The sequence below is a fragment of the Rhinoderma darwinii genome, chromosome 2 (assembly GCF_050947455.1).
Source record: "Rhinoderma darwinii isolate aRhiDar2 chromosome 2, aRhiDar2.hap1, whole genome shotgun sequence".
NCBI classification, from domain to species: domain Eukaryota; kingdom Metazoa; phylum Chordata; class Amphibia; order Anura; family Rhinodermatidae; genus Rhinoderma; species Rhinoderma darwinii.
In genome coordinates this window covers 37,445,132-37,517,220 of record NC_134688.1, presented here as the reverse complement: position 1 = coordinate 37,517,220, position 72,089 = coordinate 37,445,132, and the positions used below count along the sequence as shown (strand labels likewise).

Genomic DNA, 72,089 nt, shown 5'->3' with positions numbered 1-72,089 from the left:
TGATTGGATCTAGAGTGTGTCTGTATAGCTGACCCTTTCCCATGAATAGCCGTCTTCTCTGCCTTAACAGTTTGACCAACTCTGGATCGGCACTGATACGCTGACTCCTGCTGAGTTCTCTTCCAGATTCAAGAAGGGTTTTTAAACTTTCCAAGACTCTGCTTTCTTTCTGGACCTGAGCCCAATGTACTTTCTCTGTTTGTAGATTAAGAGGCACTTGTTTAGATGGGGGCGGGGTTCCTGTCCTTGTTGTCATGGCATTTTGGTTGGCAAATTGTGCATAGAAAGCAGGCATTTCCACCTCTTCCCAATTCTTCTCATCTCTGTCCACTTCTTCTACTGTAGGCAGCCGGGACAGTGCATCTGCATTCACATTCGATTTTCCTGTTCTGTATTTGATAGTAAATTTGAAGTTGGCTAGTCGGGATGCCCATCATTGCTCCAAAGCTCCCAGCCGAGCTGTGTTTAAATGAGCCAGGGGGTTGTTGTCGGTAAAGACTACAAATGAAGTGGCAGTAAGGTAGTCCCGGAACTTCTCAGTAATGGCCCACACGAGTGCAAGGAATTCCAACTTAAACGAGCTGTAGTTATCATCATTTCTTTCTGTACTTCTAAGGGCTCGACTTCCATAAGCTATCACCCTTTCTTTCTCATCCTGTACTTGGGAAAGCACAGCACCCAATCCTTTCTTGCTGGCATCTGTGTACAAATGGAAAGGACGGCTGTAGTCTGGGTAAGCCAACACGGGGGTTTCAATTAGCATCTGTTTGAGTTTATTAAAGGAGGCCTCTTGAGCTTCAGACCAGAGTATCGGCACATTCTTCTGTAGCTTACAATTGGGTTGGCCTCGTAACAATTCCTGTAGGGGTGCTGCAATTTGGGCAAAGTTCTTTATAAAGCGGCGGTAGTACCCCGCAAATCCAAGGAAACTTCTTACCTCCTGAATGGTGGTAGGGGTCGGCCAATCTTTCACTGCAGCCACTTTGTCTGGATCTGGGATGACTCCTTCAGCACTGACAACATGTCCCAGGTAATGCACCTTTGGCTTCAGCAAATGGCACTTTGACGGCTTGACTTTTAAACCGTACTTGATGAGGACATCCAACACTTCTCCCAGGTGCTTCAAATGCTCTTCATATGTCTTAGAGTAAACAATGACGTCATCTAGATACAAGAGGACCGTTTCAAAATTCTTATGGCCTAAACAGTACTCCATCAGTCTTTGAAATGTTCCTGGGGCATTGCACAGCCCAAATGGCATACTGTTGAATTCGAACAAGCCCATTGATGTGGTAAAAGCTGTCTTTTCTCGATCTTCAGGGGCCATTGGTACTTGCCAGTATCCACTTGTCAGGTCCAATTTGGAAAAGAATGCGGCTGACCCTAGCGCTGTCAGTGACTCTTCGATTCTTGGTAAAGGATAGGCATCCTTGTGGGTGATATAATTTAACCTATAATCAACAAAGAAGCGAATGTTGCCGTCTTTCTTTCTAACCAACACCAGGGGTGCAGCCCAGGGACTGTGACTATCCCGTATGACATTTGAATCTTTCATTTCTTGAATCAACTTCTTCACTGGTTGGTATAGAGACGGAGGTACTGGAAGGTATCTTTCCCTTATTGGTGGGTGTGAACTATTTGGGATGGTATGCTGGATGACATCCACTCTTCCAAAGTCTATAGGGTGCTTGCTGAATGCTTGGTGATGTTCTTTGGCAATTTTCAGGGCTCCATCTTTCCATTCATCTGGAGTGTCTTTGTCGCCAATATGTATTTCCTCCCACCATGGAGTATCAGGGATTTTATCAGGACAGATTTCTGTTTGGGTGGTATGTTGCGTGGCAGTAACCTCTAGGTTCAAGACGTCTTGAAAGGTAATTCTTGATAGCTTGGCAACTGACTGGCATCGCCATAATCTAACAACTTGATCGCTGACATTTATCAGACGTATGGGTACTCTACCCTGGGTGACAGTTACTAGGCTACGTGCCGCAATCACAGACTCATTCCCTTCCACCAATACTGGTTCCACGAAGGCTTCATAATTTTGACCACGCAGACCCATTCGTGCCCTGCACCATATCATAGTCTCTGTACCTGGTTGCAGCAATATTGGTCGTCTGTCACTCACTCGGACCTTGCAAATTTCTCCATCTGGGTTGGCAAATTTCTGGTGTCCATGCAACAAGCGGAGAGTTTGCTGGATTACTCTTCTTTCTGACGATGGGGCTAAGCCCAGATCCTTCTTCAGGGCCACCATGAGTTCTTCAAAACAGTTCTGCAGCACATTCATGCCTAGGACCACTGGGGGCAATTCGTCATCATGAACGTCAACCACTATCAGGCCTTGTTGTGGTAGTTCGGTCTGTCCAACTCTGACTGTTAGTTCCCAATATCCTTGATGGGGAATGATCTGTCCATTACTGATAATAACATTAATCCATGTTTGTGGAGGTTTCAATAGCTGATGTAGCTTCCAATGTCGTTCATAATGTGACACTTGTATTGTTGTCACCTGCGAACCGGTATCTAGCAATGCTGCAAACGGGATTCCATCTATTTGGATAGTGACCACAGGACAGCGCCCAATGTATCGGGGAATCCACTCTGACTGATCTGGACCTATGCGCTCTCCTCCCGAGGGTTAGTCCTTGGCCTGGGGGAGATTCACATTTAAATGCTGGCATTCTCGCTCAATGTGACCACTTCTCCTACACCGCCTGCTAATGGGTCTTCCTTGGGAATCAAACTGGTCAGTGGGCCTTCTCCCAAAATTTCTATAACTGTCCCCACTGGGGCTGTAATGTTGCCTACCTCTCAGAAACCAGCGATCTTCATCTTGTCGGCTTTGCTGTTTAAATTCTTTCAGCTCCTGGCACATTTCTGTCAGACCTTCAGCGAGTTCTGAAACCTGCACTTGCAACTCCTTTGCCACATCCTGCACCTGTGTCTGAGCGCACTGCGTGACAATTTCGTTGATGCCAGACATTGGCGCTGCACCGCTGGGGTTCTGTTCGGGGCGGGTTTGGACTGGGTTGGACTCTGATTCGGTCCCTAGGACTCTGATGGCCATCTCTTTAAAGTCTAGGAACGAGCTGTCTGGGTTCTGCAGTGCTAAGATTCTCAATTGCGTCTTTGTAGCCTCTTTCCTTGCTCCTTCAACGAATTGATTGCTCAGGGTTCTGTCTGTATTCAGCACTTCATGTGGATCCACTTGTTTAATAGCATGCAACGCTTCCTGCAAACTGAGGGCAAAATTACGTAACGACTCACCAGGCTGTTGCTTCGTGCCAAAGAACCGCATCTTTAGTTCAGAGATAGTCCGGGTATCAAAGATAGTGCTCAGCCGCTCAAAAATCCGTTCCACAGTCCGTTTTTCAGTGTGAGGCCAAGACTTCACCTCCCTCAAGGCTGCTCCTCCTAACTGACCGATCAGCATTTCCACTTTTTGCTCTACGGTAATCGGGTACAGCCGGAACATTGCTTGCATCTTCTCCTTGAAGTCTCTCAGGCTGTTTGCATCTCCATTATAGTTGGGGAGCCAGGGCGCTCCAAAATAATACGGTATCATTATCGGCGTTGCGTGCGCTGTGCTGGGGGTCCCACTGCTGCCAGGCAGTTCATGATCTCCCTCCATCGACATCTTATCAGAGACCTTCCGGTCGTGCTGTCTTTACTTAACAACAGTCTGTCCCTGCAGACAATACGCAGCAAGAAAACAGTGCAGTCATCCACTTACTGTCACACACACAGAGCGATCTCACAGTCCTGCGCTCTCCAAGCGAATCGCGGCTTCCTTCACAAGATGGCTGCCGCAGGACCTCCTGTTTAAGGTCACACCTCCTGGTACATCCTGTTCGTGACGCCAATTTGTGGTAACGCGGGCGCCGAGTCGCGGTGGGCGGGGCTCTCTGAGCTGAAGTTGGTATTCGGCCCTTTGGTCACGGTGGCGCACTTTCTCTCTCCCGCGCCTCGGGCCGCAGAACCAGTGAAATAAGTGGTGCTTGTAGGATACACTGTTCTCTGTCCCCTGGGATGTTATGTGGTGTACCCCGAATAAGGATGTTCCAGGAGACAGGGTTCAATAAACTTTCACAGCAGTTTTACTGGGCACAATATGCTTGGTGGTTACTTTTGTTACAGAGGCAATGTCTTTAAGTAGTATAAACATATCACAGGGTATTGCAAATGGTGGTACCTGCTTCACCTCCCTGACTCTGTCTGTAATTCCTCCAAGTGTGCTGTGAGCTCTGCTCCTCTTTCTTCTCTATACTGTGCTGGAAGGTGCGCTGCTGACTGTCCCAATCCAGTTGCACTATCACAGAGGAATGGTGTCCCTTGGGGATTCTAGGCTGTGTGCAAGCTCCTTGCTTTGCTCTAGGCACTCTCAGTAGTGTCCAAGCTCCTTGTCTGGCTTCTGTACCACAGGCAACACACACTGACCTGCACTCCTTTCACTTCCACATGGCTGTTGCTGATCCTCTCACAGAATTCCTCTCAGTTCCACATGTCTGCTGCAGCATCTCCCTGAATCCAACTTTAGACAATGACGTGTCTGCTCTCCTCTGCCTGCACGCTGCTGCACACTTCTCCTCTGCTCTGCTTCACACTGCTGCACTGCGTGAGGTTCGTTCCTCTGTCCCCAGCTAGCTACACCCCTCTCCTCTCTCTGGAGAATACATCTTAAAGGTGAAGCAGCCCATTTATGTTTCTGCTGAGTCATATAGGGAAGTGAATTCAGTACCAACCATGATTACAGAATAAAGCACATTAAAACCTGCATACTAAAGCAACAGTACAATGACAGTAAATAAACAGCAATTTTCCTGGGTATCACATTAATACTAGCCTTAGTCCGCCCCGTTGCCTAACCATCACTACAGATGGTCGGGTACTAGATTGTACACGACTCTTCCCAGTACCCCTAATGGTGGTGTGAAGTAATAGGGGTTAGTGTTAGTCTCTTCACCGGCTAACACTGAGCCCCGCCTTAGTAATGGACGCTGTCAATTAGCCAGCAACCGAAACTAAGGCAGTAGTAATAAAGTTTTTAAAAAAAGACACATAGAAAAAACTATTTTATTGAAATAAAAACCCCACACACAACCCTCGTTAAACATTTTATTGAGAATAATAAAAAACCCTGACATGATAGTGGTCCTCAAATCCATAGTAGTCTAACAACCGAACCTGTAAAAAAACACAAACAAAACCCCATTAGTAACACATAAAAAAGCAAAGCAATTATTATACTTACCTTTCCTAGGTCCGTTACAGTAAATTAAGCAGTGACAGCTCTAAGCTGTCATTGGTTATTTTACATCAAGTGGCCCCAGGTTACCTCAGTTCATTGGCCTACTTTTAAAAGTAGGCCAATGAGCTGATGTTACAGGGCACCACGTGATATAAACTAACCAATGATGGATTAGAGCTGTCACTGCTTAGTTTGGCGCAGGATCACCTGGGATGTGCCAGAATTTTAGCTGGGGACTCCTTCAGATACAAAAAAAATCCCTGTGCTAGGAGTTATTAGTGGTCATTCACCTACTTTCAAACGTAAAGTTCATGGCATGTATAAGGACGTGTCAGAAACGCATAGGCACAATTCAACGGGGTTTATTCTGATCCTTCACCCATCTCTCATCTTTGTACTCTGCTATACTACAGAACTATTTCTATATAGTTCATTTTATTTTTGTTATATCAATAAAATTGGAACAGGAGTTCCTTTTTACTCACACTCAGCGCTGGATCTTGGCTCTACTTTTTCCCAGTATGTGCTGTCTTATACTAACACATTAACGATACTGAAGTGTTTAGACAGTGATTAGACATTCCACGGGATGTCTATTCACAATCTCTGCACTTCGTTACTGTTTCTATGGTAGTTACAGCAGAGGAAGTGTAATCTCGTTGTAACCTGTCATCTACAGCGTAACACACCGTTGTACGAAATCTTCCGTTTCTTGGCAATTTCTCGCATGGAATAGCCTTCATTTCTAAGAACAAGAATAGACTGTCGAGTTTCACATGAAAGCTCTCTTTTTCTAGCCATTTTGAGAGTTTAATCGAACCCACAAATGTAATGCTCCAGATTCTCAACTAGCTCAAAGGAAGGTCAGTTTTATAGCTCCTCTAAACAGCAAAACTGTTTACAGCGGTGCTAACATAATTGCACAAGGGTTTTCAAGTGTTTTCTAATCATCCATTAGCCTTCTAACACAGTTAGCAAACACAATGTACCATTAGAACACTGGAGTGATGGTTGCTGGAAATGGGCCTCTATACACGTATGTAGATATTGCATTAAAAACCAGACGTTTGCAGCTAGAATAGTCATTTAGCACATTAACATTATAGAGTGTATTTCTGATTAATTTAATGTTATCTTCATTGAAAAAAACTGTGCTTTTCTTTCAAAAATAAGGAAATTTCTAAGTGACCCTAAACTTTTGAACGGTAGTGTATGTCCTCATCCCACCAAAAACAATGACTCAAACAACTATGTAGACTTAACAATAAAAAATGGCTGAAAAAATGCGGACAGGCAAAAATTTTAAAACTCTGTTAGTTCTTAAAGGGTTAAACTGGTTGTTGGAATAAGAGTAGACATGTAAAGAGGCATCATAGTGGAAAGAGATCTGGTTCAGCTAAACGATAGAAAGCCAATGATATTTAGAAATGCGCTTGATGTCTTTGCTTTTACGTCTTACATTTCGTAATGTGCGTACTGTTCACATTCACAGTAATTGCTCCCTTATGCCGGTAGATTGTCAACCCACTGCCCAATAAATACAAATATGGTATAGAGGAAAGCTGATAGGGTGCAGCTCTTACACATTGCCTTCTGACATAATAAGCTTAACTTTTATGACCTTGTAAATCAGTACCAAGCTCAGTCAAGGTCATGTTCACTTTCCTTTGTTCTGGAAATAACTGCTGATGTATTCCTGTTTATTTTAAATCTTACTGCTGCTCCAACTTCCCATGTGACTATTATTTTCTTTTTAAAAATTCAAGCGAATCTCAAACCTGGAAAATTTATTTGTCACTTTATCCTAATGTAGGGCGAATCAGGAGAAAAGTTTTCTCACCTCTACTTTTGCCTAATTCAAATATTGCCGTTTTGATACATGTTTAGATATAGGGGAATCAATTCTGTCATTGTATCCTATGGATTGGTGAGGTGAATCAGGCAAAGCAATTAGCTTATCTCTACTCCTTTGTTTTTGAAAAAGCTAAAGTTGCGAAACTACAACTGGGTGTCAAGTCATGCTGGGAGATGTAGTTTCGCAACAGCTGGTTAGCCACAGGTTGGAGACCATTAGTGTTAAGCCCTGCTCACATCACGTTTTTAGCTTACGTTTAGCATAGGGCTCAATTGTCAGACGGAGGTAAAAAGAGTGAGCTTTTAGCCTCCATCTGGCCGGTATACGTCAGTATACTGCAAAAAAAAAAAGAATATAACAGCCTAGTAGACTACGCTATTCCAACCTGCGGAGTCCAATAAAAAATGTGTACGTGAAACAGAATATTGAATGTATTTTTTAACATAGTAGCCTATGGATGAGGAATGCCACTGTATAACATCTGTCACAGGCATCCATTAAATAGATACGTCATGAGCTTTTCAATAGATTTTATTACACTATTATAGCCTATGAGTGGCGGATGCATTAAACGTAAGCCTAACAGTGGCATCCCTCACCCATAGGCTATAATGGTATCCGTTTAACCTATATGCCATAAAAAGGGTTAAGAAAGTTCATGACCTATCTGTTAAGTAGATACCATTGTAGCCTATGGGTATGTTCACACGCTCAATAAAAAACGGCTGAAAATGACGGAGCTGTTTTCAAGGGAAAACAGCCTCTTATTTTCAGCCGTTTTTGTAGCTGTAGTTTTTTGAGGCATTTTTGGAGCCGTTTTTGGAGCTGTTTTTCCATTGACACAATGAAAAACAGTTTCAAATAGCGGCTCAAGAAGTAACATGCTCCTTCATTTTATGGGGCGTCTTTTTACGCGCCATTTTTTGAAACAGCGGTGTAAAATAAAAACCCTGTCTGAACTAAATGCCGTTTTTCCAGTTTTTCAATAACCAGATGTTTGTAGGGGTTTAGCGAGCGTTTTTCAAGTGTTTATACCCAGAAATACGCCTTAGAACTCTGCATGTGAACATACCCTTAGGGTGACAAATGCCACTGTTAGGCATCCATCACAGTCTACAATTAACGTAAATGTCAGGACCTTTTCCTGGCGTTTACGTTAAACACAGGCCAAAAAACGTAGGAATATAATGTTGAAAAACAGCAATTTTTGGCTGTGCAAGAACAGGTTAATTAACACTAATGTGATGGTGCCGTGACTTCTGCGTACCTTCCTTTATTTATGTCTTACATCTTCCTGCTGTATTTAGCACAGGGTAAATAGGTTATTCAGCCACAACCCGCTGTTACATTTATATATGTAGATGGGATGTGGTCAAATATTTATGGTTAAGATAAAGCCACTAAGTGGCCAATAAGACGGAAGGAATTGCATAAGACGGCTGGAAGTTCCTTTTAAGGATAAAAAGAGGAAAATAACAAAAATAAACAAACAACTAAAAAAAACACAGGTGTTTATATCATAGAGGCAGACCATGTGGCTGCTATGGGGCCATTCGAGAGAAGGGGTCCAGCTCTAGTTGTTCCATCCCTTATGATTCGGGTGATGAAGGGAAAAAGGGTCATAAAAAGGGTGTTGAAGGGAAAAAAACCACCAAGCACTTCTGTCCAGGGTTAAAAAACCGGCATCATAATAAGAGGTCCACTTTAATGTTTGCTATAGGGCCCCCTCTCTATAAATCACTGTTCCATAATTGACCTTTCTTGGTGGTCCTTAAGGGGTTAATTCTGCCATATTTAACAATATGAAGCATATAGAGAATGTATACTATATATCAACATCGTCCCGGGTACAATGGATAACTGATCTATTATGTGGGTACCAGGAGGGAAATTGGCTACTGAGTAGAAGCATTCAAAGCTCTGTCAGGTCTTCTATATGACCCCTTAAGGACACGGCCTATTTTGGCCTCCAGGATGCAGAACTGATTTTTTTTGTTCGTTATTTCGTTATTACATTTCGAGAGCCATAACTTTTTTTATTGTTCTATCAGTGTAACTTTATCAGGGCATGTTTTTTGCAAGACGAGTTATGTTTCTCAATGTTACCATTTTTGAAGTACCGAATATTCAATGATTAACTTTTAGTAAAAAAAAATTGGGGGGAACACAGCAATTCCACACATTTATTTTTTTTACATTAATCACACCATTCATCATAGGGTATAAATAACATTTCTAACTTTAGTCTATGAGTAGTTACGTTTACGCCGATACCAGATATGTACAAGAATATATAGTTTTGTATGATCTGATTTAGTATTTTTATGTAAAAAGCTGCTACCAGGACTCCTAGAGACAGCCTGTGAGTCCTGCTTCCCCCACCCACATAGATAAAGCCTGTGAGTCATGCTTCCTCTGCCAACATAGAGAAAGCCTGTGAGTCCTGCTTCTCCCGCCCACAAACAATAATTAACAGCTTGTCCTGTATGAGTTTGTATAAATGCAGAGTTGTAAATCGCTGTGTGTGGGTGGGGGAAGCAGGACTCACAGGGCCAAACGTGATGACCGGAGTCACAGCATCTCCAAAACAGCAGGTCTTGTGGCGTGTTCCCGGTATGCAGAGGTTAGTATCTACCAAAAGTGGTCCAATGGAGGACAACCGGTGAACCAGCGACAGGTTCATGGGCGTCCAGGGCTTTTTGATGCGCATGGGGAGGGAAGACTAGCCCGTCTGGTCCGATTCCCGCAGAAGAGCTACTGTAGCACAAATTAAATAACAAAAATTACTTCTTAGCTTTAACAGAAAGTTGTCAGAAAACACATAGCATCACAGTTTGCTGAATTTGGGGCTGTGTAGTCGCAGACCGGTCAGAGTTCCCATGCTGACCCCTGTCCACCAACGAAGTGCTTACAATGAGCACATGAGCATCAGAACTGGACCATGGAGCAATGGAGGAAGGAGGTCTGGTCTGATGAATCACGTTTTCTTTTACATCATTTGGACGGCCAAGTGCGATTACCTAGGAAAGAGATGGCACCAGGATGCACTATGGAAGAAGACGACCCGGCGAAGGCTGTGTGATGATCTGGGCAATTTTCTGCTGGAAAACCTTAGGTCCAGAAGAGGCTGGACGCAGCCTGCAGGGCTTAAGGGGAAGCCTCCATGACCTCACTGGTAGGGAAAGGGTTAATAGGTAGGGGAGAGTTGGAGGGAGAGTTAGGAGGAGGTGGAGGAGGGACAAGGAGGAGTCAGGGGGCCGTTGCTGAGCTTCCCGCTGTTTGCGGCATTGAGCCGGAAGCAGCGGGAGGAGTAACACAGGGAGAGACAAGCTCCCCGTTGCCCGCGCTCGCTCAGTATGGCAGAGGCAGGGTTGTTAGAGCAGCTGCGTGCTGCTGCTGTGCACCACGGTCCCGGATGGCTGGAGGAGACCGTGGCTGCATTAGCAAGGATCCCGGACGCCATGTTGCCACGTCAGGCACGGCGTTCGGGGTCTGTTGCAGGAGACAGGCTCCCCTCCCCCGGCCCCCTTCCTAGCATGGCGGCGGGGGGGGAGTCGGCAACAACTGCTCCTGTCCGGAGCAGGCAGAGAGCGTTGCCGGGGGTGACGGCGATGCAGGCCGGGTCGACTCGTCCCTCCCGGCGGTCTCGACCTCCAGAGCGCTTCAGTCCTGAGGCAGTCCCGCGGACACGGCGTCGCAGAGGGAGCCCGATCTCGGACGCTGCAGGCCAGGCAGCTGGGGGGACCGCCCCTTCCCAGGCCCTGCGTCCTGGCAGGAATCCCAAGCCGCGACGGGGTCCGGCGGTGAGCAGGGAGTCGCAGGCCGGGCTCCCTGTCACCCCTCCACCGTCGGATGGAAGATTTGGACGAGGTACGGCCGCCCCGCCTGGTGATGTTCCGGCCAGGGGGCAGGCTTCTTCAGGATCATCGAGACGGACGCCTAGATCTGCAGCGACGTTGAGGCAACAGGTCCAGTCGGAAGTCTGGGTTCCATCGGTCGGGCGGCAGGTTGCCGGCCCATCAGTCAGCGCTTCATCATCTCCGATCCGAAGATGTCGGTGGGATGGCCAGTCGTCTGCGAGAGAGGAGCTGGAGGAAGGTGAACTGGACGTGTATCGTCGAGGTCAGGATGGTCCGGCTGACGGGAACACAGCGCCTGTGCGGCCCGGTGAGTGTGTAACTCCATCATTGTCATATCCAGCGATTTTTATGTCGGGTGTCGGCGGGGGGGCTGCTAGCGTCGCATCGGTGGCCGGTAGTGGCGCGGGCGGGCGCGATGGCGCGGGTCTGGCAGATTTAGTGGGTTGCTTGAGGGAGCTGGTCAGGCACCTAGACAGGGCGGCGGCGCCGGTAGCTACGGAAGTGTCCCCGGCGGTAGTGTGGGAGGGCCCCAGGGACGTGGGATTGGTACAGGCGCGGCCCATGCTGGCGGTTAGGGAGGCGGTCGCGGTGTCGGTACAGACCGAGGCACAAAAGGATGGCGATCGGGTGCGTATTGATGACCATGCTCGGGGCGAGGTGTACGTTTGTTTCGAAGGTCCGTTGGGGGCGCATTTAAAGCAGGAGGTGCGCGAGCGGATCATGAAGGACGAATATGTTGAGATTTTTTCTCTCTTGCCGCTCGCTAAATTTAATTTGGATAAGGGCAAGCGGGACGAGAGTAAAAAGGACGAGGAGGAACGGCGGCGGTATAGGCTTATCCCGCAGACGTTCGTTAATTGGTCGCAGGCGTTCGCCATATTGGCTAGTGTGATAGGGGAAAAGGCGCCGGAAAATTGCTCGGCGTAGTTTTTTGATGCCATTGGGGAGGCTCATAGGGCGTATGGGGGTCAGGCGTGGCTGCGATACGATGAGCAATTCCGTCAGCGGAAAGCGGTTCGGCCGGCGATTCGGTGGGACCAGAAGGATATTGCTCTCTGGTTACGGGTTACGGCTCCGGTTAGGCAGTCCTTTCCCGGGAGCGGCGGCCAGGGAGGCCAGTCTAGTCAGGTTGGACAAAGCGGCGGGGGAAAGGCGGGTTTTTGCTGGCAATTTAATGAAGGCCAGTGTAAGTTCGGGGCCACGTGCAGGTTCAAGCACGTGTGTTCCGAGTGTAATGGTGCATCACACGGGGCGGCAAAATGTCTGCGAAAAAAGAGGTCAGGGAACCAGCCCTCCGCGGCTGGTCAAGGGGGTGTCGCCGGTGAGGGTGGAAAAGATGGCCCCTTATCTAAATGAGTATCCGGATAGGGCGGCGGCTAAGTTGCTTTACGAAGGGTTTCGTGTTGGTTTTGTTATTCCTCCGCCTCCTTATGAGGTTCCGGTTACGCGGAGGAATTTAAAATCGGCTTACTTGCATGCAAAAGTCGTGTCAGAAAAGTTGTTAAAAGAAGTTTCGTTGGGCCGCATGTCGGGGCCGTTTGTTGAGTCGCCTGTAAAAGATTTAGTTGTGTCCCCGTTGGGTATTGTCCCTAAACGCGAGCCCGGAAAATTTCGTTTGATTCAACATTTATCGTATCCCAAGGGTTCGTCGGTAAATGACGGGATTGATCACGAGTTGTGCTCCGTAGTCTATACCTCATTCGATAAGGCGGTGGGTTTAGTGCGGGCTGCGGGTCCAGGTGCGCTGCTAGCAAAAACCGACATCGAGGCGGCGTTCGGGTTGTTGCCAGTTCATCCGGAAAGCCAACGGCTGTTGGGTTGTTTTTGGAATGGGGCTTTTTTCGTGGATCGGTGCCTTCCGATGGGGTGTTCCCTTTCTTGTGCATACTTCGAGGCGTTTAGTAGCTTCGTGGAGTGGGTAACGAGGGGAGTATCCGGGGTCGACTCGTTGATCCATTACTTAGATGATTTTTTGTGCGTTGGCCCGTGGGGTTCGCCGGTTTGCGGTAATTTGCTTCATACACTACAGAAGGTGGCGAGGGATTTTGGGATTCCTTTGGCGCCGGAAAAAACGGAGGGCCCGGTAGCGACGATTTGTTTTTTGGGTATTGAAATAGACTCGGTGGCAATGGAGTGTCGTCTCCCTGCGGATAAGTTGGGTGCTTTGAGGCTGGAGGTACGGCGGGCTTGTAGACTGAAAAAAATGACGCTGCGGGAGCTTCAGTCGCTGCTGGGGAAGTTGAATTTCGCCTGCCGGATTATGCCGATGGGGAGGGTGTTTGGTAGGAGGTTGGCGGTGGCAACGGCGGGAGTGCGTGCGCCACATCATTTTGTGCGGCTCAAGGAGGAGCACCGAGCGGATCTTCAGGTTTGGGATGACTTCTTGGGCCAGTACAATGGTCGCTCGCTATGGATGGCCCCAGCGCGGGATACGAGTGATTTGAATATTTTTACGGATGCGGCTGGGGCGGGCGGTTTTGGAGCTTACGGGGGAGGTCCGTGGTGCGCAGGTCAATGGCCGGCTAGTTGGGTGTCCAGTGGACTCACGCGGAATCTGGCCCTGCTCGAGCTGTTTCCCATCGTGGTGGCGGCTACCATTTGGGGGGACAGGCTCAGGGATAAGAAGGTCCGTTTTTACTGCGACAACATGGGGGTGGTGCTGGCCATTAATAACATCACGGCGTCCTCTCCTCCGGTAGTTCAATTGTTGCGACATTTAGTGTTGGTGTGTTTGTCGTTGAACGCGTGGGTGGTGGCGGTGCATGTCCCGGGAGTACGGAATTGTATCGCTGATGCTCTTTCTCGCTCGCAGTGGGACCGGTTTCGGCAATTGGCACCGGGAGCGGATCGTCTCGGTTTGGCTTGTCCGGATCATCTTTGGGATCTGGTATCGGTCCCGTAGAACAACTGTTACAAAGGTCTTTGGCGCGCACGACGTGGAGTGCTTATGCTGCTTGTTGGAGGCAGTGGGAGGAGTGGGTAAGAGAGTTGGGTGACGTCAATACGGATAGAGACAGGTTGGTGGCAATTTTGTATTGGCTTGGCATTTAGAATAGGTGAGTGGGTGTCGCCAAGTACCAAACAGGCAGGGGGGCTGAGATCTGGGGAGGTGAGCCTATTCGCAGATCGGCTGGAGGTATGGTTGCGTCGGTCAAAAACTGACCAAGTAGGGAAGGGTAAACTGATAGTTTGTTCGCCCTCCCGGGATCGGTTATGTGTCCAGTAGAGTGCATGGGGGGTTTTACGCCAAAAAGGGGGTCTCCAGATTTGCCTTTGTTACGTCATGTGGATGGGTCGTTTTTGTCCAGGTTTCAGTTTGGAGCTGTATTTAAAAAAAAAAAAAAAAAAAAAAAATGTTTGACGGCGGTTGGGGTTGCGGCAGGCTCATATTCATCTCATTCCTTCAGGATTGGCGCAGCAACAGAAGCGGGGCGCTGGGGGTCGGATGATGAGGGGGTGCGGCGTATTGGTCGTTGGGAGTCCAACAGGTTTAAGTCCTATGTCCGCCCCATATGTTATGAGGTTTGTGGGTAACGCTTTTAAAGTGTTGTATGGTGGTGCCTAACTGTTTTTCCGTTTCAGATTCGCCTCCGTGTTTGGTGTGGTTGATGGGTCATTCTTACGTGCACTGGGGGGCTTTGAGGGCAGACGTCTGCCCGGATGGTCGCCAGTTGCGCATTCCGCGACAGGATGCGGTTGTGCATTGGCTGGGATTTAGAGGTATGTCGTGGAGCAGGGTGTTGGCGGAATTCCAGACATATGCCCGGCTCGATAGGGTTCCGGAGGTCTTAGTGTTGCACGTGGGTGGGAATGACTTAGGAGCCCGCCCCTTTCGTGAGTTGGTGCGGGATATCAAACACGATATGTTGTGTTTGTGGGTTTCTTATCCCAAGTTGGTGATAGTGTGGTCGGACATAGTCCCGAGGAAACATTGGCGGTTGGCTAGGTCAGTGGAGAGAGTCAATAAGGCTCGCATTAAAGTTAATCGGGCGGTGTCCCGTTTCGTAGCAAAAAACGGGGGCATTTGTGTGCGGCACAGGGATTTGGAGTCAGGAGTGGGGAACTTCTGGAGGAGTGATGGGGTTCATCTGACCGAGGCTGGAATTGATCTTTGGAGCTTGGCGATAGCAGAAGGAATAGAAAGGGCGGTGGTGGTGTGGCGGAACTCACAGGCTTAAGGTGGTCAAGGCCTGTTTCGCTGTGGCGGGGGGAGTCCTTGAGGCCAGTCAGTACAAAATGGTGGGGGGGTCGCATCGGGGGTATGCGTCCCCCAAAAAAGGTACATGGTTGAAGACTTCATCGGGTGTTATCCCTTTGAAGTGGTCTTCTGGTGGAAGGTATATCACTTGAAGGCTTCATCGGGTGTTATCCCTTTGAAGTGGACTTCTAGTGGTCGGTATATCACTTGAGGGCTTCATCGGGTGTTATCCCTTTGAAGTGGACTTCTAGTGGTCGGTATATCACTTGAGGGCTTCATCGGGTGTTATCCCTTTGAAGTGGACTTCTAGTGGTTGGAGCCATCTGCTGAGGTGAACGGTGCTTCCGAGCTGGTTTACGGCTGGAGGTAATTGGTGGTTTGCAGATGGCTAACTCGGTGTGTTCTTAAAAAAGGAATATCTGAAAGGGCTTCAAGGACTTCCTCTGTTCGGGTTAATGTTAACGTTAAAATTGTTATTTACGATTCTGACCCATGTTGGGTCATGTGAATTATTAGGAGGAATTCTCTGGTGGATTCCTAACTAGTTATCCGAATGTTTCGGATTTAAATTGTTTTATAAAACTGTGAAATTAATAAACGGCTGCTGTGGCCATTTCACATCCAACCTCGGTGTCACGTGTCTTTCCTAAAGGTGGGGGTGGAGGGATAAGATGGGTAAGGGAAGGTTCATTAACACACGACTCTACTTAGGCAGGTCAAGAAGAGGCTGGACGCAGCCTGCAGGGCTTAAGGGGAAGCCTCCATGACCTCACTGGTAGGGAAAGGGTTAATAGGTAGGGGAGAGTTGGAGGGAGAGTTAGGAGAAGGTGGAGGAGGGACAAGGAGGAGTCAGGGGGCCGTTGCTGAGCTTCCCGCTGTTTGCGGCATTGAGCCGGAAGCAGCGGGAGGAGTAACACAGGGAGAGACAAGCTCCCACCCTCCCGCCCTTGGTTTGTTACCCCTGTGGGTCTTTATGTACGTCCGTTTATGAGTGTTGTCTTTGTTTTGTGTGCTTATTTAACATGTTTTTTCCTTTTTCCGGAGTAGGTTCTGTTTTCATGGCAGCTGGCGGGGGGAGTCCTTGAGGCCAGTCAGTACAAAATGGTGGGGGGGTCGCATCGGGGGTATGCGTCCCCCAAAAAAGGTACATGGTTGAAGACTTCATCGGGTGTTATCCCTTTGAAGTGGTCTTCTGGTGGAAGGTATATCACTTGAAGGCTTCATCGGGTGTTATCCCTTTGAAGTGGACTTCTAGTGGTCGGTATATCACTTGAGGGCTTCATCGGGTGTTATCCCTTTGAAGTGGACTTCTAGTGGTTGGAGCCATCTGCTGAGGTGAACGGTGCTTCCGAGCTGGTTTACGGCTGGAGGTAATTGGTGGTTTGCAGATGGCTAACTCGGTGTGTTCTTAAAAAAGGAATATCTGAAAGGGCTTCAAGGACTTCCTCTGCTCGGGTTAATGTTAACGTTAAAATTGTTATTTACGATTCTGACCCATGTTGGGTCATGTGAATTATTAGGAGGAATTCTCTGGTGGATTCCTAACTAGTTATCCGAATGTTTCGGATTTAAATTGTTTTATAAAACTGTGAAATTAATAAACGGCTGCTGTGGCCATTTCACATCCAACCTCGGTGTCACGTGTCTTTCCTAAAGGTGGGGGTGGAGGGATAAGATGGGTAAGGGAAGGTTCATTAACACACGACTCTACTTAGGCAGGTCAAGAAGAGGCTGGACGCAGCCTGCAGGGCTTAAGGGGAAGCCTCCATGACCTCACTGGTAGGGAAAGGGTTAATAGGTAGGGGAGAGTTGGAGGGAGAGTTAGGAGAAGGTGGAGGAGGGACAAGGAGGAGTCAGGGGGCCGTTGCTGAGCTTCCCGCTGTTTGCGGCATTGAGCCGGAAGCAGCGGGAGGAGTAACACAGGGAGAGACAAGCTCCCACCCTCCCGCCCTTGGTTTGTTACCCCTGTGGGTCTTTATGTACGTCCGTTTATGAGTGTTGTCTTTGTTTTGTGTGCTTATTTAACATGTTTTTTCCTTTTTCCGGAGTAGGTTCTGTTGTCATGGCAGCTGGCGGGGGGAGTCCTTGAGGCCAGTCAGTACAAAATGGTGGGGGGGTCGCATCGGGGGTATGCGTCCCCCAAAAAAGGTACATGGTTGAAGACTTCATCGGGTGTTATGCCTTTGAAGTGGTCTTCTGGTGGAAGGTATATCACTTGAAGGCTTCATCGGGTGTTATCCCTTTGAAGTGGACTTCTAGTGGTCGGTATATCACTTGAGGGCTTCATCGGGTGTTATCCCTTTGAAGTGGACTTCTAGTGGTTGGAGCCATCTGCTGAGGTGAACGGTGCTTCCGAGCTGGTTTACGGCTGGAGGTAATTGGTGGTTTGCAGATGGCTAACTCGGTGTGTTCTTAAAAAAGGAATATCTGAAAGGGCTTCAAGGACTTCCTCTGCTCGGGTTAATGTTAACGTTAAAATTGTTATTTACGATTCTGACCCATGTTGGGTCATGTGAATTATTAGGAGGAATTCTCTGGTGGATTCCTAACTAGTTATCCGAATGTTTCGGATTTAAATTGTTTTATAAAACTGTGAAATTAATAAACGGCTGCTGTGGCCATTTCACATCCAACCTCGGTGTCACGTGTCTTTCCTAAAGGTGGGGGTGGAGGGATAAGATGGGTAAGGGAAGGTTCATTAACACATGACTCTACTTAGGCAGGTCATGACATTCATGTGGATGTTACTTTGACACATACCACCTACCTAAACATTGTTGCCAACCACTATCTTCACTAGCAATGCCCCCCCGTTAGTTTGCCCGCGAGAATAGTTTTCATTTTTTTCTATAATAGAACCTGACAATCCTACATGATGTCTGATTATAACAATAATATATAAATCACTCTTTCAATGAGCTGAACCCTGTATAATAATTAGAATAAATAAAGAATTTGGGCCGTTTTCCAGCCTGTGAGTCAGAGTCTTGCTTATTCGGTGAATATCGTCTAGCTATCGCTACTCTGGTATTGCAAAACTGATATGACTGACAAGTAATCTGCCCACTCCAGACTAAAAATAGGATCAGTCACTGGAAAGCGGTAATACCCGACTGATTCATTATGACTAGCAGATAAAAATGCAAACACAGACATCTTAGCCTGAAGAAGTCATTATTATTATTATATCCCCCAGGAAAGGGCGTGCAATTAAAGTTCCAAATATCATCAATTAATGATTGTCGGAATTCCATGTTGATACCGTCTTTTAATTAAAGATGAGCAAATCCTTAAAAGTTAATTTCACAAGTGTTCTGTCCCATACATATATATATATATATATATATATATATATATATATATATGTGTGTGTGTGTGTGTGCGCGCGTGTGTGTGTGTGTGTAGACAAACATCTCACAACTTGTCTACAAAAATTGCAAATTTTCTCTAAAAAGGTTGATGACTACAATCCAGATTAGGGTGAACCAGATATCTATATATAAATATAAATTCTAGCATGTTTCTAAACTTAAACTGCGAGCGGAGGCGCTGTGAGGGGGCTTTCAGTACAAATATATTTATAAAGGTTCTTTCTTTATAGGTTTTAAAAGGGCAAGAGCACTACTAATAATAAATGACTATATACAGAATCCGGTATTTTAGGTAAAAACACAGTAAAGTTCCATTAATCCGATAATCTAGAAAGCCTGATAATCGTCCACCGCTGTAAATGAGCTCTTGGACCTGTTAGTTCCCGACAAAGTATTGGGTATGATTGACAAGTCATAAGATCCCATAGACACATGTATTATAACAAATCTTGGATGTAAGATATATGGGGGCCTCCCGACAGTCCTTTTACAGTAGATCCTGGGGTAAAGAAGGATCAAGCATGTTGGATTGCAAATCTAGAAATAATTGTGTACGCTTTGCCGAGCCGTCCATGCATTTTTATAGTGGCCAGATTAAGTCGCAGCCTTTCATCTTCCAGATCTGATGTTATCAGAATTTATTTGTCAGTTGCCATACAGTTGGACTTCAATGAGGTGGTCACATGTTGGGATTGTCCTATTAAGGCAATCCGTGTTCATATGCCCAGTTCGGGCGATGCGCTAGAATGAATAGCTGCTCTGGCAGACTCTGGCCATTACATACATTACATGGACCGCTGTTTATTTGAATGTCTGGCATGTAACTGTAAGAATACTATAGTCACACATTGCAGTTTTGGCGCAACCAAGAGTAAATTCAAAAGGAGAGGAGAAGTAGATTTTATATATATATATATATATATATATATATATATATATATATATATATATATATATATATATATAAATACATATGTCTAAACTAACACTCCTGTGGGGAAGGCAGTTTAGCGCAAATTTAAACAGACAGAGCAAAATAAAGTACACCACATTCTGGTGTAACATAAAACATAAGTATATATTATATATATATATATATAATATATACTTATGTTTTATGTTACACCAGAATGTGGTGTACTTTATTTTGCTCTGTCTGTTTAAATTTGCGCTAAACTGCCTTCCCCACAGGAGTGTTAGTTTAGACATATGTATTTATATATTTGTGTTGTTCGACATACAGTATGTATATTTTATGTTATGTTTCCACTGATTATTTGCTTTGACAGATTCAGGCAATGATGGCTCACTACAACTGCTTTAATTGATATGGCACCGGGAGATACTGCCCGGACACCATCTTAGGTGATTGGCATGCCATAACAACCAGGAGGATGACACCAGCGTGCAGAAGCGAAGCTAAAGGCTCATGGGCCCTTGTGCAAGAATTCAACTTGGGCCCCCTTACCCCTCCCCAACACCACCAGACTCCTGCACACGCCTATGCCCAGAGGCCTTGCCCAACAGACCCCATGAATGCCCCGACAATATAATGCCACCACACAGTCAAATTCCCCCCCCCCCATAGCTGCCCCCCACACAGTATAATGCCCCCCATAGCTGCCCCCACACAGTATATTGCCCCCCAGAGCTGACCACCACAGTATAATGCCCTCCATAGCTGCCCCATACAGTATAATGCCCTCCATAGCTGCCACATACTGTATAATGCCCCACGCAGTATAATGCCCCCATAGCTTCCCCATACAGTATAATGCCCCCATACAGTATAATGCCCCATAGCTGTCCCATACAATATGATGCCCCCTTACAGTATAATGCCCCCCTCAGCTGTCCCATACAGTATGATACCCACTCAGCAGCTACCAAATGAGCCCCCCCCATACCCAGTACAATGCCCCCTTATGTATGTACCTAATAGAAAATGAATAACATAATTACTTACCTAACCCCGTTCCCACGACAGGTGGAGGAGATCCTTTTCCTCCTCCGCACTGTGCTGTGAGTGACTCGGCGCAGACAGGCGCGATGACATCACTACATCGCGCCTGCCTGAGCCGTGCCGCTCGCGGCACAGTGAATGCTGGAGCAAGGCTCCAGAGTTGAACCCAACTGAATGTGCATCCTGAGGACGCAGATTCAGTTGGAAGCGAGACCAGCGCTGTGTGGCAACAGGGGCCCTGCGAGCCCCCCAGGCTTAAGTGCCCAGTCGCAGTTGCGACCGTTGCGACCCCTATAGTTATGCCACTGCCTGGGACACTGCTCTGCTCCTGACAACACTGTCCATATATGGACAGTGATGTCAGGGGCTTTCCCAGAGACAGAGTCCCGGAGCAGAGCCGCTAGCGCTTTGCCTGGGACTCCTTTTCTTCTCCTTACATCACTGTCAATATATAGACAGTGATGCCGTGACGATCGCAGCATCAGCACCCGCTGGCCGAGTGGCCCCCACAAGTGTAGTGGCTCCTAGCAGTTGCCCGGGTTCGCCGGGTGCTGATGCCAGCCCTGATTACTTATGATGACTGTAAATCCACCAATAACGCTGTGATTGGTCAGTCAATACTAACTGTCCAATCACAGCGATCGCCAATACAGAACCTCTCTGATTGGTGGGGTCTGCTAAACAACTATCTATGACAAATATAAAGTACAGTGAAGTTTACCGCTCAGACGGCACTGGTAACAGTCCAATATCATTCAGTATGGGCTCTCTCCCAGAAAAATGCAGTGGACAGTCCGCAATCCAATGAGGGTGTGGATGGTAATTCTTATCCTTGTAGTTCCACCAAGCTCCTTATCGTCTCCCTCCACATTCAAAGAACTCCTGGTAGGAAAAGGATCTTATGTCTCTAATAGATGGAAAAAGGAAGACACATAGTGCAACACCCTCTGCAAAAAGATTGCTCCACGCCAAGTTTAATCCATACTCACAGAAGTAACAAGAAATAAAAGCATCAAGGTAAGTAAAAATCTTTAAAATGTCTAGGCGGCACGCCAAACACTCTCGCCCGACCCTGGGTTTCGCCCTTCCGGCTTCCTCTGGGGCATCAGTGCCGTCTGAGCGGTAAACTTCACTGTACTTTATATTTGTTATTTAGGGTATTTGTTGGATCATACCCAATTTAGTTTTGCCTGCTCCGGTCTGAGAGAGATTTTGTGGGTATTTGAGCCAAGAGAAACCACCATTATATAACTATCTATGACAATTGCAACCTCAGCGCTGTCACTGTGCCATTTGAGACAGTGACAGTTTAATATTCTGACGTACTTGTACGTCGGGTTGCTGTAAAGCGCTCACAATCCTGACGTACAGTGATGTCTTTAGCTGAAAGGGGTTAAATATATTATTATTAAAGTAACCTAAAACCATACTTCCCAACATTAGAATTACCATATGCCCCACCCCTGATCCGCCCACAAACACTCACAGGAACGCCCACTTTGGCCTACATTTGCATAGGCTCCACTTCTTTGAGGTATTCTTGCGGGACAATGCTGTGAAAAACCGGACAGTTGGCAGGTATTCTTAATATATATATATATATATATATATATATATATATATATATATATATATATATATATATATATACATATATATATATATATATATTTATATATACGTTTATTTGTCAGGATATTCAGCAGCATATTGAATGAATGACTTTCCCTCAGATAGAAAAACTGCAATAATAAATGTGAAATTGTCCTGGAGAGATGATGCCACTTCGTTCTGCTCTCTGCTTATAATCCGCCGCCGTGTGCGCTGCCCTGAGGTCAGGATATAAGTAAAGCAGCACGGAAGGAGCGTTCTGTTCCCCCCATGAGAGCCGACCTGAGCGCATAGCAGGAAAGAAGGAAGAATCACATGGAAATGACAATGACTCCCAGCAGATTCACTTCTATACGTTGTGTGCCAGTAACTATAATACATGAGATGTGTGATGTATCTGATGAGTTGTACTGTCGTATTCTCTGGCTGCGCCGGTTTGCATGCTGCTTTGTAGAGAGATAATAGCATAGAAAAGAGACGGAAGAGTTGTCCGCAGCAACCAATCAGATTCCAGGTTTCATTTTTCTAACACAGCTTTGAAAACGAAAGAAGTGATCTGATTGCTTGCTATGGGCAATGTTAACATGCTTTATATCTGCTCCATTTTCTACTTCACATCTACCCAAAAGTAAGCATAGCAACCAATTCAAAAGGCCTCTGAAAGATGAGTGCTGGTAGGTACATTGGAGGGTCTGATAGAGTGACAACCACAGCCTACCGTGCAGTGCCAGTCAGAGCCCCTTAAAAGTGACAGCTACTGTCCAAGAATAGTGACAGCTACAGCCCCCCATAATAGTGACCGCTACTTCCCCCAATAATACAGCTACTGCCCCCAATAATAGTGACCGCTACAGCCATCCATAATAGTGACATTTATGTCTCTACAAACCGAGACAGCCAGACTCCTCCATACCATCAACATCCATAGGGCCTGTGAAAGTGAGTAAAATGTGTTTATGTGACTCCATTTTTTATGTGACTCCATCTTGTATAAATGTGACTCCATCTTGTATGAAAGAATCCATTTTCTTTCATGAGTCATCTGTTTCTTTAACTCCTTTGCGCTCAGCGACGTACTGTTCCATCGTGCTAAGTGCATCGTTCGCGCTCAGTGCCGTAATAGTACGTCGCGGGAGGAACGGCCATTTCGGTCGTTCCACCCGACACATACAGGAGCTGTGACAGCTGCTGTCTCGTACAGCAGCTGCCGCAGCTCCTTCAGCGGGGAATGATCGCGGTGTCCCCGCTGATTAACCCCTTGGAAGCCGCGTTCAATAGCGATCGCGGCTTCTTAGGTGTTAAGCTGCCATCGCCGGCCTGCTACACGATAGCGGCCGGCGATGGTGGCTATGGCAACCGGACGCCTAACAATGGCATCCGGCTATGCCATGTACGGAAGCCTAATGGGTCCTGACCAAGTCAGGACCCACTATGCTTGCTGTCAGTGAGTAGCTGACAGCTCTAATACACTGCACTACGCATGTAGTGCAGTGTATTAGAATAGCGATCAGGGCCTCCTGCCCTCAAGTCCCCTAGTGGGACAAAGTAATAAAGTAAAAAAAAGTTAAAAAAAAATAGTAGTGTAAAAATGAGAAAATAAAAGTTTTAAAAGTAACAAAAGTAAAAATCCCCCTTTTTCCCTTATCAGTCCTTTATTATTAATAAAAATAAATAAATAAACAAATAAACTATACATAATTGGTATCGCCGCGTCCGTAACGGCCTGAACTACAAAAGTATTTTGATATTTATCCCGCGCGGTGAACACCGTAAACGAAAATAATAATAAACCGTACCAGAATCACAATTTTTTGGTCACTTCACCTCCTAAAAAATGGAATAAAAAGAGATCAAAAAGTCGCATGTACCTAACAATGATAACGATCGAAACTGCAGTTCGTTACGCAAAAAATAAGTCCTCGCACGGCTTTATTGATTGGAAAAAAAACAACTTTATGGCTCCTAGACTAAGGCAACACAAAAAGTAAAGGATTTTTAATAAAAAGTATTTTATTGTGAAAATGCCATAAGACATAAAAAAACTATTAACATCTGGTATCGCCGTAATCGTATCGCCCCGCAGAATAAAGTGAATGTCATTTATAGCGCACGGTGGACGCTGTAAAAAAAAATTGAATAAATAACAATAGTAGAATTGCTGTTTTTTAGTCACCACGCCACTTAAAAATAGAATAAAAGCTGATCAAAAAGTCGCATGCACCCCATGAAAACTACAATGGATTCCTCAAGGGGTCTAGTTTCCAAAATTGGGGCTTTCCACTGTTTTGGCACCACAAGACCTCTTCAAATCGGACATGGTACCTAATAAAAAGGAGCCCTCAAAATCCTCTAGGTGCTCCTTTGCTTCGGAGGCCGGTGCTTCAGTCCATTACCGCACTAGGGCCACATGTGGGATATTTCTCAAAACTGCAGAATCTGGGCAATACGTATTGAGTTGCGTTTCTCTGATAAAACCTTCTGTTTTACAGAAAAAAATGGAATAAAAAGGATTTTCTGACAAAAAAAATGAAATATGTACATTTCACCTCTACTTTGCTTTCAATTCCTGTGAAACACCTAAAGGGTTAATAATCTTTCTAAATGCTGTTTTGAATACTTTGAGGGGCCTAGTTTCTAAAATGGGGTGTTTGATAGGGGTTTCTAACATATGGGCCCCTCAAAGCAACTTCAGAACTGAACTGTAACCTAAAAAAAAGAGTATTTTTCTTATCCCACACCCCGATGTACCGCATGACCATGTCCGGGATGCGTTATGAGGCAATACTTCACTTCTTACATTATACTGATAATGAGCCGTGCCCACTCCGAGATGACTCCAGTTTAGACCGTTTGTATAAACGGAGACCCCTATTAGACCATTTCTGTGCCCAGTTTCCAAAAGCATTCACCCCCGAGAAGTGTATTTCTATTGATGAGTCCTTGGTACATTTTAAAGGGAGGCTTCAATTCCGCCAGTACCTGCCAGGTAGGAGGGCAAGGTATGGCGTGAAGATGTATAAGCTGTGCGAGAGTGCATCAGGGTATACCTACAAAGTTAGGCTATATAAAGGGAAGGACACCAGTATTCAGCACCCAGAATGCCCCCCCCCCCCCTTACTGGGAGTTAATGCAAAAATTGTGTGGGATTTGGTGCACCCACTGCTGGACCAGGGTTACTACCTCTGCCTGGATAATTTTTATACCAGCGTCCCACTCTTCAAGTGCCTCGCTTCCAGAAGTCCTGCGGCATGCGGCACTGCTAGAAGAAATCTGAGAGGCCTCCCTAAGAATCTGCAGGGCAAACAAGAAGGGGTGAGAGCAAGGCACATTCTAGCAGCAACATATTGTGTGTCAAGTACAAGGACAAGAGAGATGTCACACCAGTACCCATGTACCTGTACGAGGTACCAGTACAGAGACCCCCAAACCAGACTGCATCCCGGACTACAATAGGTACATGGGAGCATGGCCAGCCTTAGCTATGTGCGACACGTGCGGTCCCACAGGGCGCCGGCCGCCATGCTGTAAGGGGGGCGCCAGTGGCTACAAGCTGAAGAGAGGAGAAATGTTCCTTCCTCTCCACTGCTGTGTGAAGTGAGCGCTGATTGGAGGAGCAGCAGGTACCTCTGTCTGCTCAACCAATCGGCACAGCCTGTACTGCAGTGTCACACAGACTCAGAGCCTCACGCAGCTCCTTCCTGCTGTGCTGCTGCCCCAGTGAAGACTCCTCCACGGAGCTCCGGAGTCAGGTAAGAGCAGCAGCTTTAGCTTAATCTATGTTTATTTATGTGCTGTGTGAGGGAGGAGGAAAGAGGGGGCTTTTAGTGATGTGTAAGGCCTCATGCACACGACCTTAAAAACACCCATTATTGCGGGTCGTAATTATGACCCGCAATAACGGGCTCATAGACTTCTGTTAGCCACGGGTACCTTCCCGTTTTCTCACGGGAAGGTGCCCGTGCCGTTAAAAAAATAGAACATGTTCTATTTTTCTATTTTACGGGCCGTGCTGCTATACTTTATAATGACAGTACGGCTCGCAAAAGCGGCCGGCTGCCCATGGCCGACCGTGCCCGGCCGTGCTCGTAATTACGAGTCGTAATTACGAGCACGGTCGTGTGCATGAGGCCTAACAGGATGTTTTTTTTTTGTTTTCTTTTTGCAAAGATCGATTTTGTGGGGGAGGGGAGACTAGGTTATAGGTGCTTTGTGTGTGTATTTTTTACAGATCGATTTTGAAGGTGAGGGGACATTGCCCTAAATGCTATAGCAGTGTGGGGGGATTCTTTATAAATGTATTTTGTGGGGAGGGGACTTCTGTATAGTTTATTTTGTGGTGTAGGAGCTTATTATGAATCATGGGGAGGGGAACTTAGCATTATGTATGGGGAGAAAGGATTCTTTAGGGTACGGCCACACAGAGTGGCCCCCACACTGTCGCAACGCGGCCAACAACCGCGCTGGCACTATGTAGGAGCGGCTGTCAAATACCTCGTTAAGGGGTATTCCGGTTACACTCGCGTGCGCACTGCCGCTCCATTCATTCTCTATGGGAGCGCCGGAGATAGCCGAGTGCAGTGTTCTGCTTTTTCCGGCGCTCCCATAGAGAATGAATAGGGGGTAAGTTGTTGTAATTTGCAAAATCGTGCGGCCATAAAAGGTGTATTAATTCATGGCCGCACGTTAACGCAGGTAACCGGTCCCTTTATCTGCAAAATTGTGCGGCCATGAATTAATACACCCTTTATGGCCGCACGATTTTGCAAATTTCAACAACTTACCCCCTATCCATTCTCTATGGGAGTGCCGGAAAAAGCTGAACACTGCACTCGGCTATCTCCGGCGCTCCCATAGAGAATGAATGGAGCGGCAGTGCGCGTGCGAATGTAACTGGAATACGTGCGGCCACTAACAGGCTGTTTGACAGCCGCACTGAACATGGTGCCGGCGTGGTTGTTAGCTGCGTTGCGACCGTGTCAGGGCTGCGCCGTGTGGCCTTACCCTTAGGCTGGATTCACACGAGCGTGTGCACACAAAAAACGCGGCGTTTTGCCTGTGCAAAAGGCACTTGACAACTCCGTGTGGCAGCATCATATGATGCGCAGCTGCGTGGTTTTCGCGCAGCCGCCATCATTATGACACTCCATTTGGATGTTTGTAAACAGAAAAGCACGTGGTACTTTTCTGTTTTCATTCATCCTTTTCACAGCTGTTGCGCGAATCACGCTGTTCACACGTTAGTGCTTCCGTGTGGCATGCGTGGTTTTCACGCACCCATTGACTTCAATGGGTGCGTGATGCGCGAAAAACGCTCAAAGAACGGACATGTCATGACTTTTACGAAGTGGACACACGCTGCGTAAAAATCACGCACATGTCTTCACGGCCCCATAGACTAATATAGGTTCGTGCGACGTGCGTGAAAATCACGCGCGTTGCACGGACATATATCCCGTTCGTCTGAATAAGCCCTTAGAGATAATATTTGTGGGGGAGAGCAACTTGATTATAAGGGTAGGAACACACAGGGTGGATACGTAAAACCATACAGTGTATACGTCCTGAGAACCGCAGGGAATTTCACCTGAAAAACGGCACCAAATTTTGGTGCAGTTTTTTGGGTGAAGAGACTGCAGACATTTTTAAAAAAAGCTAATACTCCCAGTCGTAGTCCCTTTCTCTCTCTGAGCGTAGCCCAGCCTCCTGCGATGGCGCTGTCGTCCATGTGACCGCTGCAGCCTTTGATTGGCTGTAGCTGTCACATGGGATGCATCGTCATCCCTGGAGGCCGGGCTACGCTCAGAACAGAATACGCATCGCTATGACTACGGCCGGGTGTATTACCTTTTTTTTTTCTCATTTGAGATTAACGATAAGCAAAGTTTTTATAATTGATCTTCTCCTTTGTTAACACTGACCAAATATCATTATAATTGGTCAGAAACTAGCGAATCATGATGATAATTGGCTAAACTAAATAGGCCTTTAATGGGGGTATATTCAGGCTTAGTGCCTAGGGCAGCGTGAGTTGTAAATACGGCCCTGCTAAAGACGCAGATGCTATCGAACACTATAACGGAGCAGGGAGGTATCTCCCTGCTCTGCAATCTACTAGGCTGGTGGTTCCCAACATGAGGTTCCCATGAGAACCCTCCAGGGGTGCCGCGTCACTCCTCTGGACAACTGCCACGGACGTGCTTTCTCTCCTCCTCCTCATAGCGCGAAGTGGATGTGAGGAGGAGGAGATTTTTTTTGCAGAACCCCTGTAGATAGCACCCCCCGACTAAATGGATAGAGACGTCAGGGGCTTCTCCTGGAGTGGAATCCCCGGTCACAGCGTCTGCAATGCTGAGGACAGGGATTCCGCTTCAGGAGTTAGTTTCCCGATGTCACTGTTCATATATGGACAGAGACATCAAGCGCTCCGTCAAGGAGCAGAATCCCCAGCCACAGGGAACTACAGTGGCGCTATCTACAGGAAGGGAGTGCTACCTACACGGGGACTGTGTGGCACTACCTACAAGGGTGTGTGTGGCACTACAAGGGATCTGTGTGGTACTACCTACAAGGGGGCTGTGCGGCAAGGGGGGGGATTTGTGGCACTACTTACTAGGGATTCACAAAACATCAAAACTTCGATACTGTTTCGATACTGTGCATCCCCAAATGGTTCGAGCCACACAGCTAAGTATAGTAATACATGATGAATGAGAGCGGGGCTGCGGCTGTGTATTACAGCCATTGCCCCGCTCCTGAGTCCTGACAAGTGCGCGCCGCGAGGATAATGCGATGCGGCCAGCGCTGCACTAATGAGCGGCGGCACTGAAGACAGAACATGGCGGGCGCACTGCAAAACACCCCCGTGTTCTGTCTTCGGTGTCTGCGCCGCCGCTCATTAGTGCAGCGCCGGACGCATCACCTCATGCTGACCGCGCGTGTACTTAATGTCAGGAGCGGGGCAATGACTGTATTACACAGCCGCAGCCCCGCTCTATAACGGCGGAGATCAGAGAAACCTCTTATCTCCGCCGCTATTCTCCTGAATGCTGCGATCAAAGCTGAATGCAGCATTCAAGAGGAAAGTGAGAAGAGGGGATTCCCTTGGATCGTGTCACAGGGAATTCCTGTGACGCGATCGAGGGCCATACCATATATGGGCAGACAGCCCATGGTCTATTGAAGGACCCCAGGGCTGTCTTACCATATTTCCTGTTGTTAGGGCATACTTAGGTATGTCCTAACAACTGCCTGTGTACTATACATACACAGGCTAATGTACTGGCATATATCTGATATATGCCAGTATATTAAAGTTTTAAAATAAAGTAAAATTATAAAGTAATGTTAAATTTAAAAAAATACACATACGCTTTTTTTTACAATAAACATTAAAATAAATCTCAATACATAAAATATACACATATTCGGTATTGGCGCGGCCGTAATAACCTTCACAACAATTTTTTTTGCGTCATTTATGATGTGGGCGCTGTAAAAAAAAAATAAAAAAAATTCTTTCACTTATTAATGTGAGGCACGAGGTGTGATGAATTTAACCTTCATGTGCCTCACATTAATAGTAATTAACCCCATCATGTACCTCACACATTAACCCATTATGACTGAGAAACATGGGGTTAATTACTATTAATGTGACGCAAATGGAGGTTAAATTCAGCATCACACCACGCGCCTCACATCAGAAAATGGAAGAACTTTTTTATTTATTACTGTTGGCAAAGTATCGTTTTGGTATCGAAATCGCAATACTACACAAAGTATCGGTATCAAAGTCCAAATTCAGGTATCGTGACATCCCTACTACCTACAAAGGGGCTGTGTGGCACGAACTACAAAAGGGCTGTGTGGCACTACCTACAAGGGGGCCTTGTGGCACTACCTACAAGGGGGCCTTGTGGCACTACCTACAAGAGGGCTGTGTGGCACTACCTACAGGGGGCTGTGTGGCACTACCTACAAGGGGGCTGTGCAGCAAGGGGGGATTTGTGGCACGACCTACAGGGGTCTGTGTGGCACGACCTTCAAGGGGACTGTGTGGCACGACCTACAAAGGGGCTTTGTGGCACGACCTACAAGGGGGCTATGTGGCACGACCTACAAGGGGGCTGTGTGGCACGACCTACAAGGGGGCTGTGTGACGCTATCTACAGGGGGCTGTGTGGTACTATCTACAGGGGGCATCTGTGAGTGGCGGGCTGATGGTCATTTTACTGTGAGTGGGGGGCTGATGGCGTTTTACTGTGAGTGGGGGGCTGATGGTTGTTTTACTGTGAGTGGGGGGCTGATGGTTGTTTTACCCAGGGTTCAGTGCTGGGACCACTATTATTCAACTTATTTATTAATTATATAGAGGATGGGATTAATAGCACTATTTCTATTTTTGCAGATGACACCAAGCTATGTAATATAGTTCAGACTATGGAAGATGTTCATGAATTGCAGGCAGATTTAAACAAACTAAGTGTTTGGGCGTCCACTTGGCAGATGAAGTTTAATGTAGATAAATGTAAAGTTATGCATCTGGGTACCAACAACCTGCATGCATCATATGTCCTAGGGGGAGCTACACTGGCGGATTCACTTGTTGAGAAGGATCTGGGTGTACTTGTAAATCATAAACTCAATAACAGCATGCAGTGTCAATCAGCTGCTTCAAAGGCCAGCAGGATATTGTCGTGTATTAAAAGAGGCATTGACTCACGGGACAGGGATGTAATATTGCCACTGTAGGCTATGTTCACACGGGGTATTTTGCCGAGTTTTTTGACGCGGAAACCGCGTCGCAAAACTCGGCAAAAACGGCCCGAGAACGCCTCCCATTGATTTCAATGGGAGGCGTCGGCGTCTTTTTCCCGCGAGCAGTAAAACTGCCTCGCGGGAAAAAGAAGCGACATGCCCTATCTTCGGGCGCTTCCGCCTCCGACCTCCCATTGACTTCAATGGGAGGCAGGAGAAAGCGTATTTCTCGCTGTTTTATGCCCGCGGCGCTCAATGGCCGCGGGCGAAAAACGGCGCGATAATCGCCGCGAAAATCGGCGTGCAGGGAGAGGAATATCTGCCTCAAAGTTCCAAACGGAATTTTGAGGCAGATATTCCTCCCCCAAAATACTCCGTGTGAACATAGCCTTCTAAAGCATTAGTGAGGCCTCATCTAGAATATGCAGTTCAGTTCTGGGCTCCAGTTCATAGAAAGGATGCCCTGGAGTTGGAAAAAATACAAAGTAGAGCAACGAAGCTAATTAGGGGCATGGAGAATTTAAGTTATGAGGAAAGATTAAAAGAATTAAACCTATTTAGCCTTGAAAAAAGACGACTAAGGGGGGACATGATTAACTTATATAAATATATTAATGGCACATACAAAAAATATGGTGAAATCCTGTTCCTTGTAAAACCCCCTCAAAAAACAAGGGGGCACTCCCTCCGTCTGGAGAAAAAAAGGTTCAACATGCAGAGGCGACAAGCCTTCTTTACCGTGAGAACTGTGAATCTATGGAATAGCCTACCGCAGGAGCTGGTCACAGCAGGGACAGTAGATGGCTTTAAAAAAGGGTTAGATAATTTCCTAGAACAAAAAAATATAAACTCCTATGTGTAGAAATTTTTACTTCCCTTTTCCCGTCCCTTGGTTGAACTTGATGGACATGTGTCTTTTTTCAGCCGTACTAACTATGTAACTATGTAACTATGTAACTATGTAACTGTGAGTGGAGGGGCTGATGGTCATTTTACTGAGTGGGGGGCTGATGGTCATTTTACTGTGAGTGGAGGGGCTGATGGTTATTTCACTGTGAGTGGGGGGGGGGGGGCTGATGGTCTTAAAGTGGTTTCCACCTCTGACCTCCAATTGAAATTAATAGTAGGAAGAAAATAGCTGTGGCGCTCGTTTGGAGATTTTTTTGCTGTGTCTTTTGCATTCGCATCAACGGCTTAAAAAAAAAACGCAAAAAAACCCCCATCAAATAACGCTGTCAATTCAGAAGCAGATTTTTTCTGCCTTACAAAAAACGCTGTGTGAACATACCCTAAGAATGTAGTGCTTATTTTTAGCTATTTTCTGTCTTTCTCTAAACAATTTTTGGTAGGGGGGCCCTGAGGAATTTTTTTTTCCAGGGGTGGCTCAGGTCCGAAAAGGTAGGGAAACTCTGTACTAGGCTACAGAGACGCCTGCAGCCTATGAGGCGCAGGGACAGGATCCCTGCGCAGTCGGCGTGATGACATCTCTGGATCAAGCCGGCCTACGCAAGGATCCTGTCAGGTGGAGGTGGGGGGCAGTATGGCACTGTCTACAAGGGGGATGTGGGGGCTGTATGTCACTCTCTACAAGGGGGATGTGGGGGCTGTATGTCACTCTCTACAAGGGGGATGTAGGGGCTGTATGTCCCTCTACAAGGGGGATTTGGGGGCTGTATGTCACTCTCTACAAGGGGGAGTTGAGGGGCACTGTTTACAAGATGGAGGTGGGGCTGCATGACACTCTACAAGGGGCAGATGGGGGCTGTATGGCACTGTCTACAAGGAGGAGGTGGGGGATTATGTCACTGTCTACAGGGAGGCTGTACGGCACAATCTACAGGGGGCACTTTCTACAAGGGGGGCTGTGGGGGCATTATACTCTGTGGAGGCCACTAAGCGGACATCATACTGTGTAGGGGCACTACAGGAGGCAATATAATGTGTGTGACACTTAGGGGGCATAACACTGTGTGGGCACAATTAGAGGACAAAATACTGTGTCCTTGAAGGCGTTATAATATATTACATTATTAAATATTATTATTATACTGTGTGTGGGGCACTAAAGGGGCATTACACTGTGTGGGGGCACTATATAGGGCATTATACTGTGGGGAGGAATTATGCATTTTTATGGGGCATTTTTTATATAATGGCGTGGGGCGCCGAAAGATAAATTTGCACGGGGCGCCATCTACCCTAAGGCCGGCCCTGCATGTGAGGGGTGGACTTGTCAGCTCAAGTCCTGAAGCCCTACAGCGCCATGCGGTGTGGTATAAGAAGCTGGCCGGGCACATCATACAGATGGCATTGTACAATGCGTACGTGGTATGTCGATGTGCAGGCCAGAAGGGAACTTTCCTGGAATTTCAAGAGGTGGTTATCAAGAACCTAATCTTTAGGGACCAAGAAGGGGGGACACTGAGTACTTCTGGAAGCGAGGCCACACGCATCGTACCAGGGCAACACTTTCCAGGAGAAGTTTCCCAAACTGGCAAGAAGGGAAAAAGTCAAAAGAGGTGCAAAGTCTGCTATAAGAGGGGGATAAGGTAGGACACAATATATCAATGTGACACGTGTCCCGAAAAACCAGGGATCTGTATGAAAGTGTTTTAAAATGTATCATACATCCCTTCATTTTCAATCTACCCCAGTATTACTTACCCTGACGCACTCCGCACAGCTTATCCCCCTCATCTTTCCCCTCTGGGCCCTGCTGTGTGCCCAGGCAGTAGATAACAGCCACATGTAGGGTATTGCCATACCCGGGAGAACCCACATTACAGTTTATGGGGTATATATCTCCGCTGGCACATGCTGGGCACACTATATCGGACACTGAAATTGCATTAATGTATAGATAATTGCACATCTCACTCTGCCCCATCTGCTGCGCATTATCTTTTACACAATACCTGTGGGGTCACTACACCTCTAAATGAATGCCTTATGGGTGTAGTTTTTAAAACTGGGTCACTTCTCTGGGGTTTCAACTGTACTGGTACCTCAGGGGCTTCTGCGTACATGACTTCGCACCAGAAAATCCCCAGTAGGCCAAATGGTGGTCCTTTCCTTCTGAGCCCTCCCATGGGCCCAAACGGCAGTTTATCACCACAAATGGGGTATTTTCACACTCAGGACAAATTGGGCGACAAAATGGGCATTTTGTTCCAGGTGAAAATAAGAAATGTTGATAAAAAATGACATCTTATTGGAAAAAAAATTCATTTTTTTAATTTTACAGCTCAATTCAAATACGCGCTGTGAAAAAACTGTGGGGTCAAAATGGTAACAAGACCAATAAATAAATTCCTTGAGGGGTTCAGTTTCCAAAATGGGGTCACTTTTGGGGGATTCCTACTGTTTTGGCACCTCAACATCTCTTCAAACCTGCCATGCTGCCTAAAATATATTCTAATAAAAAAAGAGGCCTCAAAATGCACTAGGTGCTTCTTTGCTTCTGGGGCTTGTGTTTTAGTCCACGAGAGCACTAAAGCCACATGTGGGACATTTCTAAGAACTGCAGAATCTGGACAATACATATTTAGTAGTGTGTCTCTAGTAAAAACCTTCTGTGTTACAGAACAAAATGGAATAAAATTTAAATTCAGCAAGAAAAATGAAATTTGCAAATTTTACCTCCACTTTGCTTTAGTTCCTGTGAAATGCATAAAGGGTTAAAAAAAAAACGTTCTAAATGCTGTTTTGAATACTTTGAGGGGTCTACTTTTTTTAAATGGGGTGTTTTATAGAGGTTTCTAATACATAGGCCCCTCAAAGCCACTTTAGAACTGTACAGGTACCTTAAAAAAAGGCTTTTGACATTTTCTTAAAAATATGAGAAACTGCTGTTTATGTTCTAAGTCTTGTAACGTCCAAGAGAAATAAAAGAATGTTCAAAAAACGATGCCAATCTAAAGTAGACATATGGGAAATGTGAACTAGTAACTATTTTGGGTGGTATAAGCGTCTGTTTTACAAGCAGATGCATTAAAATTCAGAAAAATGTTATTTTTTCAAAATTTTCTCTAAATTTTGCAATTTTTCACAAATAGACACTGAATATATCGACCAAATTTTACCACTGGCATAAAGCCCAATGTGTCACGAGAAAACCATCTCAGAATCGCTTGGATAGGTTTAAGCATTCCGAAGTTACTACCACATAAAGTGAAATATGTCAGATTTGAAAAATGGTATCTGAGCCTTAAAGGGGTTGTCCGAGATAACATAATATTTTAAATAACACCATTAAATCATTTAAGTTAAAAAAATAAATACATTTGTAATATACTTACATTTTCCAAAGTGGCCCCGTTTCCAGATCCTGCCGTCAGGAACTTGATTGTTGACGTCTCTCTCTGCTCCGGCTCTGCCGCGTTGTTGATCTTGAATTCTTGCCGGGTACACGACACGTCACTTGTGACGTGGTGTATATCGGCTTGTTCTGTTGCAACGCGCATGCGCGGCCCCTGCTGTTATCTCGAGAACAGCAGGGACCGCGAGAACAGCAGTGACAGCGCATGCGCGTTACTGCATGTGAAGCAGAAGAAGCCGATCTACACCACGTGACAAGTGACGTGTCGTATACCATCCGAAGTCTCTCTGGTGCGAGACCATGTGATCGGGATACGACACGACAGTGGAGGCGGCTGAAAAGGTGACGTCAGAGCTCAAGTGACCAGAAGGAAGAAGCAGCCGGAGCAGAGAACAGAAGCAAGATTGCACAGGTAAGTATATTATGCAATTTTTAATATGTGTAATGTATTTCTAAATGTACTTAAAAAAAAAATCTCGAACAACCCCTTTAAGGCCCAAACTAGGCTGTGTCCTTAAGGGATTAACCTGCAGTTTTCTTCAGTGAACATTCCTCCCAAAATACTGTACCACAATGTGGTGCAGTATTTCAGCCGGAATTCCCTGCGGGGTCCAGAGCGGATACACTGTGGGATTATATTATTATATGGTTATTATGAGCTGAGTATGTAATATGACTGTGAATAAGGCTCTGTTCACATTAGCGTTGCAGGCTCTTTTCAGACACCAGACTATTGGAAGTTTTTAGCAACCAAGGATTTGTGAAGTCTGATTTTGCAGATGAGCTCCGGCTTCTCCAAGCTGGCACTGATGTCATAGGGACTAGTTTACTATGTACTGTGTAATGTGACTGCGGGGGCTGATAAGGGGCACATGGGTATGATTTTAACCTTTACTAGATGTGTTTAGTGCCCGCTTATCTCCCCTCCAAGATGCATATTTAGGGGACAGTTGTTCCATATTTGACTCTTAAAATGAATATAATGTAAATGTATTGAGAATAAATAATAATTGACCGGGGATCTTCGTGCCACGATCATATACGTGCCCAGCGAATATATTGGGCCCATGCTGGGTCATCAATGTCAGACTTTCATGGGACAGGCCGGGAGGTTTTGGCACATCTCTCCCAAGAGCAGATTTCAGAATCGGACACTGGCCCTAGGGGTTGGCACATCTCACTGCAACCCACCTGCCAGTCTCCATAGCAGTGAAGCTATTGACTATATTGCCTAGACCCAACTAGCGCAGCTATGATGCGTCTTCACACTGGGGACAGTGCTTAGTCTTTAAAATGCAGCTCTTCCCGCCTAATGTGGTTTAGTAAGTGAGTAAGCTGCGGTGTAACCTGTACAAGCTACATGGCTGAAAACTGCATTGCAAAAGGCCGGTAACTGCTGTAACCATTACGCATTGTGCCCCCGCCAGAGTTAAAGTCTTGTTTCATTGAACTATACTGTGTCTGCCTTCATGACTGCACCTTCCTCAAGTGGGAACCAGTGTCAGGGGCCACAGTCACTAAAAATTGACCCTCTTACAAGCAGCCACATTTATTTATTTATTTTTAATCCTTTACAACCCCTTTAAGGACTACTTACTTGGTAAAATTCAAGAGATTCTACAAAAGAAAATTAGGCTTTTGAATGGGTTCGCTTCATACACATGCTAGAGCCACATACATAGAGACTATATAGCAGGCCCCATATGGCAGACTCGACTGTCCTGTACTATATAACTGCAGACACTCTGTGTATTACCCTATGGTACCTCCATACAGCACTGTGTTACAGAAATATTCTCGCCTAGAAGAACTGCTTTTGCTTCTGCTGGATTCCATTTGCTTCTTTATGATATTGTAGAATGAATACCAATGGGAATTTTTTTTGGTTAGAGCCTAACCTTTAATGTGAGATTTATTTCACTTTTTAGCAATTTAAGATAGTGATACAATTGTATCCATACAGTTCGTTCTCTAGCGCTTGCGCACTTTACATTGACATATGTAATAAGTTCAGATAGGACAAGGATGAGATTTAAATGGTTAATACCATCACACTCTAGTATGTATAATTTATTTTAGAATTTTCCTGGTTTTTATTTATTTTTATATTTTTATATTTTTTCAAAAAATATTATGTTTAAATATTTTAGTTCGAAGTTGGGACCGGTACCCTCCTTGTCACAAGGTGTGTGCCAGGAACTGATGCAACATGAGCAGCTGCTCTAGGAGTTCCTCTATATGAATCTCTTATATTTCAGCTACTGCTGCTATAGAGATCTCTGTGCAGCTCTCTTATTAGCAGATCAGCTGCTTTATCAAGCCCAGTAGTGCCAGTAGCTGATACAGCTTCAGCTGCTGCTGCTGTGGATTCCACTGTGAGGATCTCGTGTTTAGCAACACACTAATCCTGCCTATCTGTAGTTATCAAGCTAGATAACTAGATAAAGTCTTGATACTGTGTATTATACCTCCAATACATTTCATCAATGACAGGCTAAACTTCATGGAAAGACCTTCATGGTGCTTAGTCATATACAAACATCACAGGTTGGCTACCAGAGGTGTCAATGCTTTGTAGAATAGCATCATGTTACTGAACTAAAAAAAAAATCTAGGATTTTTTTGTTTTTTAGAAAAGACCATAATGTTGTATTAATACATGACTATACTTAAAAATTATGTTTCATCATAACATTTCGGAATAAAATTATTATTCTATGCACGTGGAATACAATTTGTTTTTGGATTCAATGATAAAGGAGAGAATCGGGTGGTTTATGAAAAAATCTAAACTATATCTCTATGTAGGGGATCAGCATTCATGATTTCTGTAACGTCCGTGGTCGCTGACCACGAACTCCTCTCATCCTGCCGACGCCTTTCTCTCCAGAGATGCCAGCACATCCGGCCGTCCTGTTCCGCGGTGACCACTAGGGTGCGCTCGTGAGATCAGTCCAGCCTTAAAGAGCTGGAGCGCACACATGTGTGAGATTGAGCTGATTGCTCCCAGATCACCCTGGACTATAAGAAGGGCCCTGACCCTTCCTTCATTGCCTGAGCGTTGTTTGTACCTACCCGTGTCAGTCTTTGCAAATGGTCCCTTGAGTGTTCTCTAGTTCCCAGTGTTCCCGTTTCTGCTACCTGTATCTTGTATCCCGTGCTTCTGTGTTCCTGTGCTGTATAGAGTTGGAGACGTGTTGTGTCGCCTGCTACACCCACTGTGTTTCACCGCACCTGTTGTCTGCCCGCTGCCAGAGTTCGATCCAAGTCTAAACCATCGCTACTGTCTGAATTGCCACAGGTACCTTTATCCGAACTATAGACATTGACTTTGTACCCTGTTTTGCCAGCTGCTATACTGCTACGGCAGTATGGCCCAGTTGGTCCACATACCCACAGATCGTGACAATATCTGACAAGGACGTCATTATATATATATATATATATATATATATATATATATATATAGTACAGTAGCTCCTAAGAACTAGTGCGAAATCTGTAATTGGGCCCCCAACTAATATGGGACATTTATATTACTGGTGTCGTCTTATGTGGCAGAGGCTTTAGGCCTTTTAAGCAGCAGGGCCCAGATGCAACTATTACCCCTGCACCCTCCCCCATACCTATGCCCCTGGTGACACCATTGAAATTGGTAAAGTCTACAGAAACCTTGTAACAATTGTTGAATGCATCAGATATACAGTTTAAGGCTGAGTGAGTATGATTGGAGATAATTTATGATGGGACTTTCCTAAGTCAAATAATACAGTCACTACCTTAAACCCTCAACCAGACCCTTTCCATTGTCTGTGCCCGGTCAACAAGAGCAGCAAGTAATTAAATGCAAGTGATGTCAGGAAATTTTATTTTATGGATCAATTCCACTTTTCCACCCACAGAAACAAAGGGATTTTTCTCCTATTCATGTCTACAAATCATACAATATACCGGCGGGAGGTTCTAATTATATGTCCATGAAAATAAGAATAAGGAAATTGAGTCATTGATTTCAAATCACAGCTGCTTATTCGTGTGAATCCACGGGGCAGAATATTTTTAGAATTTTCTAGAGAAAATTAAAAAATTGATTGTCTAAATTTAATAGTATGTGTTTCTGAAAAAATATTAGCACTTAAAATAGTAATTCCATCTAAGTATGTATAAATGAAATTAACGGCGTTGTATGAAATTAGAATTATGAGTCATTTAAGAAACCACCCTGAATGTTTTTAATTCTGCAGAAATTCAGGACTGAGAAGCTCTGGAGCCTCAGAGGTGCACTTATGCGGGGATCCTAGTGATGTCAGAACTGTGCTGGGTGCCCGTAGCCAATCAGATGCCTCCCATTTGCTGTTTTACCAAGTAATAAACGGCAGCAGCATCTCCCTCCTCTCCCTGCCTAATATTTACTGTTTTACTGGCCGAATTTTTGGTAACTGAGGAGAATTATAAACATCAGGAAGATGCCCCTTTGCAATAAAATAAAAATTATATATTACAAACTTACACATGTTCTACTGATCTATATATATATATATATATATATATATATATATATATGTAAACTACCGTTCAAAAGTTTAGGGTCGCTTCGAAATTTCCTTATTTTTGCAAGAAAAGCACGTTTTTTTTCAATGAAGATAACATTAAATTAATCATAAATACACTCTATACATTGTTAATGTGCTAAATAACTATTCTAGCTGCAAACGTCCGGTTTTTAATGCAACATCTACATACGTGTATAGAGGCCCATTTCCAGCAACCATCACTCCAGTGTTCTAATGGTACATTGTGTATGCTAACTGTGTTAGAAGGCTAATGGATGATTAGAAAACACTTGAAAACCCTTGTGCAATTATGTTAGCACCGCTGTAAACATTTTTGCTGTTTAGAGGAGCTATAAAACTGACCTTCCTTTAAGCTAGTTGAGAATCTGGAGCATTACATTTGTGGGTTCGATTAAACTCTCAAAATGGGCTAGAAAAAGAGAGCTTTCATGTGAAACTCGACAGTCTATTCTTGTTCTTAGAAATGAAGGCTATTCCATGCGAGAAATTGCCAAGAAACTGAAGATTTCCTACAACAGTGTGTACTACTACCTTCAGAGGACAGCACAAACAGGATCTAACCAGAGCAGAAAGAGAAGTGGGAGGCCCCGCTGCACAACTGAGCAACAAGACGAGTACATTAGAGTCTCTAGTTTGAGAAATAGACGCCTCACAGGTCCTCAACTGGCAGCTTCATTAAATAGTACCCGCAAAACGCCAGTGTCAACGTCTATAGTGAAGAGGCGACTCCGGGATGCTGGCCTTCAGGGCAGATTGGCAAAGAAGAAGCCATATCTGAGACTGGCTAATAAAAGGAAAAGATTAATATGGGCAAAAGCACACAGACATTGGACAGAGGAAGATTGGAAAAAAGTGTTATGGACAGACATATCGAAGTTTGAGAACATTTGTGAGACGCAGAACAACTGAAAACATGCTGGAAGAGGGCCTGACGCTATCTGTCAAGCATGGTGGAGGTAATGCGATGGTCTGGGGTTGCTTTGGTGCTGGTAAAGTGGGAGATTTGTACAAGGTAAAAGGGATTTTGAATAAGGAAGGCTATCCCTCCATTTTGCAACGCCATGCCATACCCTGTGGACAGCGCTTGATTGGCGCCAATTTCATCCTACAACAGGACAATGACCCAAAGCACACCTCCAAATTATGCAAGAACTATTTAGGGAAGAAGCAGGCAGCTGGTATTCTATCTGTAATGGAGTGGCCAGCGCAGTCACCAGATCTCAACCCCATAGAGCTGTTGTGGGAGCAGCTTGACCGTATGGTACGCAAGAAGTGCCCATCAAGCCAATCCAACTTCTGGGAGGGCCTTCTGGAAGCATGGGGTGAAATTTCTCCCGATTACCTCAGCAAATTAACAGCTAGAATGCCAAAGGTCTGCAATGCTGCAATTGCTGCAAATGGAGCATTCTTTGACGAAAGCAAAGTTTGAAGAAGAAAATTATTATTTCAAATAAAAATCATTACTTCTAACCTTGTCAATGTCTTGACTATATTTTCTAGTCATTCTGCAACTCATTTGATAAATAGAAGTGTGAGTTTTCATGAAAAACACTAAATTGTCTGGGTGACCCCAAACTTTTGAACGGTAGTGTGTGTGTGTATATATATATATATATATATATATATATATATATATATATATATACACTCAGAAAAATGGGTGCACTTTAAAGGCTATTTACACCTTTGAAAATTTTTTAAGAAAAATGTCTCCGTGTGTTTGCTGCAACTTTCTAATTACTTTTTATAAAAATTATTTTTACTATTTACTTGTATCTAGCGCTGGAACAAGAATCCATCAGGTCAGTGGCACTGACAGGTTCATTAATAAAAAGTAATTAGAAAGTTGCATCAAACACACTTATACACCGCGTTCCAAATTATTATGCAAATGTTATTTTTTTTTATTTTCCTAAATAGTCAATGCAAATGACAGTCAGTATAATCTTCAAGCCATCAACCGTTGGAGTATAATGCAAATTTTATTGAACAAATCTCCTAATGATAACAGATTTTTTTTTAGAAGTAAAAAACTCAAAATGCACTGTTTCAAATTATTATGCACAACAGAGATCAAAACATTGTAAAGAGAACTAAAATGGTAATTTGTTGAATTTGCAGCATCAGGAGGTCATATTTACAGAAATCAAAAGCTCTTTCAATAAAAAAAAACTTAACAGGCCAAGTTACATGTTAACATAGGACCCCTTCTTTGATATCACCTTCACAATTCTTGCATCCATTGAATTTGTGAGTATTTGGACATTTTCTGCTTGAATATCTTTGCAGGATGTCAGAATAGCTTCTCAGAGCTTCTGTTTTGATGTGAACTACCTCCCACCCTCATAGATATTTTGCTTGAGGATGCTCCAAAGGTTCTCAATAGGGTTGAGGTCAGGGGAACATGGGGGCCACACCATGAGTTTCTCTCCTTTTATGCCCATAGCAGCCAATGACACAGAGGTATTCTTTGAAGCATGAGATGGTGCATTGTCATGCATGAAGATAATTTTGCTACGGAAGGCACGGTTCTACTTTTTGTACCACGGAAGAAAGTGGTCAGTCATAAACTCTACGTACTTTGCAGAGGTCATTTTCACACCAAGGAAGAAAGTAAATAGGAGGGAACCTCCAGCTCACCTTGAGGCAGAAGAATAACAGAATGCCTGATGCGCACGGATCCTCGTGTCGGCACACGCTGATGAAATTGTAACGGAAGAAAGAAGTTGAGATCCAGCGCACAAATGTGTTAAAATGGAATCCAGTTCCAATTTTATTGGAAAAACAGCATAAAACAGGGAGTCTTATTCCCCAGTGGGTAGGGTGGATATAGGTAGAAGAAAAATGAAAGCGTAGCCTACGCGTTTCAGACGATAGCCTCGTCCTTAGTCATGGCTAATTCTCAGCCATGACTAAGGACGAGGCTATCGTCTGAAACGCGTAGGCTACGCTTTCATTTTTCTTCTACCTATATCCACCCTACCCACTGGGGAATAAGACTCCCTGTTTTATGCTGTTTTTCCAATAAAATTGGAACTGGATTCCATTTTAACACATTTGTGCGCTGGATCTCAACTTCTTTCTTCCGTTACAATGTCATTTTCACACCGTCAGGGACCCTAAAGGGGCCTACCAGCTCTCTCCCCATGATTCCAGCCCAAAATATGACTCCGCCACCTCCTTGCTGACATCGCAGCCTTGTTGGGACATGGTGGCCATTTACCAAGAATCCACTACTCCATCCATCTGGACCATCCAGGGTTGCACGGCACTCATCAGTAAACAGTTTGAAAATTAGTCTTCATGTATTTCTGAGCCCACTGCAACCGTTTCTGCTTGTGAGAATTGTTTAGGGGTGGCCGAATAATAGCTTTATGCACACTTGCAAACCTCTGGCGGATCCTACACCTTGAGGTTTGTGGGACTCCAGAGGCACCAGCGGCTTCAAATACCTGTTTTGCTGCTTTGTAATGGCATTTTAGCAGCTGCTCTCCTAATCCTATTAATTTGTCTGGCAGAAACCTTCCTCATTATGCCTTTATCTGAACGAACCCGTCTGAGCTCTGAATCAGCCACAAATCTTTTCACAGTACGATGATCACGCTTAAGTTTTCTTGAAATATCCAATGTTTTCATACCTTGTCCAAGGTATTGCACTATTTCACGCTTTTCGGCAGCAGAGAGATCCTTTTTATTTCCCATATTGCTTGAAACCTGTTGCCTGCTTAATAATGTGGAACGTCCTTCTTAAGTAGTTTTCCTTTGATTGGGCACACCTGGCAAACTAATTATCACAGGTGTCTGAGATTGATTACAATGATCCAAAGAGCCCTTAGACACAATACCATCCATGAGTTTAATTGAAAAACTAATAATTAAATGTTTATGACACTTAAATCCAATGTGCATAATAATTTGGAACACGGTGTACACATTTTTATTAAAAAATATATATATATATGTTTTCAAAGTTGTACATGGCCTTTAAAGTGTTGATACATTTTGTATTTGTTAGAAGATAGTTAGTGTATGTGCACACACACTAATTACGTCCGTAATTGACGGACGTATTTCGGCCGCAAGTCCCGGACCGAACACAGTGCAGGGAGCCGGGCTCCTAGCATCATACTTATGTACGATGCTAGGAGTCCCTGCCTCGCTGCAGGACAACTGTCACGTACTGTAATCATGTTTTCAGTACGAGACAGTAGTTCCACGGAGAGGCAGGGACTCCTAGCATCGTACATAAGTATGATGCTAGGAGCCCGGCTCCCTGCACTGTGTTCGGTCCACTACTTGCGGACGAAATACGTCCGTCAATTACGGACGTAATTAGTGTGTGTGCACATACCCTTAATGTGTAGCTAAATGTTCGACAAACTTCTGACATGTCATAGAGACATGTCAGAAGTTTGGATTGGTGGGGGTCCGAGCACTGAGACCACCACGAATCGCTAGAACGAAACAGCTGAAGTGCTCGTGTGAGCGCTCAGCTGCTTCGTTTCTGTTCGTTTTTTTCCGGAAAGCCTATGTATCAGAGTACGGGCTCATAGACTTTCTATTGAGTCCGTACACCGATACATTTATTTCCGGAAAAAGCCGAACAGACACGAAGCAGCTGAGCGCTCACACGAGCACTTCAGCTGCTTCGTTCTAGAGATTGGTGGGGGTCTCAGTGCTCGGACCCCTACCAATACAAACTTCTGACATGTCACTATGACCTGTCAGAAGTTTGTCGAACGTTTAGCTACACTTTAACCCCATAAGAATATAATTATTTTGGCTCATTTCTTATTTATTTTTTTAATCGCCGCCCCTTGTTTTTTGCTGCACAAGTTATTTTTTCTGTGGCATCATTACATATAATTTATTGATTAACTTTTTTTTTGGGGGAGATTGGAAAGAGAGTCAAGCAATTCTTGCATTGTTTTTGGGATTCTTTTACTTTGTTTATAATGCAGTATAAATGACATGTAAATCCGACGACCCATACGTTTTTTATTTTTCTATTGATATAGACCTTTGTGGTTTCTATTGGCAACATTTTAGGGTACATAAAACTTATTGATTGCCTTTAATTTAAAAAAATTAGGAGAATGGGGAAAAATAGTAACTCCACCATAATTTTTTAGGATTTTTTTTACGCCATTCACCTTGCAGCATAAATAATATGTTAAATATTTCATTGATTATTACGATTGTAGCAATGCCAAATATGTATGGTTTTATGGCTTACTGTGTATATTACAACAACCACTGTGCCCGGACTCCTGTGCCAGCACCATCATTGTGCATGACCCGCTAAATGCAAATTACAATTGCAGCATGGGGGTGGGAATATCATGGCACATCACAGTAATATGACATAATATTCTGATCGGAGTAGGTCCGCCCTGTAGGACCTCCGCCAATCTGAAGAACAAATGGACAATGGACTCTTCAGTATGGACAGCAGACTCTTCGGTATGTCTCCAGCACATCAGCTCTCATGGCCACTTGCCATGCAAAGAAATAAAGCACAGCACTATGGCACTATGGCCACTTCATTATAAGAATTGATCCGGGTCCCAGCAGTCGAACCCCCACCGATCAGTAAGTCAACACTGTTTACCCCACTACTTTCCTAATTTGATAAGTATTTAAGACCTTAATATGTTAGAAGTATTTTGCCACTTTTTTTTGTCATCTAATGTTAAATATTGTATGACCAATCTAATACAAATGTGTCTATTGTCACATCACATTTCACTATTCAGCTTTTTATACCCTTACAAATTCTAATTAAGTCTGGTTTAGCTCAATCATCAAGAATGTCATAGTCTGATAAGAAATTGTTGTCTCCCTATGTAGCTATAAATGTAATTGTACGAGTCAACATTGTAAAAGTGTAATAGTTACACTATGAACATGCTCCAAGTAATACTGAGTTTTCTCTTTCTCAGTATAGCAAATGCTTTGCCGATCATGAGGAATAGATTGCCAGATCAGAGGATCCCTACAACTTATCATCTACAGGATGCAAAGGTATGTAATCATTTCAGCAGAAAATTGCTATTACCCATATAATTAATCATTAAAGGGGGTGTCCGCTTTAGACAAAATGTTTTTTTTTGGTAGAAGAGGTCACTCGATGATAAGCTAATTAAAGTGTTTCCTGCTGCTCGGTCCCTGAGCAATCAGCTACAATGTGTGGGGGAACCCAGCAGCAAGTGTTTAATTTTTCTGCAGCGCCACCACAGGAGAAACTAAGCATTACTGGGATATCCAATTTTGTACAAACATGTTGGGTCTTCCAGAGAGAGTGACTCTCTTGTATAGCTGCTCTCCACTCTGGTGACAAGATGAGGACCCTGAATGGGGATTCCCCTCTATTAGCTCAGCTATCCCTAATATTGTATTTTAAAATGGATTTTCTAGGGACCACTCACATGGCAAAGTTGTGTGAACATATATTGTGGCATATAGGGTCCCTACAGGTCTTTTAATGGAGAGATGACTACAGAAGAACCTCCGCCTCCACAATGCATTTAATTGGAGTTACAGGAGGAGCAGTACTAGATTTCAATAAAAGGTTGCATGCCTTGACATTTCTCCATTAAAACATTGCCAGGAACTGTTTGTTCTGGAGATGATGGGGGTCCCAGCACCAGGAGCTTCACCAATGTGACCCAATTGACATAAATTATTGACACGTGATACAAGCCTATAATGAGAATAACCTTTTATATCCACGTATGAATTGTAATACACATTAACGTCTATACCAATTTTGTTAAACATTATATGCAGAGATATCAGAGCACGGATGATATAGTCACAAACAAAAGACTTATACAATCCTCTGACAGACAACTTCATGAAACAGAAAACATTACTGACCCATTATCGAGTTGTGGACATGACGTCAAGAAAGACAGTAAGATGGATGAGGCCAGATGTGGAGTTCCTGATGTTGCAGAGTATGCTATCATTGAAAGGAATTTAAAATGGACGTCCACTATCCTGACATACAGGTAAGTTAATATAATTATTTGCATATTGTCAGGTTCTATAGACCAGGATAAGGATGAGGGGTAGGCTGAGTAGGCAGCCGCCTGGGAGGCCATGGGAAAGGGGCTCTATTTATGAAATAAAAAAAAGTCTTCAAAGTTGTACGCTGATAATGCTGTAGGGGCCGGGGTATGCAGGTCCACCCTATTTCCACTCCTTTTAACAGAAAAGAGTGACATAAACCACTCACTGTCCCTCCATTATTTGCTAACATTGTTATAATTGTGGCAAGGGGGAACCCAATGAAGTTTCACATGGCTCATAGCAAAGGTGCATAAGATTAATCTGGGCTAACTAAATTGTTCAAATAATTTTTTCAAACAGTCATCAGATAAAGGGGCTTTCTCTCTTTCCCCCTTTATGAGTTAGAGTAGGAAGCTCATAATAAACAATGGCTCTCTCTCTGGGGGACTCAGCACAGCCATGTTTTCCATAGTTGCCTATTAATTTGAATGTGCATTTTGTTATTCTACATTTCCTCACAATCCTCTTCCCTCATCTATAACAGCTGATCTTTGGGGGTTTCCAGAGCTGGACCCACAATCGATCAGCAGGGTTGACTTCCTTCATGATAACTAATGTATATGCATAATGTTAACATTTGGTTTTAGATTTTATGTACAGTGTCAGACAGGGTTGCCTTGGGTCCTCTAGAAGAGATGATCCTGAGGCCCACCATCCATCTATACAGACATGTGCACGTTCATTTTCACTTGTATTAACTTTGTTGTTATCATTGCTCACACAGGACATACTGTATCTAGGTTATTTGTGAGTCATCCCATAAGAAAAAGACCCTAGTGGCAAGCAATTGGCTCCAAAGTCACCTCAAGATAGGGTTGTCTACTGCTGGTTAATTGGGGCCCATTATTGTGTCAGAGTCAGGGCCATCAGGAGATCCCCTGGTACAATGATGGGACAGTTTGACCCTGCTTAGATATCATATAGTATATAAGGGCATAGTCCACTGGTCTCAATTATTCTATAAAACACATTTGGTATGATGTCAGTTAAATGTTTCCTGAATGGAAAATCTCTTCTGTATTATCATTCGAGGAATTTTTTTAAGATATTTTTTTTTCTTGTGTGACATATTGCATGATAATTAATGATGTATGGTGTATTACTTCTTCATCTGAAATCCTCAAAGTAATCGGACAAAGACTTTGCATTGTGTAGGATAGTTAACCATATCCCAGATCTACCACCTTATGATGTGGATCAGAACATACAAGAAGCCTGGAAAGTGTGGAGCAAGGTGACACCCTTCCAGTTTATACAGCTTCATAGCGGAAATGCTGACGTGATGATCTCCTTTGCTGCCAAAGGTAAACTCAGTTTGTGTCAATTTGTCGAAATATTTCTATAAATGTATAGTAATTATGGAAAGATGTGCTTTGTTTCTCTCTAGAACATGGAGACTTCTTTCCTTTTGATGGTCCTAGAGGGATACTGGCTCATGCTTTTCCTCCTGGTGAACACTTGGGCGGCGATGTTCATTTTGATTATGAGGAAACTTGGACTCTGGATTCAGAAGGTAAAGCTCATGGGTTCACATGTAATAGTTCTGAAGGTCTTCGGTGGGTTAGAGGTTAACACGTAATGCTTCTCATGGTGGTCATGATGGTAAAGGGGTTAATGGTATATCTTTGGTGATCTAGGGCTGAAGTGTACATATAATTTCATGTTATTTCATCTAATAAGGTAATAAGAAATTACTCCAAATCCCCTGCTTCCCTTCACACTATGATACAGTTCAATTTATAAAACTCTGGCTGTCAACAGACCCAAATAGGGGAGGTTGCTGTAAGACATGACTGTATGTAAGGAGCTCCCCCTAGTCCAGCTTCAGGCGGAAAGAAACATGTCTCTTTGTCTGACATTCTCAAGCGAGGCTGGACGGGGAATTTCCTGGGAACTAGGAACCTGAGGTGGAAATGGTTGGAATGACAACCTCCTGAAGTCCATACAGGCCATGGTTTGGTTACTTGTGGACTGAAAGGGTCTGTTTCCTAAACCTGGTGACTCTGTACCCCTGTTCAAGGTGAACTGACCTACTAGTCTACTGATGTCTGCTGGCGACCAAACCTACAGAGGAGCCTACACATTACTTACTTTACAGTGGATCCACCCAATCATTTGCATATCACGCACATTCCCCTGAAGAGCTTACAATTTTATGTATCATTCCTTCATCTTCTCCTTGCAGACTACAGCTTATTCTCAGTGGCTGTACATGAATTTGGACATACATTGGGGCTGGCACACTCCAGTAGTCCTTATGCTCTTATGTACCCCATCTACGCTTATTTCAATTCAGAGAACTTCACCCTTCCAGCCGATGATGTCATGGGAATACAGGAACTATATGGTAAATGTCACATTTTTGCTTTAATGTTTGTATTGCCTGTTTCCATTGTGTTTTCCAGGATCCCATGTGAATATTTTTCCATGTTTATATGTGGTACCCTTATTAATGTGCTATTGGTGCATATTTATTTCCTACGCAAGGTTGCTTAGATCCATGACTATTAGGTTTGTTTTGTTTATTGTGGTGGAGGGGGGATGTAGCATAGAGTTTTCTATTGTTTTCCACTAGGGACTTACCCTTCTCTTCCCCATAGAAATTAATATGTAAAATTAGTTGAGCGCAACATTTTGTTGTAGATCGTTGAACTTTAGTGTCCAACAAAGATCTTAGCCTAATAATTAACGTATGTATAAGGTCAGGATAGCCCATGTTCATAGCTCAACACCTGTCGCAGAAAGGGCTTGTCCACTTTGGACAATCCGTTTTTGTTAGAAGGGTCTCCTGATATTAAGCTAATCACAGGGTGTTCCACTGTTTGTACCCAGAGATCCACGGTAAGCATTGTGGGAACCTGGTAGCAGGTGTTCAATTTCCCTGCAGCGCCACCACAGGGGAAATTAAGCAGTACATAGTTATTATTAGAATAAATAGGCTGTCCATGTAATGCACGGACTTGTTGGTCCTCCAGAATGAGAGACGCCTTTTGGTAGCTGCCTACCTCTCTAGTCAATTGATGGGGGTCCTTAATGAGGGACCCCCCTCTATCATCTCAGAATTCACTATAATGCATTTGAAAATGTTTAATAAACCAGGCAACCCTTTTTTACAGCATTTACAACTGGTACTTTGGTTTCAGGTTCCAGACCCTCAAGTTTTACAACTCCCAAAATATGCAGTCAGGAGGTTCCTATCGATGCCATGGCACATTTGGAGGAAGGCATTGTTATTTTTAAAGACAGGTATAACATATCTTTATCCTTCCTTTTATTATTTGCTTGAAGGAAATCAAAACCTGAGTTTGACAGAAGAGGAACCCAACTTATATACATGAACGAGTGCAAAATAGCTACAAAAAAATTATATATATAATTATGTTTATTAGTGTATATCATAATTCTATTAAAAACATAAAACAAGTCACACTGGGGATATTGTTGGCAACATCATGGGGACATAATTAGACAATTAGTTATTACATAAATCTAGTAGAAAAGGATGACATCCTAATGTAAAAATAAAGTGCAACAGTGCAAAACAGTTCAATACAGTATGACGACCTAAGGGTAACAAAAAAAAAAAAGGTAAGACAGTATATAAATGATTTCTTACCCCAAGTAATGGTGGTCACCCGGATAACGTCAACCCAGATGTACATTTCAGTTCAAGCAAAAGCTCCTCTTCTGTTTTTGTTGAGAGAAGTGGGAGTTGCCTTCAAGAAATAAATTACTACAACTAATTTAGATGACAGAAGTTACCCTTTAATCAGAGATCCCATAAGACTGTACTCTGTACTAAGAAGTGTCGCAGGGCTACAACTGTGTACAGCAGGGGCAGGTGAGTGAATGAGCGATTGCTCATTATTTGCAGCCAATGGTAGGTGATGCTGGTGGCCAGTAAGGAGCTTTCCCTTTGACAATCAGACCACAGCCGATTTATCGGTTTGGGAAGGCTGCAGGATAAATGTACAGAGCAACCTCTGGGAGCCATTGAGACAGGGCATGGTAAAGGCCACGGCGCTGTTATGCTATGCCAGTGATGGGTAAGACATAAATCTTCTTAATCAATGTGATTCACTTCCCTCATGTAAACGTTGTATGCGCCATCCTGATAGATCATATCGTCAACGCCACCCTTTCCCACATCATATATACTTATACTGTACAGTACAGTAGCAATATATATATGTGTGTGTGTGCGTGTGTGTGTGCGTGCGTGCGTGCGTGAGTGTGTGTAGGGAAGGCTCTATTGCCATGCCTGTGTGGAAGAGGATGGCATTGGCGATGTGATCCATCACCTTGACTTAGTCTGTTACGCAAGCCTTTTATTTTGCATCTTCATAATGGAAATAATAACTTGTAAATACAGCACATAAAGAGGTAATTCTTTTTCATTAAGAACTTCATATCATTTTCAGCTAAGATCACTTTACGTATCTTGTTATCATAGCAGAAACAAGGTGCATTTTAAAGTAAACCCATCGGGATGTTTAGGGCCCCTCAGCCACTACCATGACATTATACCGCCCCTATAATCAGGCTCCTATGTTATCTATACAATCACACTGTAACTGTATAGGCCATATGCATAGTCAACCAGTTGGGTGTAAGATGCTTTTTCTTCACAATCTTATGGGGGTAGATGAGTGGTAGTGTTTGGTGCATGTTAGAGACGCTGCTCGCAGTGGTTGGTGAGGGGGGTGTAGGACTAGTTCCCACTCCCATCGATATAATGTTTTTTGTGGTAAAATTGTTTTAGAATTACCTGAATTCTCTTTTTATGCATGGATGCATTGTTAGTAATGTTTCCCTGCAAGTTTTTTTTACACTATGTATGCCTATGCATTGAATTACTGTAAATTAAATACTCCTCCTTGGCAAAAAATACTCCTCAGAAATGCTAAGAGGAGTATTTTTAGCCTGCTGGAAAATATGTAGTGTGACCTCTGCCTTTAAGACATATTGAGGTAATAGATGATGTGGATCTCCTGACTGGGATCTAGCTGGAGCATAGACCTCTCTATTGAACTTAGTAGCTGCCCGTTTATTTTAATGAGTGCTGTGTAATACTTAATTTTTCCGGTAGGGGTGCTGCAAGGAAATGCGGTATTCACAATGAGTACTGAGAATCTTCTCAAGCAGGACCACATTTTATCATCTTTACTTTGGAATATGAAAAGGGTTTTTGTATATTTCCATTGTAGTATGATTTCATTTTGCTATATATTTTTTTAATAGACATGTGTGGTATCACCATCCAAACTTACCTGTACAAAAAGCAATCTTTACAACTTCACTGTGGGAACGGCTTCCTGATTTCATAGATGCCGCCTATAATTACCCAATGAAGGACACCATTTTGTTATTTAAAGGTAAGTGTAGGTTTACAATCAGACATGGAATATTATTTATGTCTTATATCCTTACTAAATCCATGACCTAACTTCAGGGAGAAATTACTGGTCTGTCAGTGGATCTAACCTGACAGCTGAAGAACCTGGAGATATTGGTGACTTTGGCTTCCCCGAGACTGTGATGAGAATAGATGCCGCTGTCCATGATCTGGACAAAGTAAAAACCTTCTTTTTTACTGGAGACCTGTGCTGGAGGTATGCAGTGCCTGTCGAAGACACCAATTTCATATGGTGCCTCGTTAAGCTTTAAACATCACTACTAGTACCCCTCAGAAGCCCAGATGATAGATAAATGTCAAAATCAGAAAATCAGAGTAGTTGTCCAACATGTAATGGGTCATGCTGCGTGGAGCCTTGGTAACTCCTTCATTGTTACTGTACCTCTAAAATTTGACCTTCAATACCAAATATAGTACGATTTAATATAAGAAAGACCTTACATCTACTCCATTTATAAAAGGTTCTGATACCCCCTCCTTATCTTCTGCTGCCCATCTGTGCATGTGTCCGGAGTCCAGCAGCTTCGACCACAGTATACTGCCATTATATCGCATCTGCTCTGCCTTTGTTAGCGGATAGGTCGGCACAGAAAGTCTGTCTATCTGATGACAAAGAATAGAATCAAAGTTGGCTTTGGGCAGGGTCAATCTTGAGTAATATGGTCAGGGCTGTGGGCCCCCTAGCGGTATAGTTGTAGCTACACTACGACGATTAGGCCACTGCTGCAATACTGGTTCATCTTACTCTACCCTGTTGTGATCAGAGGTTATATTACCAATATTCCTATTCGTGGTAAAGCCACATTTGTGCCGTGACTCTTTAGCCACCAAATGTTGCCATGGGGCCCTACCTTATGGTTACGTGTATGGCCACATTTAGACACTTAGGGTGGACCTTATTAAGACTGGTGTTTCATATGCCAGTTTTAATAGGAAACCAGCTGGATACGACAAAATTATTGAGAGTCACACGCCTCTTTATAAATTTGTCACATCTTCTTCTATCCATGCGCCACTGAGCTTAAAGATTTCCACTATAATTCATACCAGTTTCTGGAGTAAATTAAAGTAAATGCCTTGGCCAGTGGTGGCTCCGCCCCATTCTTATAAGCCCCACCTACTTTTTTAAAAGCACCAAAGCGTTGCAAACATCTCAAAAGTAGAATTTTTTTTACACCAGAAAAATGGCCTAGAAAAGTTTACAGAATTCCCCCCTTATGCTTCATGTTTTCTATATTCTGTACTGGTTTGTAATGATATTATGATATTTTCTTCTGGTGTTTGTTTAGTTACAATGAAAAACAAAGACAGATGGACAGTGGATTTCCTGTTCTGCTGGAGTCGCAGTTTCCTGGTGTGGGAAATAAAGTTGACGCAGCCTATATGCATAAGAACGGTAAGCGATACTCTATAACCTCCACATGAACCAGGGAAACAAGGCATGATGGCACATGTGTAGAAAAAAACTTGTGACAATAATTAATGTTACTTTGTTTCAAGTTGCTGACATTCTGTGCGCCAAATTTATTAACGCGTGTTTCTGGCAAACAAATCTCACAAGGTGCTGCATCCCCCAATTTACTACGTTATTAGAGACGGTTGCCAGAATTAAATTTTATGCTACAAATACAAAATGTTTTAATTCTTGCACCAAGCCCCCAGTTTGAAAACCCAAAGTCGCATGTAAACAACGCAGCTGTGGATGACATTCAGTCCGTATAGACATTATATCTATACATCTTCATCCAAAACACCTAGGTTACATGACTATAACGGGATGGTTGGATGTGACATCACTAAGGACGATGCAAAGTAAAAAATGAGCTGTGGGTTTCCAGACCGGGCACCTGGGGCAAAATCTATAAAAAAAAAACAAAAAAAAACAAACAGCTAAGCTATGTATGTTTTGTCAAATAATATAACATTCTTGAAATTCCCTTTAACCCTTTCAGGGCCAAGGTCATTTTGGCCCTTGAGGATCAGCCCCATTTTTTAAAATCTGACATGTGTAATTTTATGTGGTAATAACTCTGGAATGCTTTTGCCTATCCAAGCGATTCTGAGATTGTTTTCCCGTGACATATTGTACTTTATGTTAGTGGAAAAATTTGGTCCCTAAATTCATAGCTTATTTGTGAAAAACACCAACATTTTAAGAAAATTTGCAAAAATTATAATTTTTCTAATTTTTTATGTATCTACTTGTAAAACAGATAGTAATACCACACAAAATTGTTGCTAGTTAACATCCCCCATAGGTCTACTTTATATTTGCATCGTTTTTTGAACATTATTTTATTTTTCTAGGACGTTACAAGGCTTAGAACATTAGCAGCAATTTCTCACATTTTCAAGAAAATTTCAAAAGGCTATTTTTCAAGGACCAGTTCAGTTCTGAAGTGGCTTTGAGGGCCTTATGTACTAGATAGACCCTTTATAAATCACCCCATTTTAAAAATGACACCCCTCAAAGTATTCAAAACAGCATTCAGAAAGTTTCTTAACCCTTTAGGCGTTTCACAGGAATTAAAGCAAAGTATAGGTGTTATTTACAAGTTTCATTTTTTTTGCCGAAATCCATTTGTAATAAAAAAAATTCGGTAACACAGAAGGTTTTATCAGAGAAACGCAACTCAATATTTATTGCCCAGATTCTGCCGTTTTTAGAAATATCCCAAATGTGGTCCGAGTATGGTAATGGACTGAAACACAGGCCTCAGAAGCAAAGGAGCACCTAGAGGATTGTGGGGTCTCCTTTTTTTAGAATATATTTTAGGCACCATGTAAGGTTTGAAGAGGTCTTGTGGTGCCAAAACAGTGTAAACTCCCCAAAAGTGACACGGATTTGGAAACTACACACCTCTAGAAATTTATCTAGGGGTATAGTTAGCATCTTGACCTCACAGGTCTTTTGCTATATTTATTGGCGTTTGTCTGTGAAAATAAAAATCTACTTTTTTTCTGAAAAAATATAAAAAGATTAACTTTTTACAAGGAGTAAAGAACAAAAAGCACACCAAAACTTGTAAAGTTATTTCTCCCGATTACGGCAATACCCCATATGTGGTAATAAACAGCTGTTTGGACCCACGGCAGAACTCAGAAGGGAAGGAGCGCCATTTGGCTTTTGGAGCGCAGATTTTGCTTGGTAATAGTTCTGTTTGGGGTTTTGCTGGTATAATAATGGGGTAAATAAATAATTCATAGATGTGTGGCCGGTGTGGCACTGATAACTGATAAATCTTACCCGCTTTTGGAACGCTCTGCACAATTTCTGTCGCTATATTCTGAGCGCCAGAACTTTTTTATTTTTTCTTCACCGGAGCTGTGTAAGGGCTTATTTGTTACGTTACAATCTGTAGTTTTCATTGGTACCATTTTAGGTTACATGTGATTTTTTGATCACTTTTTATTTGATTTTTTTGGCAAGCAAATTGACAAAAAAAACATACATTTTGACAATGTTTTCGTCCTTTTTTTTTGCAGCGTTCACTGTGCGCTATAAATGTCATTTTACTTTATTCTGCGGGTCGGTACGATTACGGCGATACCATATGTATATTGTTTTTTTATGTTTTGTGGCGTTTGCACAATAAAATCACTTTTCTATAAAATTATTTATTTTTTGTGTCACCATATTCTGAGAGCCATAATTTTTTTATTTTTCAGTCAAAAAAGCTGTGTAAGAGCTTGTTTTTTTTGCGGGACGGGGTGTAGTTTTTATTGGTATTATTTTGGGGTACATGCAACTTTTTGATCACTTTTTATTCTATATTTTGGGAGGGGGGATGACCAAAAAAATTGTGATTCTAGCATTGTTTTTTAATTATTTTTTTGCGGTGTTCACCGTACAGCAAAAATAACATTATAGTTTTGTAGTTTGGGTCGTTACGAACGCGGTGATACCAAATATGGGTACTTTTTTAACGTTTTAATTTTTTCCTATAATAAAAGACTTATTATAGGAAAAAAAGTAGTTTTTGTTTTTGTAACTTATAACTTATTTTTACACTTTTATAAAACATTTATTTATTTTTTATACTTCTTTTACTTGAAGACCTGCAGCACTGATGGCTGCTATAACACATTACACTACCTAGATAGTGCAATGTATTATAAACTGTCAGTGTGACGTTGACAGTCACACTGACAGGAAGCCTATGAGGACAAGCTGGTCCTCATAGGCTTCCGTGAATGGCAGACCGGAGGCCGTTATATGACCTCCGGTTTTGCCATGCAACCGACGGCAGCACCCGCAATCGGTCCCCGGGAAAGTTTGTTGTAGCAACAAACTTTCCAGTTTGTTGCTACAACAAACTTTCCCTGCGATCACATAATCAGGACCTGAACCAATCAGGTCCAGATCATGCCTCCGGGACCAGAGGCAGGTGTTGACAGCATGATCCGGGTGTCACCGCTACTCTGAGACACCCGGATCGGGCTTTTAACACCCACTGTAAATTCACGTCGGCGCTGCACAGAGCCCAGCAAGTGCCGATGTGAATTTACTGTGTAATTAAAAAATATTGGATTGCACTCTTGGCTGGAATGTTCAGGTGCTGTGAGGGTTCGGGTTTGGACAACCCACAATATATGTAGAACAAACAACCCAAGCACTCAAGCGTATAAATGAATATAATATAGTATTTTTATTTTGTTTTTCCTTTGTCTTTTCTTCACAAAGGTATTTATAGAACCAATACTTTTCTTCAAGCAGTGTTTTGAAGACACTTAATGTGCATCGCCTGTAAAAGAAAAATGCACAATAAGTGTCTTCAAAACACTGCTTGAAGAAAAGTATTGGTTCTATAAATACCTTTGTGAAGAAAAGACAAAGGAAAAACAAAATAAAAATACTATATCATATTCATTTATACGCTTGAGTGCTTGGGTTGTTTGTTCTACAGTGAATTTACTGTGGGCGGTCAGGAAGCAGTTAATAACGGTGATCATATTCTCTGTAGCCGAACCAATCGGTTCGGCTATCAGAGAACAGGTTGCTGGGGAGCCGGGAACACTGACACCGCCGGCGTCAGAGCGCTCTCCCCAGCTCTATGCCGGCAGAAGCTGAGGTCTACAGATTCACGTCCTATCTGCACAGGGTATATGCGTATAGGACATGAATCTACAAATTGTCGGTGTGAAAGGGTTAACCGGTTAAGGACACGGCCAATTTTGGCCTTGAGGACAGAACTATTTTTTTTATATTTCCCTCTTTGCATCCTGGCGCTTGTACTTTATGTAGGTACCATTTTTTTGGTACATTTACATTATCGTTTAAGTTCTATACATTTTTATTTGCGCAAAAACGTAGAAAAAAAAGCAGTTCCGTTGCAGTTTTCTTTATTTTTTTTACATCATACACCGATCATCATAAATAACATTATACATTTATTGTACAGGTTCTTACGGACGTGGCGATACCAAATATGAGTTTATTATTTGATGTTTTGGGACTTATATTTTAAAAAGTTTATTTATTGTAAAACATTTGTATTTCCGTGTATTTATTTAAAAAATTTTTCTTATTTAACAAAACTTTTTTTTAAAATTAATTAAACTTTTTTTTTTAGTCCCATAAAGGGATTTTTAATTTTGATTTAGATTTTTTAACTTTAATGTACTGGCATATATCTATATGCCAGTACATTAGCCTGTGTACTAATTGTACACAGGCAGTTGTTAGGGCATACCTCAGTATGCCCTAACAACACAAAATATGGTAAGACAGCCCTGGGGTCCTTCAATGGACCCTGGGCTGTCTGCCCATGGCAGGTAAAGCCATTAATCGCGTCACAGGGATTTCCTGTGACGCGATCAAAGGAGCAGAACCCCATCTATCTTTAGCTTTGAATGTCACGATTGCGGCATTCAAGGGGTTAATGGTGGAGAGAAGAAGTTTCTCTTCTCTCCGTCGATAGAGCGGGGCTGCGGCTGTGTATTACAGCCGTTACAGCTGCTCATCGTGGCGCGCGGACACTGGCTGTCACGCAGGACGAGAATACTCGTCCTAATGCGCCAAGTACCCGCCGCTCAGGACGAGTATTCTCATCCTGTGTCGGCAGCCAGTTAAAGCATATTTCCACTTATGAGTTTGCCGTCCTATAGCTACGGAAGTTTAAAGAATAACTGTAATTTCATAAAACTTTTGACATGTCAGAAGTTTTGATCGGTGGCGGTCCTCGTGCTGAGACCCCCACTGATCGCTGAAAGGGGCAGAAGCGCTCAGCCAAGAGCAGTGTCTATTTGGCTGTAATAGGATCACTATGGCTGTTTTTGGCTCTTCTGGGAGAGTCGGGGTTAGCTGAAGACAGGCTCATAGACTTCTATGAACCCGTCTTCATCCAACCCCACCTCTCCGACAAAAGCAGCGGAGATGTTGTGGTGCACTTCTCACAAGATCTCACACCCTTGAGTGCTCTTATTCTCACAGCATTATGATGACCTAATTAACATATAAATAAATGCATATAATTTACATCTGGATTCACAATGTTCAGTGTCAATGTTCCCTTTGGAAGTTGCCCCTTACCCAGGGTCGTCTATAGACACTGATCCATTGTGCCTAAAGGTAAATCTGGCCCTGCCTGCAAAACTTCTTAGCAGCAGAGACTTTTAGTGACAAACATCAATGTCACTGTGCATATAGGATTTCATGAATTCAATTGAACTACAGTACAATACGTGACCTCTCCAGCTCTTTATTGAAATGGCAAAATGTAGCACAACTGCCGAGTGTGAAAATAATCCTAAAGCGAGACAGATAAGTAAAAGCATTACAAAGCCTGTTTTAGCTGCGGTTAATTTTGCAGAATTGTGAATTCCTGATGCCTTCCCTGCATTCTGCTAATTGAAGGAATTTGCAGATAATGCTTTTCACTATTCTTTTAGTTTCCCCAAACTGGAAGTTTATTATAGAGATTTGCTCAAAGGTTTTATTATTTAAGTGAATGGAATATGACATGTACAGCATGATTAACACGGTGTCTGATCTTTTCTCATGTAGGGAACATCTATTTTTTTGATGGAGAAAGACAGATTGAGTATGACCCAAAGATCCACCATGTTACAAATGTCATAGAAAAATTCCCTGTCTTGTGTTAAGAATCACATCAATATTTTATTATGACACAAAGCACCCTGATGTATATGACAACTCTATTTATATTAAAATATATTGTTACCCTCTACTTTGTTCCATGTTCGTGAGTGTATTTACTGCATAAATGCAAAAGACTGGAGGCCAGGGGCATATTTAGAAAAAACTCAAAATTGGGCAACCATCATGGTACTGTTTCGTGACAATGGACCCAACATTCTGGGGACATGAGTGTCTGGCACTTGCCCACTTTCCATCTATTAAAGGAGGCAGTTTGGATTGGTGTACCATGAGCCCACTAGAAAAACCACCCCACCGGTAGTACCCATCATCAATCTATAGAGAACATGTGCATGTCTTAAGCGGTGTCATTACCATTGGTCATATCATTATTAAATTCATATGTTTTGTTAATCAGCTTAAAAAAGTGATTGACTGCAAATTAGGTTCATATGGAATAGACTTCTACTGGAGCATTGAGGACAACTATTGGATCAGAGCCTGGACTTAGAAAATAATTCATTGTCATTCTGGTAGGCTAGAGTGGTAGGAGGGAAGATTACCCTCAGGTCAATTTACTCATCAGCTCTGTGCAGGTTCATATCAATGGGAAAGGGCCAACTGACATGATGTAGGGCTTCTCTCACCCAAGCTCATAAGACAGTGTGGCAGCACTTCAGCTTACACATATGAAAGGAGACATCTTCCCATCCCCTGTTGCTGTTGGGGATGGGAATATGTCCATTGATGAGGACACAGATAAGCGCCTGGTGTCGGAACCAGACCTGCACAAATGTGGAGGTGTCACTAGCACCTGGCCTTGTTGCAGTGATGCATCATCTCCACTACCACAGAAAACATTGACCTAGTGTTGCGTGAAAGACATGTACTGTCCCTGGCCGTAATTGCTGTTCCACATGTCGGTGGTGCCGGGCACCGTGACGCACAGCAACATTTTTCAAGGTGCTGCCGACGTTCTCCACCACATGAAAGTACAAGGCAGAGATCGCTTTCTTTGAGAAATTTTCATAGCTAGGTATGCTCCATCGAGGCTGAGCAAACGCTGTCAGTTGCCTAAAGGCAGTGGAATACACTCAGGGTATAGCAGCGCCAGCAACTTAGCCATGTGGGAGTTCAGTCGTCATGCAAGCGGATTACTGGCAGCATATTGTTGTTCCCTGCCAAGACATTCCGTAAAAGAAGACTAACAATGGATTAAGGAATTAGGAGTAGGAGGAGGAGCAGTGGTAGTAAGAGGGGTAGCAGGAGAGGAAGTAGATGATGATGATGATGACAACAATGACTATGTACTACTTGTGGATGTGGTCTGGCTACTAGAATGACGACGGAGAGAAGGAGGATGGTCTTGCTCACTTTGCTGGCCAGTTTGTTTTTTTGTAGGTTATGCCGTTTCATAGGCTGAAGGAGAGCCGTAGTTCCTATATTTGTGACTAAACGGCCACGGCTTATTCTTTGCCTGCAGAGCTTGCATACTGCAATGTTTTTTTTTCGTCCGGTAATGCAGAGAAAAATACCCACATGGGAGATGCCCCACAAAGCCATCACCAGCAACACTCGCAACCTTCTGCCACCACCACCACTCGAGCTTGCCCTAGGTCTGACAGCTTTTGAGCCAGCGCCAACAGCAGCAGCATGACCTGCTCTCGAGCTGACCACAATAGAAGCAGATCTGCCCAAGGCAGATTTATTTCTTGGCCGTACATCAGCTCCACTCTTTATTGCAGCCAACCACCCTCCTCCTCTGATGTCATTACCTATTTGTCACCCTTATCTGGTTCCAAGGTCCTATCCAACACACAATCATCATCATTTTCATCATCAACATCACCGACACTTTTCTCAGACTGTGATATGTCATGTGCTCCTTGTCCTCCCTCGTGATTCCCACCTCTATATTTCCCCCAAGTGGCCCTACCACCATGGCGACCAGTGCCCCTACCACCATCACTATGGTTACAAGAGCAACTTTTACCACCACAACAAAGCTATGCATTTCAGTCATGTCCTCCATCTCCACTTGATCCTCCTCCTCATCGCAGTCCAAACGCTGATGGTTCTCATATAACTCATCAAGAGGAACACTATCTTGAATATCTTCCTTAGCATCTGGGGGACTGTCTGTTAGGAGAAAAGAAGATGCCCCACTAGAGGTCAGTCAAGACAGAGATGACGGAAAATGAATGCTTCTATTGGGTCGCAATATAACTGGCAAGCACTAGTAGGAGGAGCTGGAGGAAAGCGCTGAACGCTGGTTTAAATTCACAGCATCAGAGTTAACATAATCCTGCTGTGACTGAGAAGATGAGTAAGCCATTCAATCCACAATGTCATCCGCTTCCTCCACAATGAGGCGATGGAAAACGGCGTCCTGCTACTACTGGCCGAACGACTGGCGACAGCAGTGCTGCTGCAGCTTCTGGTGCTATGGCCACCCATATAAAGTGGCACGGGTGTTTCCTTCTTACATTACCCCGTCCATTACCACTCTGTATTTTACAAGATATTTTATTTTTAAATGAGGCACCACTGAGCCTGCGCTGTATAGTCTGACCACAAGGCCTATATTTATGAAGAAAAAAATTCTGTAGATAGTCACAGAGTCTATCTACTAAAAGTGCCTGCTTGTTGCTGCTGTTATTGTTGGCTAAGTTTGACACAGAACAATATGTAAAATTCAGGTGGCACTATTAGCAATTAGATATATCCAATACAATCGTCACGACTGCGACATCTGTATCAGCAGGCAGCGGCATGCTATCAGCACCAGGATTAATATTATTGAAGAAGATTTGTGACTGATGTGATGAAGATTGATGATTTACAAATTAATGTAAGAAGTGTATATCTGCGGCAGCACTCACTAGCAGCAATTGCTGTCTGTCTAACTAGCACACTGACTCACTCCTATCTCTCTCTAAAATCTGTTTCTCTATCAAATTATTGTAAATCTAACTGTTCTCTAATCTCTGCTCCTCACTATGAAACACATTCTCTGACACAAATTCACTATCTATCTGTATTCTGTCTTTTACTATTTCATACTCTCTGTCTGACGTCCCCTCTCTCCTATCTGTATCACCACAAAGCAGCAGCATTTCCTAGTTTGGCTACTTATAGTGGCTATTAACTCATATGACTGTCATTAGTGACTCACACCTAGACCTCTCATAATTGGCTGTGCTAGAGGGAGGGTTGCCGCTTAAGGTCATGTGATCCTTTTTCTCTGCGTCAAGTTGTTTTCTTCTGATCTGTAAAATGGCGGCCGCCATTGTGAACGATTCCTGTGGGACGAATCCCAACGTTTCGGATTCACTCAATTCCAAAGCCCTTCAGGACATTTTTAACAAATTTGATAAGTGGAGAATCAATTCACTCATCTCTATTGCCCACATAATATTGCCATTTAATGCCTACATAATAGTGTCATACAGTAACCAAATAACTTTGGCCAAATAATACCACAATCACCATGGTATAATTTTTGTATGGCCTTCCAGGGAGAACATTTGAAGCACAGTAGACTGATGAGGTGGGGATGGGATGATGGTTAATCCTAAATCCTGGAGGCTCCAGGGCATTTGCTACTTTTGCCATATTACTTAAAGATGTCTATATGCTTTCTGTATTTTAGGTGGCTGGGGTTGTTCCTTCCATCATCCTCATCTATTGATGTCTAGGTTAGACATCTCCTTCTTCATGCTGGCAAGTTCAGACCCTTTATTATTGCCCAACTATTGACGATATGTTCACTTTTCCAAAACAGATAAAACTCTGTGTCCTGGGGCTGTTTGCTGAATTTATAGGAATGTGTTTGTTACGGGTTAGTTACACATTCCCATTCCTCCAGTAACCTGAGCACTGACGTTAACACATTTCTGAGGCCTTAGTGAGAGATCACATTGTTATCATCCCACCAAGAAGTATGTGAGATGCAAATGGAGGCATTTATCATAAAAGTCAAAAACAGTATGACTGTAACTATGCGGCTGCATGAACCTGAGAAGTACCACAATATCAGGAAGGTTGTTGAATCAAGTACTTGTCAACTGGCTGAGATAAAGCACACAAATATGTAATGCTTATAGTTCAAAGGAGTTAAATAAGGTCATTCTACAGAGTCCACATCTCAGTGTATTGATAAGAGACATTCTCTTTTTGATCACTGTATAACTGGCCCACGTGTCTCAAAATTTTAGTAAACTCTTGGCAAATTATACCAGGGTTGGACCGGCCCACCAGAGGATTCTCTGGTGGGCCCAGGTTCTTAAACACTAATGGGCCCCAAAGGTCCGGCAGAAGACCATTTGAAACTGTAATATTAGAGCTCATTAACTGCTCTCTGATATCTGTCGTACATTGGTGAGCAACTACGTTAATATACAGATGTGTCCACCCTTATCTTAGCTTGAATTTGGTTAAGGACTCCAACTTATCATGAAACAAATTCAATACAATATCGCGACATATCTTGAAAGGCTGCAACCCACATCACAACTTCTGGATGGCTACACACATTTAGCAAAACCATGTTGTTTTTCAAAGTTGGTCATGTCCTCTATAAGAGCAAATGAAAGGAAGAACACGTTTGTATGCCAGAGTGAAGTTGCTTACAAAGCTATAAGTATTTCAATGCATTCTATGTTAAAAGTTACCAGTATAGGTTCTCTAGCTGGACAAAACAATAAAGTTTGATAAAGATATATATATATATATATATATATATATATATATATAGAATCCAAAATTCAGGCAGCACTCCAAGGTATAAGCAAGGTACAAAAAGGTGCTTTATTGGTCCATATACACACGACGTTTCAGCTCAACACAGGAGCCTTTCTCAAGTGAGATATATATATATATATATATATATATATATATATATATATATATATATATATATAAAAATATATACACATATATAAGTATGAGTCTATCTATCTATCTATCTATCTATCTATCTATCTATCTATCTATCTATCTATCTGTCTATCTGTCTGTCTGTCTGTCTGTCTGTCTGTCTGTCTGTCTGTCTGTCTGTCTGTCTGTCTGTCTATCTATCTATCTAAAGTCCAAATACAATGTCAGCCGCACAGCCTTGTAAATCGTAGGTGGGTGCCGACCTGCCCAGGTCAGGGCTAACAGACCTGCTGTAGTAGAATCCAAAAATCAGGCAGCACTCCAAGGTATAAGCAAGGTAGAAAAAGGTGCTTTACTGTTCCCCTTTGTGCCCCACATAGTAACATTCCCCCCTTTGTGCCACACACAGTAACATTGCCTCCTTTGTGACCCCCACATAGCAATAATGCCTCCGTAATGTGCCTCCTACATACAGAATGTATACCCTCATTTGTGCTATAAAATAATTCACATAAATCAGTTACTATCGTAAACGTCCCCGAAAATTTTAATTTACCATTCGTCCCACAAAAAACAAGGCCCCAAACAGCTACGTAGCCTTAAAAAAACCAAAAGTGATGATTAATGATATGCAAGGAGGTAAACATGTGCTGTTTTCTTAATACGTCTTTATTAAGGTCAAAGTTTGGTTTTTCTGTTAGGGTATGTGCACACGATAACTGCAATTACGTCTGAAATTCCGGAGCTGTTTTCAGCTCCTGAATTTCAGACGTAATTGCACGTACTCGCGTTTTGCGGGGCGTCTTTTACGGACGTAATTTGGAGCTGTTCTTCATTGGAGTCAATGAAAAACGGCTCCAATTACGTCCCAAGAAGTGTCCTGCACTTCTTTTGACTAGGCTGTAATTGTATGTAATTTTACGTGCCGTATTTTGACAGCGACGCGTAAAATGACAGGTCGTTGGCACAGTACATCGTAAAGCCCATTGAAAGTAATGGGCAGATGTTTGCCGACATATTGGAGCCGTTTTTTCAGACATAATTCGAGGCGTAAAACGCCTCCATTACGTCTGAAAATAGGTCGTGTGAACCCAGTCTTACAGTCTGCAGCCACCACTAAGGGGAGCTTAGGAAATTACTGTCCTGTTATTTTCAATATTTAAACAGTATGCAGTAAGCTCCCCCCAGTGGTGGCTACAGGCAGCCAGTATTTAATCATGTCTATGTGGGGAATTTGGAACTCAGTAAAAAAAAAAAAAAAGCAAGGTATAAAATATATTAAGAAATTAATCAGCACAGTGTTTTTAGACCTATTAAGATAGGAAACTAAAGTCAGTGAATACTTTTTTTTAATAAGCCTCCTACTTTCCAATGCCATGTCTTTGAAAACATAAAGGTCAGTAAGTCTTTAATTATAGACAGACAGATAGATAGATAGATAGATACATAGACAGACAGACAGACAGATAGATAGATAGATAGATAGATAGATAGATAGATAGATAGATAGATAGATAGATAGATAGATAGATAGATAGATAGATAGATAGATAGATAGATAGATAGATAGAATCCAAAAATCAGGCAGCACTCCAAGGTATAAGCAAGGTAGAAAAAGGTGCTTTATTGGTCCATATACACACACGACGTTTCAGCTCAACACAGGAAGGCTTGAGAAAAGCTCCAGTGTTGAGCTGAAACGTCGTGTGTATATGGACCAATAAAGCACCTTTTTCTACCTTGCTTATACCTTGGAGTGCTGCCTGATTTTATCTATCTATCTATCTATCTATCTATCTATCTATCTATCTATCTATCTATCTATCTATCTATCTATCTATCTATCTATCTATCTATCTATCTATCTAGTGTATTGGGTCTACATTTGTTGGGTCCACATTTACTGTGTGGGACACAAAAAGGAGCTTTATTACTGTGTGGGACACAAAATGGGCACTATTAGTGAATGTGGCCTAAAGCACGGCACTATTACTGTGTGGGCACAAAAACTATTAGTGTGTGTGGCCTAAAATGAGGCTCCGATACTGTGTGGGGTACAAAAGGGAGCACCAATACTGTATGGAGCACAAACGGGGTACTGTAGTTTTACTATGGGTGTATAGCCCTTTTAAAAACACCTGGGTGCAATCTAATGGCCTCTTTACTATAATTATCACTTGCAGCTCATATTTACCTGCAGTTGAATCTGCCCTCTGATCGGAGCTGTCAGCCGCCAGGAGGGCCGCCATCAAGGGCGTATTAGGGGTACTGGTGTGAGGGGCCCGGCCAAACCTAATTGAAAGGGGGGCCCGGCAACTGCCGCGACTTGCCTTTGGTAGGAAAAAACGGGCCCCTGCAATGGGGCCCGTTTTTTTCACCATAAGAATGTCGTGAGCTGCGGGCCCCCCCTCTCGTCATGGGGGCCGTCAAACCGCGAAACTCCCGCGCGCACAAGGAAACTCCCGCACGTGTGCACTCGCGAGCGCGCACCCACGAACTTCCGCACCCGTGAAAGCGCGCACCCGCGATAGCTCTTGGGCTCGCAGCCGCGATCGTGCGCGCACCCGCGAACGAAGCGCGCGCAGCCATGGACAAAACTTACCTGGAGCCTGGCTGGAGGTGAAGGACTGGACGTCTGGACCGAAGACATCGCCTGACGAGGACTGGAGTGGGAGCAGCTCTTCTGACACAGTGAGTAAAGTATCTCAAAGTGCTGATCATGTATGGCCCTGTTCACACAGTATTTTGCAGGCAAAAAAAAATCTGCCTCAAAATTCCTTAAAGAATTTTGAGGCAGATTTTGACCTGCCCACACTATCTTGCCGCGTTTTTTTGCTGCGTTTTTTGCCCGTGGCGATTGAGGACAGCAGACAAAAAACGCAGCGAAAAATGCATTTTCTGCCTCCCATTGATTTCGATGGGAGGTCAGAGGCGGAACCGCGGCAAGAAAGGACGTGCTGCTTTTTCTTTTTTCCGCGACTGGCTCCCATTGATTTCAGATTAAATCAATGGGAGGCGGTTTTGGAAGTTGTTTGGTGCTGATTCTGACGCAGTGTCCGAGTCAATATCAAGGCCCAAAAGCTCTGTGAACTGGGCCTTATTGTTAGGGCTTATTCAGACGAACGTGTAATACGTCCGGTCAGTGATTTTCACGTAGTGTGTGTCCGCTGCGTAAAACTCACGACATGTCCTATATTTGTGCATCACGCACCCATTGAAGTGAATGGGTGCGTGAAAATCACGCCCAGCACTTCCGCAGCCGTATAAACTATGAATGAAAACAGAAAAGCACCACGTGCTACAAACATACAATCATACGCATCATACGCTGCTGCCACACGGAGCTGTTATGGACCTTTTGCATGCGCAAAATGCCACGTTTTTTTTGCGCACGCAAAAAGCACACGCTTGTGTAAATCCGGCCTTAGGGTAGGAACACACTAGGCATGAACACTGCGGATTTTATGCAACACATTTTATTGTGGAAAATCCGCAGCGTATCACAGTCACAGCAGAGTGGATGGGATTTGAACAAATCTCATCCACACGCTGCAAAAAAAAATGTGACCTGCAGTGTGGCTTTTTAAGCCGCAGCACGTCAATGTATTCTGTGGAATCGCTGCTCCTCTGTTGCGGAAATGCTGCGGTTCTGCCGCAAAAATAACAAAATGAGAAGAAAAAAAAGGTACTTTTTTAAATTGATAATAAAGTTTAGACTTACCCCGGCCGTAGTTTAGGTGACGCAATCCTCTATTCTTAGCGCAGCCCCGCCTCCTGTCATGACGTTTCATCCCATGTGACTGCTGCAGCGGTCACATGGTCTACAGCATCATCCCAGGAGGCGGGGCTACGTTCAGAAGAGAGAGATGCGTCACCTAAACTACGGCCGGGGTAAGTCTAAACTTTTTTATAAATTTAAAAAAGTGCCTTTTTTTTTTCTCATTTGTGATTTTTGCGGCAGAACCGCAGCATTTCCGCAACAGAGGAGCAGCGATTCCACAGAATAAATTGACACGCTGCGGCTTAAAAGGTCACACTGCAGGTACATTTCTTTTGCAGCGTGTGGGTGAGATTTGTTCAAATCTCATCCACTCTGCTGCGACTGTAATACGCTGCGGATTTTCCACAATAAAATGTGTTGCATAAAATCCGCAGTGTTCATGCCTAGTGTGTTCCTACCCTAAGGCCGGATTTACACAAGTGTGTGCTTTTTGCGGGCGCAAAAAAATGTGGCATTTTGCGAATGCAAAAGGTCCATAACAGCTCCGTGTGGCAGCAGCGTATGATGCGTGATTTTCGCGCAGCCGCCATCATTATGACACTCTGTTTGTATGTTTGTAGCACGTGGTGCTTTTCTGTTTTCATTCATAGTTTATACTGCTGCGGAAGTGCTGGGCGTGATATTCACGCACCCATTGACTTCAATGGGTGCGTGATGCGCGAACAATGCACAAATATCGGACATGTCGTGAGTTTTACGCAGCGGACACACGGACACACGCTGCGTGAAAATCACTGACAGTCTGCACGGCCCCATAGAGTAACATAGGTCCGTGCGAGGCGCGTGAAAATCACGCACGTTGCACTGACGTATTACACGTTCGTCTGAATAAGCCCTAACAATAAGGCTCAGTTCACTGAGTTTTTGGGCCTTGATATTGACTCGGACACTGCGTCAGAATCCGCACCAAAAAACTTCCAAAACCGCCTCCCATTGATTTAATCTGAAATCAATGGGAGCCAGTCGCGGAAAAAAGAAAAAGCAGCACGTCCTTTCTTGCCGCGGTTCCGCCTCTGACCTCCCATCGAAATCAATGGGAGGCAGAAAATGCATTTTTCGCTGCGTTTTTTGTCTGCTGTCCTCAATCGCTGCGGGCAAAAAACGCAGCAAAAAATGCGGCAAGATAGTGTGGGCAGGTCCAAATCTGCCTCAAAATTCGGTGCGCGGTTCCAGGCGGTCGCAGGTGCGTGCGGCCGCGAGTGCGCACTCGGGAGTGCGCACGTGCGGGAGTTTGCGGGTGCGCGCAATCGGTCGCGCGGGCGGGCGGTGTTTGACAGCCCCCATGACGACCCCCATGCTACCCAGGGCCGCCATCAGGGGGGGTATTAGGAGTACTGATGTGAGAGGCCCGGCCAAACATAATTGAAAGGGGGGCCCGCAGCTCACGGCATTCTTTTGGTGAAAAAAACGGGCCCCATTGCCGGGGCCTGTTTTTTCCTACCAAAGGCAAGTCGCGGCAGTTGCCGGGCCCCCCTTTCAATTAGTTTGGCCGGGCCTCTCGCATCAGTACCCCTAATACCCCCCTGATGGCAGCCCTGGGTACCATGATATAGTGCTAGACGGAGTACCGTTAACAGGCGGTGCCACGGTAGGGGGGCCCAGAAAACTCGCGGTGCCTCGCTCTGACAGCTGACCAAGACTTGGCGCTCAGTGAGCACACGGCTACTTGTTTCCCTGTTGGGATGCTCCGTCTTCACTGGGCAACCCGCGGGGCCTCGCTCTGTTAGCTGAAGCCTGTCTCTAGCCTGTCTCCTGAACAGGACACCTCTTCTGTCTCTCCCTGCTCACAACCAGGGACTTCCCTGTGGTGATTAACTCAGTTAGGTGACAGCCCTCCGGGCATTCCCCGTAGAGCTTCCTCGCTCTCTACCACAAACCAGATGGAGCTAACTGTACTCACACCCTGCTGACTTGTCAGGGTCTGCTCGCCACACAGCTCACACTGCACGACTACTCCATAGCATCGTCCCAGTTACATACTTGGGCTTTGCTCGATTTAGATTCAAGAATCTTGGTATTAATTATATCAGCCCAGCATTGCTCATAATTGTTACAATTTATTGCTGTGTGATTCCATATAAGAACAATTCCCACAGGTCTTTACACATGACAGACAGCTTTTTCATACAGACAGCAGCTTAATTTATTTGGCAGTTCAACATAAATTGGTACACTACACAATTGGCCTCGGGGTATGTGAGTTTGGGGGTCACTCACACATACTCTTTTTGCACTTCAGGCATCTTAATCCTACTTGTTTTATTTTTAATAAACCAATAAAAGTTATTTATTAATAGACCACACACTTGTCCCCATTCCCCTCTCCTCTACTCAATTCTCTGCTTATCTAGGTGGTGCACACCATTGTGGTCTACCTGTCACACATTAACTGTGCGATAGGTGATCTTCTACCCATTACCTTACTATGTGGGCCACTATTACCGCCTGGGGCACTGTTACTGTTTAGGTCACTATCTATCTGGCACTATAGTTTCCAAGGGCACTGAAAGTTGTGGCTGGAAGAAGTAATCATGGCAGTCTGGGCCAGATAGACAAGAAAAGAAAGAATGATTCAGAAAATACATCACCTGTGAGTCAAAACCTTTCCCATTAATGCGTCTAAAAAACTGCCTCTAACTAGACATAATTGTTTTTACTCTGATTCATTGACTGTGTAGAGCAGACGTTGTAAGTAGGTTCGCCCTATTTACTCGTAAAACCTTTGCACTGGACCCACCAATGTGTTAAAACGGCCCTGGCGCAGGCACAGCTGTTGTGTCCAGGGGCACTATTAGGGTCTTCAAAGATCAGGGGCAAGGGCCCCAAGACATATGCCCTCCTTCAAATATAGATGGATGGATGGATATAGATGGATAGCAAAGACAACTTTGACAACACATTAAATAGGCTGACAAATACAATGGCACAGAAGTAAACTGTCCCTTGATATTACACTGATGAATTAAAATATTTTTTTGGGTGTCTGAAACATGTATTCATAGTAGACCTGCCCCCAAATAATTTGCCCCGTCATAAAAACGAATATATATAAGATAGTAGGCCTCTAAGTAATACGGTCACACAGTTACCATGTAAAACCACTATAGAAGGGCCAAATAATACAGCCACACAATGACCACATTACCACCACATTGTGACTGAATAATACCCTCTTATGGTTAATGAATAATACCTCCACATCATGACCACATATTACCACTACATAGTGACTGAATGCTACCACCATAGTGTTACTGAATTATACCACCACACCATTGCCACATATAAACACCAAATAGTGACTGAATAATACCACCATACTGTTACTGAATAGTACAGCCAGACCACGACCACGTATTACCACCAAATAGTGACTGAATAATACCTCCATACTATTACTGAATAATACTGCCACACCATGGCCACATATTACCACCACATAGTGACTGAATAATACCAAAATACTATTACTGAATAATACTGTCACACCACGACCACATATTACTACCCCACAGTGACTGAACAATACCAAAATACTATTACTGAATAATACTGCCACACCACGGCCACATATTACTACCACACAGTGACTGAATAATACCACCATACTAATACTGAATAAAACACACTAAACAAAGACCAATATTACCACCACATATTGGCTGAATAATGCCTTCACATCATGACCACATATTACCACAACATAGTGACTGAATAATGTTACCATACTGTTACTGAATAATATCGCCACACCATAACCAGATAGTGATTGAATAATACCACAATACTGTTACTGAATAAAAACCACTATACAAAGAGCAATATTACCACCATGTACTGACTATATAGTGGTATATGTCCCCCCATTATAGATAGCGCTACACACAGGCCCCTTTGTGGATAGCACCACACACAGCCCCCCTTGTAGCTAGCGCCATACACAGCCCCCTTGTAGAGAGCACCACACACAAACCCCGCTTGTAGATAGCGCCATACACAGCCCCCCTTGTAGCTAGCACCACACACAGCCCCCCGTGGAGATAGCGCCACACACAGCCCACCCCTCATGAAGATAGAGCC

At 43.8% G+C, this 72,089-nt stretch overlaps 1 protein-coding gene across 2 annotated transcripts; it reads left to right on the top strand.

Moving 5' to 3' along the window:
• The first annotated feature begins 22,655 nt into the window (after window positions 1-22,655).
• Window positions 22,656-59,403, top strand: LOC142740475 (collagenase 3-like). 2 transcript variants are annotated; one of them, XM_075849975.1, is made up of 11 exons: window positions 22,656-22,740; window positions 45,704-45,785; window positions 46,551-46,774; window positions 47,991-48,139; window positions 48,223-48,348; window positions 49,021-49,182; window positions 49,979-50,081; window positions 52,077-52,210; window positions 52,288-52,447; window positions 53,541-53,647; window positions 59,258-59,403. In XM_075849975.1, the coding sequence occupies exons 1-11, from the start codon at window positions 22,682-22,684 to the stop codon at window positions 59,353-59,355; spliced, it is 1,404 nt and encodes a 467-aa protein (XP_075706090.1). In that variant the 5' UTR covers window positions 22,656-22,681; the 3' UTR covers window positions 59,356-59,403. The 2 variants fall into 2 exon arrangements, with proteins under 2 accessions (XP_075706090.1, XP_075706091.1); XM_075849976.1 differs by having other exon boundaries at window positions 22,721-23,051.
• The last annotated feature ends 12,686 nt before the right edge of the window (window positions 59,404-72,089 follow it).

Coding starts and splice junctions, on each gene's coding strand:
- LOC142740475 (XM_075849975.1), top strand. CDS start 22,682: ATGGGCAATGTTAACATGCTTTATATCTGCTCCATTTTCTACTTCACA. Junction 46,775..47,990: donor TCCACTATCCTGACATACAG/GTAAGTTAATAT, acceptor TGCATTGTGTAG/GATAGTTAACCATATCCCAG. Junction 50,082..52,076: donor ATTGTTATTTTTAAAGACAG/GTATAACATATC, acceptor TTTTTTTAATAG/ACATGTGTGGTATCACCATC.